Source organism: Abramis brama (assembly GCF_963993115.1).
Source record: "Abramis brama genome assembly, chromosome: 15".
NCBI classification, from domain to species: domain Eukaryota; kingdom Metazoa; phylum Chordata; class Actinopteri; order Cypriniformes; family Leuciscidae; genus Abramis; species Abramis brama.
Window position 1 is genome coordinate 14145723 of NC_139977.1, and position 72089 is coordinate 14217811.

A 72089-nucleotide genomic window follows, 5' to 3' on the forward strand; every position below is an offset into this window, starting at 1 on the left:
TGCAGGAGTCTCTTGTTTATTTGGCCTCAACACTGTAGCACAGGTGGGCATGCTAGACTAGTCTGATGGTATTCTGGACAGGGCATCGGGCACTACATTATATTTTTACCTTCCTATACTCCACCGCAAAGGTGAACTCTTGCAGTTGTAGAGCCCATCTCATGAGTCTGGTACTGGGTTTATTTGTCTTAAATACCCATTTAAGAGAGGAATGATCAGTTACAACGGTAAAGTAATGTCCTTCTAAGTAGTATCGCCACTTCTCCAGGGCCCAGACTACGGCAAGGCACTCCTGTTCAGTTGTAGAATAATTTTGCTCAGCCTTTTTCAAAGTCCGGCTTGCATAGGCAAGAATTTCTTCTGTTCCTGGACTTCTTTGTTGACAAAGGATTGTTCCTAGCCTAAATGCCACCAGCGTCTGTATAGACCACAAAAGTTAAGTTAAAATCAGGATGTCCCAAGATAGGAGATTCCATCAGATAACGTTTAAGGGTATCAAATGCATTCTCACATTCTTCAGACCACTTGAATCGTACTCCTTTTCGTTTCAGGGCTGTCAGAGGTTCAGCAATTGGTGAAAAATTAGGCACAAATTAGTGGTACCAACCCGCCATGCCAAGGAAGTGTTGGAGAGCCTTCAAATTAGTAGGGATTGGGAAGTCACGAATGGCTTGAGTCTTCTCGGAATCAACTTGTATACCGTCTGAAGACACAATATGTCCAAGAAATTTTAATTTGTTCTGGAAGAATTTACTTTTCTTCAGGTTTACTGTAAGTCCTGCCTCTCTCAGCTTATCCAACACCAATTGTAGATCTTGGAAATGTTGGTCTTTGTTAGGGGAGAACACAATTATATCATCTAAATACATCAAACAAACCGTTCGTCTGAGTTCTCCCAAAGCCATCTCCATTAATCGTTGAAATGTGGCTGGTGCATTTCTAAGGCCGAACGGCATGGTCTTAAAATGATATAGGCCAAAGGAACATACAAAGGCAGTCTTGTCTTGACTAATCGGATCCATCTTAACCTGCCAGTAACCACTGTTCAAATCAAGTGAGGTGAATATAGTAGCACCAGCTAAAGAGGCCAGAATTTCTTTAACATAGTGGGCAAATGGATAAGCATCGCTCTGGGTAATCGCATTGAGTTTCCGATAGTACACAAAAGCGTACTCCTGTCTTTTTTGGAACAAGGACCATGGGTGAAGCCCAAGCTGATGAGGAGGGTTCAATAACTCCAGCAGATAACACTTCCTCTATAAGTTATTTCATGATTTTCATTTTGGAGGGAGAAACTCGATAAGATTTATTTTTCACAGGTTCATCCTCCGTAAGAAAAATCTGATGGTTTAATAGCTTGGTGTGACCGAGTTTATTGCTACACACATCATAGTTTTGTTGCAGTTGTCCCAACAGTATCAGCTTTTCCTTTTTTTTCAACTGAGCATGTTGGACTGCTTTTTCTATCAGATCTGCCAATTCACCTTCAAAGCTTGGCATCGCTAGAGTCGGCGGAATAGCTGTAAATAAAGCAACTGGACGTCATTCAAATTCTGGAAACCACCATTAAAAGTAAATCTTTGTTTCTCATCAGGTTTGAACCAGTAGGTGTTAGTTGTTACATCAATCTGTAATCCACTGCAGAATAGAAAGTCAAGGCCCAATACTACTGGAAAAACAAGCATCTCTTCAGACATGATTACAACAGGTACTACCCAATTGCGGTTATTTACCTGGACGTCCATCTCAGTCCATCCCAGAGGTTGTTTAGCTTCACCATCAGCCAAATATAACGGTCCTCCTTTCCAATCCTGTAACTCTTCTCCAGGCAACTGCACATTATCCCAGAGTTTTTCGGAAAGAAGTGTGAAAGAGCATCCATTTCCTTTCCAATGGCGAACCATCAGTGAAACCATCAATTGATGTGGGCTAGTGTTACCTGTAGCTAGTAAAGGAACTCTGTCTCTTTTATTTTTACCAACAGTTTGATCTTTTGTCTTAACGTATTTACTGTGTGATGGGACTGATGACCAGAAGTATTAGCAACAATGGATGCATTACTACTTCGCAAAATATCCTTATTCTTATTTAAAGGGTATTGATGACAAGATGCTGGCGAATGTGCTCCTTTACATTTCCAACAAAACATTGGGGCGGCCCTCTCTTGCTCCTTTTTACCTTGAGTCTGGGGATTCTGACTTTCTGTTTTAACAATCATTTTATTGGAGAAACATTTACACTGTTCATATTGCTGTTGATTTTGTTTATCTTTCTCCAACTGCTGTCCCAAACGAACTAATTCATCCACCGTGGACACTCTACGTCGTAACTCACTGGCAATGCTAGGAATTATATTTTTTAGTCAGATGATAATCAAACTGCTGGTTTAAGGTATGAAGGACATTTTTCTGACCTTCTGTATTCAAAAAATGTAAATCTTGATGTAGAGTGGTTATAGTATTTATAAGCTCAGATTTGAGTTGTTGTTGGTCATTTTTAATACTTCTGATTTCTTGAGCCATCAACTGTTGGATTGTTACTGGTTTGTCCACATCAGAATCCTGTATATAACCAGTTTCATGTTTGGGCAGATCAACAAAACTTGGTATCAAGGTAGGTGCAAATACAGAATCAGAACACAAGTCCATATATATTAAAGAGTATGATGTTGCATTTGGCAACGGGGAAGGAGATTCAGAAGAAATGCCAAGTCTCTGCGGGGAAGCCATGTCTTCTGCAGAAAAAGAAAAAAAAAATCCTTCCAGGTGGTGGTTTCTTGAATAACACCACTATGCAAAACTGAAATCACATTTTTAGAAAGCAGAAAACAGGATAAGATCAAGCCAACTCTCAATACTTAAGAGTCCATTGCTACCTGATTTTTGTCCACGTTCATAGATCAATAAGTCCCATCTGGGTTGACTGGGTTTTGCTGGGGTGCTAACTTATAAGTCTACTTATAAGTAATTTTTTTATGTAAATCTTAAAGTCAATCATACAGAGGATTCAGCTTGTTACTTTTTAACAGATGAACCCCTTTGAACAAAAGGCAATAATATAATAGATAACAATAAACCAATTTGTATTGCATGGATTTTTTTGTATTCATTTCACTCTCCTGCTTTAATACACACAAAAACAAATTCAAACAACCATTTGATAAGAAAATAATTCACAATCAAAAGAAAAGAAAGTAAGGAACTCTCTCTCTCTCTCTCTCTCTCTCTCTCTATATATATATATATATATATATATATATATATATTCAACAAATTCTTTGTGACATCAGTTCAATTAATTTAACACTGTTTCTAGAGGTACCTCTCCTACACTTGATTCATTCAGCCAAGTTCTCGTTGACTTTTAAACAGTAACACTACGAGTTCAACACGCATTGATTCAATCTACACAGTCCAAACATTCAATGATTCAGTTTAAACAGTTCATACACTCAGGTTCTTTCTCACTGTTCAATGATTCAGTGACTCAATTCAAAACTCTTCATGATTCGTTCAGCAGTTCAATACTCAGGATCTCTCACTGTTCGACGATTCAGTGACTCAGTTCAAACGCTCAGGATCTTTATCAATGTTCAATGATGCAATGACTCAGTTCAAACACTTAATGATTAGTTCCACAGTTCAAACACTCAGGGTCTCTCACTGTTCCACGATTCAGTGACTCAGTTCAAGCGCTCAGGATCTTTATCAGTGTTCAATGATGCAATGACTCAGCTCAAACACTTAATGATTCGTTCCACAGTTCAAACACTCAGGATCTCTCACTGTTCGCTGCCAGCGTTGATCCGTAGCGAACTGACATGAGTCAGGCTCAATCACTGTATTAGAACTCCAGTGTTATTCCATATTTCACATCTCTAACGAGATCAGCTGAAATTACCGTGTTCAGGGTAGTGTGTCGGTAGTACATCCTCTCTAGCTACCCCTTTTTCATTTTGTTTCTTTGCTTTTATACTCGCAACTCTCTATGACAACATCGCCCTCCTGTGGACATCACAACCATTTTTGGTGACAACTTCCAGTTCGTCACAGGCTTATGTTGAATTTTATTATTGTACAAACAGACACTGTATTTAGCAGTACATAAAGTATTAACGTTTTATGAAAACATATCTGAAACTTGTGTATTGACAAATATTGCATTTGTTACACTTCAGCTTTGGTAAAGTATGCAAACACTACATGAGCAGTCACTACGGGAAGCAGAAAGTGTCTGACTTCACATCTCCGTTTTCAGCTCCTCCCCGCCTGAACGCAGCAACTCTTGCTGATCGGTTACATCCAGCAGCAGCCAATGTCAGACACACATCTTGTGTGCCGAACCACCTGACATACTTGCATGACTTTTCTAGCACTGTTTCAAACAATATTGCATCTATCTTATTATTCCTCTGTTCCTTTGTTTCCAATCTATCATTTGAACGCAATGTTCCTGGCATCTGTAAAACCACATTCTTCCATCTTAAAAATATATCTAAATTACGAAATATGCTTTCAATGAAAAATGCGGAACAGTTAGTTCATGCGTTCATGACCTCAAGGCTAGATTATTCTAATGCTCTTATGGGTGGCTGCCCTGCAAGCATAATAAACAAACTACAGCTGGTCCAAAACGCAACAGCTAGAGTTCTTACTAGAACCAGGAAGTATGACCATATTAGCCCGGTTCTGTCAACAATGCATTGCCTCCCTATTAAACATTGTATAAATTTGACAAATTTTAAATCTTACAAAGCACTAAATGGTTTTGCTCCCCAGTACTTGAGCAAGCTCTTAACACATTATAGTCCTTTACATCTATTGCAATCTCAAAATTCTGGCCAGTTGATAATACCTAGAATATCAAAATCAACTGCTGGTGGTAGATCATTTTCCTATTTAGCACCTACAGTGAGGAAAATAAGTATTTGAACACCCTGCTATTTTGCAAGTTCTCCCACTTGGAAATCATGGAGGGGTCTGAAATTGTCATCGTAGGTGCATGTCCACTGTGAGAAACATAATCAAAAAAAAAAAATCCAGAAATCACAATATATGATTTTTTAACTATTTATTTGTATGATACAGCTGCAAATAAGTATCTCCTTAGTGAACGCGCCCATATGGAGAAATGCACATCATGGATTACATAATCATAGAGTAGCCTATTTCTGTTCGTTTTGAATTGTTTCGTTTAAAGACATTTCGAGCTTTCTTTAGATAAATGTATCATGTCTGTGAGGCATACACTGAGTGTCGGTTTATTTATGATGAGATGCGCTCCAGTTCAAGTGCAATGCAAGTGACCGCGGCGCGCCGGCGCCTCCATGTCATGATTACATTGTCTGCTATATTTGATTCTTATTTAATAAATACAGGCAATTGGTTGATGAAAAATTTATTAAAATTAAAATAAAATTTATACAAAACGAAATTCACTTTAAAGAAAGGCTTTCTTCAAAACAAAATTTAATGAAGTGGTCAAATCATGTCTAACCCACTAATCTCCCGATATATTGCGCATCCTATCTTACTTGTGCTGTTCACTTTTCATAATCAACATAGATGGGAAAAAATAACATTATAATATTTTAACAAATATGAAACTAAATACGCTTATTTAACGGCTATAGCACATATTTGTTATATGACAAATATGTATAACATTTGTTATATATGTATAACAAATACGAATAACTCTATATATAGAGGCTATAGCCTCTCTATTTGTACAAATTGCTTCACATTCATTTAATTCTTAAGGACGAAATGTAAACACATGCGTTGGTTGTTTATTCAGAATGGAATGGATTGCAAATGGATCCAAATGAAGAAACATGAATGACAATGATGTTCACAGAAAATGAACAAGAATGAACTTTGGATGGCCCAGGAGGAGTAGGCCTACTAGGCTACTCTAATATAATTCAACAAGAATATTTTTAGAATATAGAATATTTTTTTAAACAAAATAAATATTTGTAAAGTCTATCCCGGGCCCTGGTGTATGCGTGCGAGCGGAGAAGACGCTGCGCGTGACACGTAATGTGTTGCATTTTGTAACACAAATGCTTGATCAAGGGCCCGGCCCGAGGATAGTGGAGGGAAATATCGGCCCTTCCCGGCCCGCGGGGTTTAATAAAAATCATAAAAATATATTTATCCAAAATAAGTGTTGCAGTATAACCATCAGGACAGCACTGATGTGTGAACTGAATTTGGCAACAATACAGTGATTTACAGTGAAGTTATTGAATATTTTTCATAATAAAAATCATCAAAATGATACATTTACAATTGTCTATACAATAATAAAATATATATATATATATATATATATATATATATATATATATATATATATTTATTTATTTTTTTATTGTAAAGACAATTGTACATTTTATTTTTCATAATAAAAATCATCAAAATGATACATTTACAATTGTCTATACAATTAAAAAAAAAACTCATGAGTTATTAATCCGGGAAGTTCGAACAAGACGACAGTTAAGACGACAGAACAGGACGACAGTTAAGACGACAGAACAAGACAACAGAACAAGACGACAGTTAAGACGACAGAACAAGACGACAGTTAAGACGACAGAACAGGACGACAGATAAGATGACTGAACAGGACGACAGAACAGGACGACAGTTAATATGACTGAACAGGATGACAGTTAAGACGACAGAACAGGAGGACAGTCAAAGATGACTGAACAGGACGACACAACAGGACGACAGTTAAGACGACAGAACAGGAGGACAGTTAAGACGACAGAACAGGACGACAATTAATATGACTGAACAGGATGACAGTTAAGACGACAGAACAGGACGACAGTTAAGACGACAGAACAGGACGACAGTTAAGACGACAGAACAGGACGACAGAACAGGACGACAGTTAAGACGACAGTTAATATGACTGAACAGGACGACAGTAGGCTATAGGACTAACTTACAGTTCAAGTACGGAAGACAGAACAAGATGACAGAACAACAGATCAAATCGACATAAACAAAGGACATAGGGCCTACACATCAACATACTATTTTTTCTGAAAAAGGAGGATCAATACAGTAAGGACGACAGAACAAATCGACATAAACAGAGAACACACACATCAACATATACCAATTTTTTCGAACAACTAGACGATGACTGTTGACAAGGACAAATGTATAGTAGAAAGCACAAAGCAGTCGACTCATTTTTGGCACAAATGGAACCCCATAGTGCTTGGCCAACCAGGGTGAAAGAGCAGTCATGTAACGTAAGTTAAAGTTAAGCTGTCTTTATATAAAATAAACCGCGCGTGCACAACTTAAACCAACCAGCATCGTCATTAAATATTTTTTACGGAGCCTGGGTTCTGTTGAAAGGCTGTCACTGCTCTCTTTGTCTTCAGAGAAGGCAGCAAATTATTAGTAGTATTAAAATCAAGTTAACCATTTTGTTTGTCTCAAATTATATGTGGCTGCCTGGCAGACTGTATGGAATATTAAAATAATAATAGATTTGTAATTGGTATTTGTTTTGTAATTGGTAATACATTTGGTAATGTTTACATTTTTTATTCCCTAGCCCTCTGCCACAGCTGCTGATGTCCAGAGAGAGGAGCACACCTTGCTTAATTGTACAAGGTATATTCTTCCCTTATTTTGTTAAAAGGGTAGTTCACTTATAAATGAAAATTACCCCATGATTTACTTACCTTCAAGTCATTATTTCAGACAAATACAATCTGAATTATACAGAAAAAAAAAAAAACTGTTGAAGTTTGAAGCTCAAAAAAGTGCATCTATCCATCATAAAAGTGCTCCACGCGGCTCTGAGGGGTTAAAATAGGCCTCCTGAAGCGAAGAGTTTGTGTAAGAAAAATATCCATATTTAACACTTTAAAAGTAAAATTCTAGCTTACGGCCAAACTGCCATACGCAGTCTACTTGCATTCAAAGTTCAACTTGCGCAACTCGTGACGTCAGAAGTAGCGTTGTGCGTCATGGCATAGTGTAAATATCAGCAGTACGTTGCATTACTCGCATAAGTTGCGCTTTAGAGTAAAATCTGTATGCTATTGTTCTTTTGGCCAGAAGTCAATACAATTGACCCTTCGCTAAGCCCCGCCCTCCTTAGTTACTGTTGCTACGCCTGTCAAGCTTTTGCGCCTGGCACGTCTATTACAGTATGTATGCACTGGTTTCAGACATTCCTAAGGAGATAATTAGTCATTTTTAGCGGACAGGTGAAAATTTGAGAGAACAAGACTGCAGTATGCATTCGAGGGCTATATCCACGACATAATATGCAAACGATTAGAGAATAATTTCATCAAAATTGAAGCTAAAGTCTATAACGTTAGGTCTCAGCGCAAGCATCAGCCGCCTCATACGCTGACCATTCAAATGGGAAACACACAAATTGAGGAACAGCTTTGTGCATGCACAGCAGGGTAAGTGAAATGTGAAAATATTCTAATATTTATAAATCAAACAGCTTATCCATATGTATCGTGGACATTAGCCTGACCACTTTGCAATGATAACATTCTCCCGCTTATATTTGTAGTGCGCCAGGTTAACGTTACTGCTCACACGTCGTGGGTCACATAGTGACTACTGTTATGAACTGATTAAGTTTGCATACCAAACTTTTCCTTGGAGATCTCCGGCAAGCCCCCTGATGTTCCCTCCTTTTACTAACTACCTTTTACTTTTACTAGAACTAACACCGTGAGAGTCGCGATCGGATTGGGGTAACGTTACTAGTTTGGCCGTCGATTAACAAAATGCTGAAATATATTTTTAAGTACCGTTAAATTATGTCAGTGAGCCTCCGTCTTGCCTTTAATCACACTGCTTGATCCACGAGCTGGACAATAACTTTATTCTAGAGCTGCTATAAAGCCAAAACACTTTACTTTTAATTTCCTATTATCAATGTAAAGCTGCTTTGGAACAATCTACAAATGAAGATGACGCCCGGCATTTCTCCCCTTGGATTTTAGGTTTCGGGAAGGGAACAAAATCCACCACCCCGTCCAAAATTTTAGGATACCGGGTATCAGATTTGCACAATCCATACGCACAACGTGGCATGTTTCCCTCTCGCTCGAAAGCTTGCCAGACCTCCCACGCCTAGTTACGGTTGCTAAGCCACGATTGGCCTGTGGCGGTTTTCGGGCGTGGCTTAGCGAAGGGTCAATTATGCATCATTTCATTTCATAAAAGTATATGAACTTTATGAAATGATGCACAATTGTATTTTAAGTTTGCGCTGAAACTTTATTTACCTTTTTTCAAATAATCCATTAAACCTGCTGAGAAACGATCGCGTGAACTAAAATGAGCAGTTAGACACGCATGCTCGGGAAACTCATGAATTTTAATGTAGGCTCCAACCACTGCCTCTACAGATGCACAACTCACTTTTGAACCAAATATCACGGTGCAAAATGGAGAGCGCGCAAAACTTGTCACTTGAAAGCGAAAAACAGTGTTTGAGATTCGTTGCAGCAGATTCAAACAGCTGTAGTTATGTACTTGTGTTTGTGCTAGAAACATATACAAGACATATACAAGAAATATTCTTGAAGTGTGCATCTCTCATTGGATGAATTCACATACTAATTTGCGGATGTGCAAAATTTCTCCAAGACTTCACATTTCTTGATGCGGCTGTGTAAATGCGTTTTGCACCATATTCACTGCAGCAATTGTATCAAAAATGTGAGCATACGAGTTTCTTAATTTGTGATTTGTAGAATAGGATTTGTGAACCTGCAATGAAGAATTTGAGAAGGTGCAACTGTTGTGTTGTGTTTGTGGAACGGAGAGAAAAAAAGTCTACAAGTTTGCAACTCTTAAAACATTTCTCTCTGTTACTTCAAATTTACTGATACACGTGTGGCTTTTCTCTACAACTACATATCGCACTGTCACAGGCGTTCAGTTGATTTGAATCAAATATACCTTTTTACCTTTATACCTAATTATGACCATGTCATATCAGTCTTAAATGTTACCTGATAAGTGTGTTTTCCCCCCTGTTTTCAGAGCCTTTTGCGACATAAATCCTCAGACGGGCAGCAAGGCAGAGAAAAAACAAGGGCTGAACACACCAGTTTGCACACTTTTGAGGAAACTGCTGGATTTTGAATTGGTGGGCAGGGGACATTAGTATGTTTGACAACTCATGTTCAACCAGTTTGGTACAGTAATAGATTGATCAGTTTTAAGAGAAAATAAAAATATATATTAAAAAAATACTAAGTGTTTTGTTTTTCTTTGCAGAAGTCTGGAAGAGGACATTTAACCAAGTTACAACATTTAATTGTAATATTTACAATATTCTGTCCTGTGAAATTACAGGAAATCCCTAAAATTACAGGAAATTCCTGGCTACTAAGTTGCCGTAAATATAAAATTTTGCTGTAATATTTACAGTATTCTATCCTGTGAAATTACAGGAAAAGTACAGTACCTTGTTGTAGTTATTTTACAATAACAGTCCTGTATACTGTTTACAGTAAATTTACGGCAACTATTAGCCAGGAATTTCCTGTAAAATTACAAGAAATTTCTAACAGTTTTGTGTTTCACCTGCTTTTTCAGATTACTCTGCCTTTTAAATTTGTTGTGAATTTACAGCCTTGGACTGATTGCTTGTGTTTGACCCTGCCAGTTTTCACATTGCCTGGATCTAGCATCTTGTTTGTGTTAGTGTAGTTTTTAGTTTTCATTTGAACTATAAATATAGATACTCATGGGAAACACCTCCCGTTATTTACTAGTGCAAACGCTTCATTCCTCATATTATTTTAATAAGCTTCACATTTGGCTTTATATGTTCTGTCCTGATTTCACCACTTTAAAATGCTGGGAAAAAAACCCGGAATAAAAAAAAACATTACATCCTCAAAATGTGTTACATATAGACATAGGTACACATAGGTATCTGCCAAAATTTAATTTTAAGAAATGGATCAGGGGGTCATGAATCATTTTGCAGGATTAGGATAAGTGTAACTTCACTTATTGCAATAAAAACTCACAATCAGCAGCCTAGCTGCTCATTGCAACGTATTCTATGAATAGATTTTTTTTTTCTTTTTTCCCAAAGGGGTTATGACAATGTCACAGAAAACAATATAAGCCACACATTAAAAGGCAAAAACAAGTCGTACTGTTTGACCTAATTATTGGGAGGATCGTAGACAGGGTGAGGCAAGATGCTACTGTTACATTTATAAAGCAAATCTCAATACTGATAAAAATGGTTGTTACTTCACATTAGACAAATTTTATGTATGTATGTATATATATATATATATATATATATATATATATATATATATATATATATATATATGTATATGTGTGTGTTTGTGTGTTAAGCAATGTACTGTATTTCATTTAAAAAAAAAAAAAAAATACCACAGTATATAGACCTATGAAGTTTTACACATGAGCATGCACAGGAAAATGCTGGATATGAAACAGGGAAGTTCTATTAATTTGTAATGTGCATTTTACACAAAGAGGTAAGGTAATATGTTTAAGAGTATATGTAATTAGTAATGTCTATTTGTTATTATGTTTGCAGATTTTGTGTACAGCAACCAATGGACAACTTGACATTCACAAACAGCATTCTCCTCGTGGAGGGACTGAAAGTTACACCTCAGTCATCTCAGCCTGTTTTCATTCTCCTTCTCTTGGCTTATGTCTTTACAATGGTATCAAACATTGGACTTATATTTCTGATCTCAACAGAGAAGAATCTGCATGACCCAATGCATTTTCTGTTCTGTAACTTGCCTCTGAATGATATATTAGGGACCACTGTCATTATGCCACGCTTGCTGCAGGACATTTTAAGGGAAACCTCAGAGCGCAATATATCATATGCAGAGTGTGTTATTCAAGCTTATTTTGTGCATGTATTTACAGCAGCATGCCACTATGTGCTGATGATCATGGCCTTTGACAGATATGTGGCTATATGTAATCCATTGCGATACACGACTATAATGACCAATAAAATGGTTATTAAACTATCAGCATTTGCTTGGGGCCTGGCCATTCTTTTAGTGACAATTATGATAGGACTTACCTTGCGTCTCTCTCATTGTAGGTATAAAATTGAAAACCCTTTCTGTGACAATGCCTCGCTGTTTAAACTGTCCTGTGAAAATGTGGTCATAAATAATGTGTATGGACTTGTTTATACTGTCATTGTACTCAGTCTGTCAGCGCTGTGTATATTCATTACATATGTCAAGATTGCTACTGTATGCATAACCAGCAAAAACAAAGCACTTAACAGCAAAGCCATAAAAACCTGCAGCACTCATTTAGCTGTTTATTTAATCATGTTTGTTTCTGGAGCCACTTTTATTTTACTTCATCGTTTTCCTGAATATTCTGATAGCAGGAAACTAGCTAGTATAATGTTTCACATTGTACCATCAGGATTAAATCCCTTAGTATATGGTTTACAAACCAAAGAGATAAGACAAAAGATTGTAAAAAACTGGTGGAGAAAAAAGTGAATTCTTCAATGGATTATATATTTTCATAGCATAGGTAATATTTAGCTAAGAATAACTGTAACACTGCAAACACTGTAACTTTGTTCTGTACTCAAATCCTTTTCAGTATTTATCAGGTGTTTGTATGAGAATTGTTGACTTAAAATGTAAACTAATTTAAATTAAGTTGTAAGCACATATTACCTGGAAAAAAAAGAAAATAAACGACAAGAAATAAACTACATTTGGCTCATTACAAGCACAAAAAGCAACTTTAAAAAACCCCTTACAAGTCAGCCTCAATTTTGGCAAGTGATGCAAACATGACATACCCAAAATTAAAAGGTTGCTGCTCATAAGTAATTCTGAATAGACACATAACCAACATATATTTAGAAAGCCAACCCTTAAGAGTTTACAGTTCAAGACTCAAAATTAATCAGACTGTTATTAATATTGAGATATATAAGCTCAAACATAAAAACAAAAACAACAAATATTAATAATATATTTATTAAATGTATAAAAATATTATGTGAATGTAGGATTGCAACTTATAACCACAACTAAAGTGTAGCCACAATTGTGGTCATGCTTCATTTCAAATCTGAGGATGATATCTCAAAAATTATGCGTTTTATGATGCCTATTGTGAGACCATGTCAGGGGAGACTTTGGAGAAGTTTTAGAGAAGGCTAATAAGATTCTCATCAAATATTTTATTGCCCTGTAAACACCCATTTACAGTCTTTGACTAATGTCTAGCGAGGAGAACTGGCCCCATTCATGTTCTTTTCATTTAAATCGGCCATACTCTGCCGGTATGAGACTTAATCTTCATTATTCTTTTATCCTTATTCTTTTGTTTGAAATCAGCCATACTTTCTTCTGGCATAATGCTTGGCCATTGACACCATGTACTCCCACTATACATGAATAATCCACCTATTATTTTAAGTCTTGTTAGAAAAAAAAAAAAAAAAAACTATTCTTGGAACTTTAAATGCGAATTCTTTTAAAAAAAAATATTGTATGAAATAGAATAGCTCCTGCAGCAGGTACATTAGCACAACAAGTAGCCTCAAGCTACATGACACAATTTAATTGATTAATATTACACTTTTACTTAAAGCTCACTTTAAAACACCATTGAGTATTTGTATCATATTCTGGTCGCGGTTTAAAATGGTTTCAAGTCAAAAAATGATTTTGAAATATGTTATATTTAGCATTTTATATGAAGCTATGGGCTATGCTTACCTTTACCTTTATTCTTTATTCATATAAAAATACCCCAAATCGCACGAAAATCACACACAAACCACATATACTTCAATCGTGCATTTATTAGCTTCTTGTTTCAGGTGAAGAGATGTCACTTTCGCTTTGTTATCACGGATGTCCAGAATGAGGAAGTGTACACAAGACGCGTCATGCAGAAGAGGCAGGATTATGGTCACTTTGAACCACGTGAGATGATTGACAGCTGTACAGCAAATAGGCTTTTTCGACTTGAACCGGCGCTGCACAGACCGATCGGTTTATGACATCAAAGTACCGCGAGAGCAAATCAAAAGCATAAGGAGCCGTCTACTCTCTATTCGCTCTCGCGGTATTTTGATGTCATTCACCGATTGGTCTGTGCAGCGCTGGTTCAAGTCGAACAAGCCTAATGATAGAGCTCTGATGTCATATCTGACGCAAATCAGGAAGAGGAGACCCATATCTAGCTCTGATCGCTGTTTGAGCTCTTCAGATCGCATAATTCAGTGGAAAATGAATAGAAATGTTATTCTGTATAACGAAATATTTTTCGAACGTGTGATAATTAATCATTATTTCTCCAAATATGCGCACCATTGGACTAATAGTCCTGGCAGATGCTGTATATTGCATGTATTTGAACACAAATAAACCGGAGAAGACGTGAATGAATGTTGTGTGAGTGATAGTTTCTATTCAAAATAACGATCGTTACAGATTAATTATTTTGCACTTCTGGTATAAATTAAGAAATTAATGTTACTGCAAATCAGTTTAATCATAAACAGTGGTCAAATATCGAAGCTGGAGTAAAATCGCAGAATCGGAATAAAGGCCTCATAGGCCATGACGCTTAATCGTTAGAAGAGACCACTTCCGCTGTGTATGAGAAAACACTGAGAGCTGTAAGGATGCTGTATAAAGTCATGAGCGGAAAGCAAGGGAAATGTGAGAGAGTGAAATAATAGACCAAGAGGGGAAGGATGCAATAGGCCACATGGAGACTAGGCCACTTGAGGCCACATGGAGACAAGGCCAATTGAGGCCACATTCTCCCATGGCCCTCGGCCTGCTCGCCACAATGAGATTGCTGTTTTGTAGAACCGCCACGCGCTGGTTTCCGTGGGTCACACTCTGGCGTGGCCGCCAGATTTAGTGAGATCAAAATCAGCGACATGATTTTGTGTCATTATGGTTGCAATCGAGACGCAGGTGAGTGACGCGTTTCTGTTTGCAAAACCGAAGCATAATTCAACGTTGGTTCAACCTCGACATACAACCTTTATTCACCCATATTTAAAGAAGAGACGGTGAAACAACATCACAACATCAACGGTGAAACAACGTCACAACATCAACAATGAAACAACGTCACAATATCAATGGTGAAACAACGTCGCAAAATCAATGTTGATTCAATTTGCAAAATCGAAACATAATTCAATGATTCAACCTTGGTCCCTGATGTTGATTCACCAGTGAATCAACGCTGAAATGCCGGCAGGGAAGCGGAAATTCGTGTCTGGGACCAATGCATTTTTATGACCGTGTCATTGTCCGATGAAGCCCCTCCTTTCGAAATACGAAATGTCTTGTGATTTGTTAGCTGGCCCAGTGTGTTGTTGTGATTGGCAGCACTTAAGCGCTTGTTCGGGAAATGTCACGGCCCTTCATAACCGCAAGCTCTACTCAGATGCAAATATTAACAATGGCGTCAATTTCAAACCATTTTGAGCCCGATTCAGACTCTTACAATTTTAACAAACAAGATGATTGTGCTGAATGGATTTCAAGCAAGGACTTTGCAAGCACGGATTTCACAGTTTTATGTTTGTTTTTGTTTTTTTTAATTATAGATACAATGTTATCCACCATTTAATCATATTTGTAAGAAAAATATGGTAATACAAACAGTAATCGATCACAAAATCATGGATAATATTCCTTAGCGGCGGTGAAATGTCTTACAAAAGCAAGAGAGCTTACAAAAGCTAAAGTAAACACTACATCAACTCTGGAGAGCAGTATCATTTATTCTGTTGGACTGAGTATATTGAGGGGCTGAAACGAGTGACTTTTGTTTTGATTGTGGAAAAAGAGAATAAAGCACAAATCTCAGTTAAGCCGACCCTGTCCTCTTCCTTCTGTTGAAAACTTTTTCTTCGTCGAAGCAAGAGACCAGGAGACGTTGGGGATCACGTTCAAACAAAGTTATTCTTTATTGAGGACTTTGCGTTGACGCGGCTGCAGTTCTTCCCAAATCAGTCTGACTAACGTAACTTTACATGGTTTCTTTATAGGCATTTTTGTGGGCTGTCCCTAAAGGTGCTGAACTTATACACAGCCTTTAGGGATGACTACTGCTAAAAACAATAGAGGCAATTACCCCCAACTGAGCTGATGGTACCCCCCAAATTGTATAAATAACACATGGTCACGAGAACGAAGACTTTGTAACATTCACATATAGTTCAACTCTGAGTAGGAAAGATTAAAGACTTCCCCAAAAGGTATAAACAACAAATGGTCACGAGAACGAAGACTTTGTAACATTCACATATATAAACAACAAATGGTCACGAGAGCTAAGACTATGTAACCTTCACACACAGTTCAACACTTAGTGGGAAGATCAAAGACTAACAAAACCCCTGACTATTACAAGGTTTAGACAGCTGACTTAAAGCTGACTTGCATTAAAGAGTAAATTAAATTTGATATTCCACAGTCCCCTCTTAGAGAGTTCTTAAAATAACTCTCACAAAATACAAATTTAAACACTTAAAAGTTAATTCTTGTAACTTGAAAAAGTTACAGGCACATGACATATGTTCTGTGTTGATTTTCTGTAATTGCATGTTGACACAGAAACAAACATGCACTTAGGGTCCGTGAAGTCTTACGGGTAATATTCTTTTATGGTTGGACCAGTCATTTTCTCGTGTGAGGTGTGAGTCATTTGTTGAATGAAACACTTGATACTGTGGAAGCATAGGTAGAACGCCAATAGGAGAAATAACAGCAGAATTGCTATTTCTTTAATCCACAGCCAGGGTTTACCAATCAAGTTTCCGAACCATGAAGAATTGTCTCCAGTCATCTGGTGTAATTTTGTTGAAAGATCAAGAATGTCTTGTTGGATTTTGTTCAAATTCTCGGTTGGATCCATTAACCCAGTGCAGCATTCAGGTCCGATAATGGTGCAGGCCCCTCCTTGTGTTGCAAGAATGTAATCCAAGGCCACTCTGTTCTGTAAGATCATTATCTTGTGTGAAGCGAGAGTGTTCGTAATGTTCCCCAGGGCCAAAACTGTATCATTGGCCAATTTCTGTACAGAATCCGACAGGCTTCTGACTTGATCGAGAGCCTGCATGACACCATACGATGGGATTAATGCTCCAAGAGTTCTTGACCACCACGTTTGAACACAAGTGAGTCCTGCAATGCAGCCATCTTTGTTGGTAGAAGGAGCTGAATTATGTAACTGTGGAGAGCTTGGGGTGGAGTGTGTATTTTCTCTGATAGCTGGCAGAACATACACCAGGGTGCACCTGCCGTCGAATTGGCTGGGTAGGATGCTGTAGACAGAAGTTCCACATAACCAAAAAGTGCCAGTTGGTGGAGGAATCATACACAACTGATTTATTGCAAAAAGTTTCGGTAGGGATGGGTTCCTGGAGAGACACTCGTTTAAATCATTTTCCTGTTTCATTTCTGTAGTAGTGACGTACACATGGGACTCATCTGTTCCTCTTTCAATCACAAAACTGCAACGTTCACGAGGAATTTCACCCAGTGGAGTCGATGCTGGAGCATAATTTTCTATGCACCAGTGGAACATCATTGGCAGGAGTAGATCTGTCATGATGGGAGTAGCTGAAGTTAGGTTGCAGGATGGTAGTCCAGGAATGCAACACTGTGAAACTGGAGGAATGGTTACATTGTGACATGTCTCCTTGTTGTATAATCCACTGGTATGATGATCGAATAAGGTACATGTGTCACATTTGGAGATAGGGTGCGCTACCCATGGGATTCCTGCTCCTACTGAAGGTGCGTGTGGCATGCAAACATTCTTTCCAGCAAACAAAGCGTTTCTTGACATATTCATCAGCTCTAGGAATATGTTGTCTCTGGAGTCCGCACTTTGTGTGATGTCCATGATGGTTAGTAGTAGTACGACAATCTTGATCATGTTGGTGACTGGGATGACTGAAGGTTCCGTATGTATATCTCTGCGTTGTGTATTTTTATTTTTAGTTCGTTCGGCAGTGGGTCAAATTGTCTTTGGGATGTTGTCGCTTCATACGCAGATAAAGAGGTTGTTGCATATGGATCTCTGGACAGCCATCAAGTGATATCTGCACAGAGTAAGAAAGAGAAAAACAAAACAAAAGAGAAAACAAAAAAACAAAAACAAAAACAAAACAGAGCAGTATTTCTTCAAACACTAGGGTTGTAACAGTATTTGTCATAAAGACTGCAAACATTAGGGTTTTATCCTCTGTTCAATCTTAGTCTGCTATTGTTGTTCCGTCTTTCCCTGTTTCTTATTTTAGGCGACACCTAAAGACCAGTGAGGTAAGGATGGACTAAAAAAAAAAAATGGGGAAGGCCTATGAGGTTGTCTTCACCCTGGATTGGCCCCCGACGCCTGTTGCGTCAGTTCTTTCCAGGGCCCTCACTGAACCGTGTGTCCTATCCTATCCCTGTTGGTGGAGGAACAACTTTACAGTGTGAAACATGAGTCCAGGTTTTCCTTCCCTGACACAATACTGCAGCTGCTGTAATCAACATAACTTGATGTGGTCCTTGCCACTTAGGCTCTAATGGTTTGTTTTTGAATGACTTTATCATGACCCATTGACCTGGGACGATTGTGTGTCCACCTTCTGGTGGAGTCTGCCAACAAGACTCAACTCTCGCTTTGGCACTCTGTACTGCCTTTGTGAGGTTTTCACAGTAAGCGATCAGGGCATCTGAGGCAATGTGTACATCAGCATTTCTAAGATCAATCACACCTGGCATTTGCATTGGGCGTCCAGTAATAATCTCATGAGGACTCAGTCCTACTGTTCTGTTAGGTGATGCTCTCATACTACACAGTACTGCTGGCAGCGCTTCAACCCATGGTACTCCTTCCTGATGCATTTTGCTTAACCTGATTTTGATTGTTCTGTTTGATCGTTCAACCTGTCCTGATGCTTGTGGCCTGTAGGGACAGTGCAGATTCCACTTAACCTTCAACATTCTGGACACCTCCTTGACAACCTGTCCTGTAAAGTGCGTACCTTGATCTGAGTCAATGCAATCTGGTAATCCCCATCTGGGAATGAAATCAGTGACAAGACATTTAGCGGTATGTGCAGCTGTAGCACGCCCTGTTGGATAAGCTTCTAGCCATCTTGAGAATTTGTCTATTACTACCAAAACGTCAGTTTTTCCCTTACAACGAGGCAACGATATGTAATCAACTTGCAAATGACGGAATGGTCCTGGTGGAGCTGGGGTATGTGCTGCTGGTGTAATGGCTGCTGGTACATCATTATTTTTCTGACATGTAACACACCTTTTGGCTGTTTCTGTGGCTACCTGTCTGAATTTTGGATTCCACCATTGGTTTGAGAACCTGTGATTTATCGTTGCTGGACCACTGTGACCCAAATTGTGTATTTGTTGAGCCAAATATGGCAGCAGTGATTCGGGAGCAACATACTTCCCCCCTTTGGTCCAGCAGCCAGATGAATCAACGGTGGCTCCTTTGTCTAACCATGTCCATGCTTCATATAGAGGAACATCTTTGTACAAATCAATGATAGATTCAGGAGGCAGAATTGTCTTCTGTGCTGTACTACCTGAACACACTTGTACAGTTACATAGAAACAAGCCTGTTTAGCTGCTATATCTGCAAGAGCATTACCTTTAGCTTCTGTAGTGTTAGTTGTGAGATGTGCTTTCACTTTGATCACCGCTAATTTCTTTGGAAGTTTCATGGCAAACATAAGATCTTTCACTAATTCAGCATGCTTAATGGGGGATCCAGCAGAAGTTAGAAACTGTCTGCTTTGCCAAATGACACCAAAATCATGAATAACCCCAAAAGCATACCTGGAATCTGTGTAGATATTTGCAACTGATCCTGAAGCTAGTGTGCATGCTCTAGTTAAAGCTACCAATTCTGCAGCCTGAGCTGAAAAATGATCTGGAAGACGACCTGAAGCTACCACCTCAGTGGTGGACGTTACTGCATAACCTGCTCGTCTGTTCCCTTCAATTACTTGAGCTGAACCATCAACAAACAACTCAAATTCTGCATTCTCTATGGGAGTTTCTGCTATTTCACTTGTCGCTGCGTATGTAAGCGTAACACAATCATGAGTCATTTCGCCTTCATCCTCTAACACAACTTCAGTCATTGCAGACATCATACATGTTGAGGGGTTCGTGACTGGTGCACGCTGTAAAATAATGTTCGGGGCTGTGAGAGTAGTCAACCAATTTCCCCAACGAGAGGAAGTGACAGAAGTGACTTTTGCTTGATTCATTAGTGCGGACACTGCGTGAGGGCATTTTACATTTACAGTCTGACCTAACACCATTACTGATGAAGCCTGAAGCGCTAGATGAACTGCCTGTACTGCTCTGAGGCATGGTCCCATACCTTGAGCTACTATGTCAAGTTTACCCGAATAGTAATGAATTGGACGTAAACTTCCCCCATGATCTTGCATTAGGCATGCAGTCATAAAGCCCAAGTGTTCATGGACATAAAGCACAAAGGGTCTATCAGATTGAGCAATTCCTAATGCTGGGGCTTGACATAGTGCTCTTTTCAAATCATTGAATGCTTTGAGGTGAAGTTCTTCCATACAAACAATATCTGAATCTTTACCATGGCCTTTCAACAAGTCATAGAGAGGCTGAGCAATCGAGGCATATTCTTCAATCCACGGTCTACAGTAACCTGCTGTTCCTAAAAATGAGCGTAGTGTTTTAATGGTAGTAGGCGGAGGTATGGCTTTGACTGAAGCCGCTCGATCCTGTGTAATAGATCTATTTCCTGCACCAATTGTTTGACCCAGAAATGTGACTTGCTTTTTAGCAATTTGAGCTTTGTGAAAGCTGCATTTGTGTCCTTTTTTATGCAAATAGTCCAATAATGCTGCCAATTCAGTTTTATGTACCTCGTGATCTGTTGAGGCAATCAAAATATCATCGACATATTGGATCATAGTGGACTGTTTTACTGGACATTCTGGGTCACACAAATCACGTCTGACAGCCTGATGGTATATGGTCGGGGAGTTTTGAAATCCCTGGGCCAATCGGGTCCACTGATATTGTTCATGGTCAACTGTGAAAGCTAACCATGGCTGGCTGTCAGAGTGCAATGGTACAGAAAAGAATCCATTAGACATATCAATTACTGAAAAAATCTTACAATCTAATGGTAAGCCATTACAAATTGTAGATGGATCTGCCACTAGCGGGGTGATTTTATCAATGTTTTTATTGGCTACTCTGTAGTCTATTGTAAGTCTCCATGTCCCATTGGATTTCTTGATTGGCCATATGGGTGAGTTACAGGGACTGTTGGTTTTAACTAGCACTCCTTGCGTCAGCAACTTTTCTACAATAGGTTTGATTCCCTGTATGGCTTCCTTACTGATCGGATACTGTTTGGTAACCGGGGGTGGAGTTCCTGTCAGTTTGACTGGTTCTACACCTGTCAATAAACCACAATCATCCTTGTCATTAGCCCAAATTGGATGATTCAGTAAGAAAGCATACTCTGGAGGGATTGCATTATTGGTAGAAACGTGTGCTGAGGAAATTTTAATGCTAGCAGATTCTGAGGACATGTCTAAAGTTAGATGTACTTGTCTCAGGAGATCCATGCCTAAAATTGCACCTGTATTCAATGGAGCACATAGCAATTTTGTCGTCAGAGTTTTCGGGCCAAATTGTACCTCTATGGGCGGGGTTTCATACAAAACAGAATCTTCACCTATTACGCCAGTTAAAGAAAGTTTGGTTTTCTTGTACGGGATGTCTAAACCTTTAGCCAATTTTGTAGGAATTATCGTAATCTCTGCACCTGTATCAAGCAAAAAGTCAATCTCTTTTTCTTTTATGCTACCTTTCACAAAAATTCTTTTGTCATTATGATGGATTACAGGGGAAAGGTAGCTACTCACAGCCCCAACAATTAGTTTTTTTCCTGGTCTTGTTGTGCTCTTAGAAGAGCCTGAACGAGCTGTCCTAAAGTTTCAGTGGACACTTGCGGAACTACATCAGGGTTGTAAGCCGGCTGAGAAGGAGCAGAATTATGCATTCTATTTCTTTTATTATCTTGCAACTTCTTCCTACATTCTTTCTCCAAATGCCCTAATTTTCCACAGTAGTGGCATGTGCTTTCTTTTTTAGTCCATCTATTGTCTTGTTTTGTTGGGTTAAACGTAGCTGCTGCTATTCTCACTTGGGTTTTAACATCAGCATCCCTTTCCCATGTAGCTAACCTGTCTAGGTTACTTCTGAGAGTTCCGTTAGCCCATGTAACATGTAGGAATGGCAAGGCTGATCTGTACTCAGCTATAAGACCATCTGCCCAAATACGGATTAGAGCTCCTCTATCATCTAGTACACTTTCAGAATCCTCCACTATTCCACTGTACGTGGCAGCTGCTTGACAAAATCTTTCAGTGTATTCACTTATAGTCTCTCCTTTCTTTTGTGCACATCTAGTAACTTTCGACCAATCTATTTTGGGTCCTAAGAGATTCTTTAGGATTTTCAAAACACCTTCTCTCAAATCGCCTTTACTGGCATGTTGTAGTTCAGACGTAACAGCAGACTCAAAACTGTTGAATTCAGATTCAGTTAGAATTTGTGACATCAGCTGTGTAACTTCTGGCAACGACATGTCATAAAGACGCATTTTACTGACCAATGCCCTTCTAAATTCAGAAAATTCTGTGCGTGCTGAAGGTAAACTCTGGGATAGTCTCTCGATATCTTTCGGTCCTAGAGCTTTGGCAACAGCTTGTATTTGGACAACAGAAGAATTGGGAGGAACACTTTCAGTTACCTCAATTCCCTGAGACCTTCTCCTAGCGCCACACACCTTCACTGAATCTACTGGCTTATCAGTTACTGATTGGATGGCTACATCTTTTTCAAAGAAAGCTTTTAAGTCAGGATAAATGTTATCCGGCTGACTAAATTCTCCCTCATCAGTTTTTTCTGCATCTTTGTTGCGGTGTAATTTCTTAGTCAAAGAAGATATTCTAGCACGGAGCTCATTGTTCTGTTTCTCTAGCTCTGAGTTGCGTTTAGACTGTTCTGTAGCTATTGCTAAAACAAATTCTCTGTGGCAACAAATAATGGCTTTGACTTTGTTCTTGCGAACACTTGCTCCTAGTACCTTTTTACAATCTTCCATCGACCATGCTTTGTCTGGATGAATCTCATATTTCTTTGTCAAATCCAATCTGACGGACTTCGTCACTATAGAGTCCATTTGTTCTCCCAACAATGTTTTAAATTCGCTTTCTGACCACAATGGAGCTGCACGGCCACCTTTTTCAGTAGTGGGGATCAGTCTGGGATTTTTCCTAAACATTTTTGTGAGTTTTCTTTGTTACCACACAATCAAAAACACTAAAACTTCTCTCTAGTGTCTACACAGAGGGTACACTTGTTAACACATCAGCTATTGTTAACCTTCCTTGCCCAGAGCAAAGGATAACACAAATTACTAGCACTTTACGCTAAAATCTTCCCTGCCTACAAGAACAGAGGATCAACAGAAATAACTAGCACATAAAGCTAATTCTTCTCTGCCTGAAGCAAAGGATAAACCAAAATATTAGCACTAATGCTAACCGTCCCTGATAAAGCGGAGGATAAATCTTCACTAACTTTACAGAGGATAAACCTTCTCTAGCAATGTAGAGGATAATGCAATTTCATCTCAAAAAAAAACTTTTTAGAGGATAAACTTAGTTAACAAAACCCTGCAGCTGTCTGTTAACTACTTCTCTGAACGGCGCAGAGGATTTCAAACTTGTACTGGTCTTTAAAGGTTCTTTTGAATAGAGTAGCACTCACCAACCCTTGGTTGTAAAAGAAGATTCAGACTGGAAATCTTTGTTCAGCTGGAAGTTTCGCTCTGCATTCCAAAAGATGCAGTCTGGAAAGCAGATCTTTGTTTGAGCTTGAAGTTTTCAATCTGGAGGAAGCTGGAAAGATTCAGTCTGGCAGTCTTTGTTTAGCTAGAGGTTTCGCTCTGGATTCCAAAAGATGCAGTCTGGAAAGCAGATCTTTTGTTGAGCTTGCTGTTTCAATCTGGATTCAGGTGAAGAAGCTGGAACTCTATCCGGGTCACGGCACCAAATTGTTGAAAACTTTTTCTTCGTCGAAGCAAGAGACCAGGAGACGTTGGGGATCACGTTCAAACAAAGTTATTCTTTATTGAGGACTTCGCGTTGACGCGGCTGCAGTTCTTCCCAAATCAGTCTGACTAACGTAACTTTACATGGTTTCTTTATAGGCATTTTTGTGGGCTGTCCCTAAAGGTGCTGAACTTATACACAGCCTTTAGGGATGACTACTGCTAAAAACAATAGAGGCAATTACCCCCAACTGAGCTGATGGTACCCCCCAAATTGTATAAATAACACATGGTCACGAGAACGAAGACTTTGTAACATTCACATATAGTTCAACTCTGAGTAGGAAAGATTAAAGACTTCCCCAAAAGGTATAAACAACAAATGGTCACGAGAACGAAGACTTTGTAACATTCACATATATAAACAACAAATGGTCACGAGAGCTAAGACTATGTAACCTTCACACACAGTTCAACACTTAGTGGGAAGATCAAAGACTAACAAAACCCCTGACTATTACAAGGTTTAGACAGCTGACTTAAAGCTGACTTGCATTAAAGAGTAAATTAAATTTGATATTCCACACTTCCTTATTATTGAACTCGTTACACTGGTGCCGAAACCCGGGAAGGAAGAAGGAAAGCCGCCGCTATCATGCAATCTTCGCCAGGTTTGCTGTTTGTGGAGGTCATCCATCAAGAACAAGGCGTTACTGGGAGCGTTGCTTCCAGGTGATTGTCCAGGCACAACAGGAGGACCACGAGAGGTTACAGAGCTGGCTGTTGGCTGAGGGAAGCGACGTGGAGCAGATCATCAACCGCGTGGTACTGGAACAGTTCATAACTCTTCTGCCCAGGAAGACTGCAGAGTGGGTTCAGTGCCACTGCCCAGCATCGCTGGACTCAACCATTCAACTGGCGGAGGACCAGAGGGTGGCGTGCCCAAGGGTCGGCGGAACCCTTCCAGCTGTCTCTCTCACTCCCCTTTATTTTCTCCCCCTCCCTCTACTTCTTCCCCTCGACCTGTCCCTCTCCCTAGGTCCCATCAGTTCCCGAGGGCGGGGTGGGCCAGGTCCAGAATATTCTAGTGCTTCTTGAACCGATCACTCCACAGGCTTCCGTTCAAGATGCTCACGGCCAAACGCATTTTCGAATGTGTGCGGCCACAGGATTGGTTGGCAGCGATCGACCTAAAAGAATGCCTACTTTCATCTCTCCATTATTCCTCAACACAGACCGTTTCTGCTGTTTGCTTTCGATGGGCGGGCATATCAGTGCGCGGTTCTCCCATTCAGGCTAGCCCTGTCTCCTCGCGTCTTCACAAAAGTCATTGAGGCAGTCCTTGTGCCGCTACGGCAAAACGGGGTTCGCATCCTGAACTATCTCGACGACTGGCTGATCCTAGCTCACTCTCGAGACCAGGTTTGTGAACACAGGAACCTAGTGCTCCAGCATCTATCCCGTCTGGGTCTTCGGGTCAACTGGGATAAGAGCAAACTCTCCCCTGTGCAGAGGATCTCTTTTCTCGGTATGGAAATCGACTCGGTCGCCATGTGTGTGCAGCTTACGAGTGAGCACGCGTGCGCAGTCACTGCTGACTTGCCTGAGACAGTTCGAGGGCAAGAGTGCGGTTTCCCTGAAGTTATTTCAGAGGCTCCTGGGGCATATGGCATCCACAGCCGCAGCCACGCCGCTCGGATTGCTTCATATGAGACCGCTTCAGCTCTGGCTTCGCGATCGAGTCCCGAGGTGGGAATGGCAACACAGCAGACCTTCACCCCGTGGATGAACCTCAGCTTTCTACAGGCCGGAGTGCCCTTAGAACGAGTTTCCAGGCATGTTGTTGTCTCAACAGATGCCTCCACCACGGGCTGGGGTGCCATGTGCAATGGACATGCTACCACGGGCTCCTGGACAGGACCCCAGCACCTTTGGCATGTCAATTGCCTCGAGTTGCTGGTGGTACGTCTGGCTCTACACCGCTTCCGTGCGTTGTTCAAGAACCAGCACGTACAAGTCCGCTCAGACAATACCGCGACAGTAGCATTCATTAACTGACAAGATGGTCTACGCTCCCGCCGTATGTCACAACTCGCAGACCCTGTTCAAGATCAGGGAGGACGAGGAGCAGGTCATTCTGGTTGCGCCTCATTGGCCCACCCGGACCTGGTTCTCTGAACTAGTACTCCTCGCAACAGCACCTCCCTGGCCAAATCCTCTGAGGAAGGACCTCCTTTCTCAGAGACGGGCACCCTATGGCACCCTCGTCCCGTTCTGTGCAACCTCCACGTTTGGCTCATGGACGGGACGAGGCAGGTTTGAGTACCCTACCACCACCGGTGGTAGCTAACATTACTTCTGCTAGAGCATCGTCCATGGGACCATGATGTCCATGATGCCTACGTGTTGAAGTGGAACCTCACCTGGTGCTCTTCTCGCAGAGAAGACCAAAGAAAATCGATACCGATCAGTATCGTGCTTTACTTCCTGCAAGAAGGATTGGACTGAAGGCTGTCTCCCTCCACCCTCAAAGTGTATGTTGCCGCTATCGCCGCACATCATGATGCAGTTGAGGATAAGTCTGTGGGGAAGCACGTCCTGGTCATCAGGTTCCTGAGGAGACTGAATCCGCCTCGCCTTCCTCTCGTACCTCTCAGTAGTTCTAAATGCCCTGCAGAGTGCTCTGCAATCAGTGGAGCTTAAGTTTTAAGTTTGTTTCAATGAAGACAGCGCTCCTGGTTGCATTGGCCTCCATCAAGAGGGTAGGGGACCTGCAGGCATTTTTGGTTGACGAAGCGTGCCTGGAGTTCGGGCCGACCTATTCTCATGTGATCCTGAGACCCCAGCCTGGATATGTGTCCAAGGTTCCCACCACTCTCTTTCGAGACCAGGTGGTGAAACTGCAAGCACTGCCCTTGGAGGAGGCAGACCCAGCCTTGGCACTGCTCTGTCCAGTATGCGCCCTCCGTGCTTACGTAGACAGAACGCAGTGTTTCAGGACCTCAGACCTGTCTGTTATGGTGGGAAGCTGAAGGGAAAGGCTCTCTCCAAGCAAAGGTTGTCTCACTGGATAGTGGACGCCATTGCTTTGGCATACCAGCAGCAAGGTCGACCATGCCCCCTTGGTGTGAAGGCACACTCCACCCGGAGAATGGGGCTCTAGCGCATGGCGCCTCGCTAACAGCTGCAGGCTGGGCGACACCCAACACATTCACGAGATTCTACAATCTCTGAGTGGAGCCAGTGTCCTCTTGTGTACTCGCTTCAACTAGACGGTACTAGGATCTGCTCAGGTGTCTTCGCTTGCTCACCATTCTACTCCTCAGACTGGATACGTGCAATATTCTCCTCAGGTGAGCTTCCCCGAGAAGCCCTGAGTTCCTCCAGCGCCGTTGACGTCAACGCCAGAGTTATGCCACCGGCAGCTTTCGCGTTGGCTAGGTGCCTCCATGTGCATCCTGCATCGCGTCCTCCTCACTAGTGTCTCGATCAATGATCCTGATGAAGAACATCATGCACTTCGCCATTGTGCTGCTAGAAAAGAAAGACAAGCAAGACACTATGAAGCATTTATATGTGTCTGTGCTATATCATCTATATTTGTACATTTTAGTCCCAAAACAAAATGTCATAATATTTTGTTTGAAAACTGTGATGAAACAAAGAACATGAAAGATTCTTATGAAACAGGGTCACTGCGGACTAAATACAGTTTGCGCATACGTGTGTGTGTGTGTGTGTGTGTGTGTGTCAGATATATTAGATGCAGTTCAGGGTTGGATCAAGTTTCTCTCTGTGAAAAAGAATGAGTGTAATACTCAAAATAGTTTGTGTGTGTGTGTGTGTGTGTGTTTGGGTAGTGTGTGTATGCATGTATCCACACATGCATATGTTTGCAAGCACACATGTACATATGTGTACATGAACATAATGAACATGCTCCTGAAAACTAAATTTTTCTCTTATTTTCAGTCTCTCCCATTCACTTTAAATGGCCAGCCATTTTTGACCGAAATTAGATGCTTACTCTCAGATAAATGAGGCCTATGATTAATCGGATGCAAATAGAAATATAAAACCAGTACTAATTGAAAGAGAACAAGTTGACAAAAAGATTGAATCCAATATTGGGTGATGATATTGCATAACAAGTGATTTATAAGCTATTTTTTATAGGCCTGTCATTTTTGACCAGGAACAAAAACAGTGTTATAGGGTTTTGAGTTAAGAAATGTATCATGGGGTCATGAATCATTTTGCAGGATTAGCAGGTTGTAACTTCACTTATTGCCATAAACACTCACAATCAGCAGCCTCGCTGCTCATGGCAACCTATTCTATGAATAGTTTTTTTGTCCCCCAAAGGGGTTATGACAATATCACAGAAAACAATATAAGCCACACATTAAAAGGCAAAAACAAGTTGTACTGTTTGACCTAATCATTATTGGGAGGATCGTAGGCAGAGTGAGGCAAGATACTAGTTACATTTATAAAGTAAAACTCAATACTGATGAAGATGATTGTTACTTCACATTAGATACATTTATTTTAGATTTTGACTAATTAGACTTTGACTTTGTTTATCTACAGTTTTATAAATATATATATAAAAAAATATGTTTGTTTGTCAAGCAATGTACTGTATTTAAAAAAATAAAAAAAATAAAAAAATACCACAGTTTGGCCTATAGGCAGTTTTGGTATACACAGGGAAATGCTGGATATGAAACAGGGAAATTCTATTAATTTGTAATGTGCATTTTACACAAAGAGGTAAGGTAATATGTTTAAGAGTATATGTAATTAGTAATGTCTATTTGTTATTATATTTGCAGATTTTGTGTACAGCAACCAATGGACAACTTGACATTCACAAACAGCATTCTCCTCGTGGAGGGACTGAAAGTTACACCTCAGTCATCTCAGCCTGTTTTCATTCTCCTTCTCTTGGCTTATGTCTTTACAATGGTATCAAACATTGGGCTTATATTTCTGATCTCAACAGAGAAGAATCTGCATGACCCAATGCATTTTCTGTTCTGTAACTTGCCACTGAATGATATACTAGGGACCACTGTGATTATGCCACGCTTGCTGCAGGACATTTTAAGGGAAACCTCAGAGCGCAATATATCATATGCAGAGTGTGTTATTCAAGCTTATTTTGTGCATGTATTTACAGCAGCATGCCACTATGTGCTGATGATCATGGCCTTTGACAGATATGTGGCTATATGTAATCCATTGCGATACACGACTATAATGACCAATAAAATGGTTATTAAACTATCAGCATTTGCTTGGGGCCTGGCCATTCTTTTAGTGACAATTATGATAGGACTTACCTTGCGTCTGTCTCATTGTAGGTATAAAATTGAAAACCCTTTCTGTGACAATGCCTCACTATTTAAACTGTCCTGTGACGATGTAAGTATTAATAATGTGTTTGGAGTTGTTTATACCATAATTATAGCCTGCCTGTCAGCAGTATCTATATTTATAACATATGTCAAAATTGCTACTCTATGTATAAGAAGCAAAAACAAAGCACTCAACAGCAAAGCCATTAAAACCTGCAGCACTCATTTAACTGTTTATTTAATCATGCTTGTTTCTGGAGCCACTTTTATTTTACTTCATCGTTTTCCTGAATACTCTGATAGCAGGAAACTAGCTAGTATAATGTTTCACATTGTACCACCAGGATTAAATCCCTTAGTATATGGTTTACAAACCAAAGAGATAAGACAAAAGATTGTAAAAAACTGGTGGAGAAAAAAGTAAATTCCTCAATGGATTATATATCTTCATAACATATTAATATTATTTTAAAGGATTTATTGTATGTGAAATTAATATTTTAATAATATTTAGCTAAGAATAACTGTAACACTGCAAACACTGTAACTTTGTTCTGTACTTAAATCCTTTTCAGTATTTATCAGGTGTTTGTATGAGAATTGTTGACTTAAAATGTAAACCAATTTAAATTAAGTTGTAAGCACATATTACATGGAAAAAAGAAAATAAATAACAAGAAATAAACAACATTTCGGCTCATTATACAAGCACAAAAAGCAACTTTAAAAAATAGACTTTTTAAAGGGGTCCTTGATTATGATTTCACTTTTTTAACTTTAGTTAGTTTGTAATGTTGTTGTTTGAGCATAAACAACATCTGCAAAGTTACGACCCTCAAAGTTCGATGCAAATGGAGATATTTTCTTTTACAGAAATCAATTTTTAAGGACTACATCAAACGGCTCATAGGGACTACAACAAGCTTCTTCCTGGGTTGATGACATCACAAACCCTAAAGTTCAGTAGCCTCGCCCACTGATTCGAGCATGACAAGTAGTAGTAGGTAAATAACAGATGTGAGTGTGAGTAAAACAGTTTTTACTGTGTCACTATTGCTTTGTTACAGATCATTTGTTATGTATGGATTAAGTGTACATGTCTAACCAAAATCACCAGTGTCCAGTGATTTCTGATATGTAATGATTCATGTAGGCCTACAGTCAGATGTTTTTGTCTCAAAATTGTTTATTGTCAGTAAATCAAACCAGTGACTAAACTGCCAACTTCACATTGTTTCTCTTAGTAGCAGTGGCAGCTGGTGCAAACAAACTGGTTTGTTGGTGCAAACAAACTGAATTATTAATGCAGGAATGAATGTAGGCTACTTGTTAAATAACCATTTAACAGTGATAATAATGTATCATTAGCTTACTGCTTAAAAATGGAAAATTCAGCATTTAAAGAAATCTGAGTTTTGGCCTGAATGGCGATGTATGGTATAATCTCAGTATTTACTTTTTTTATTTGAATAAACTAAAAAAAAATCTATATTTTTACTGATCAATATTGTCCTACAAACCTTGCAGTCTATCTACCTTGCAGTCTATCCAAAAAAGGGGTCAAATCACATTACATTCTAACATTACAACATTACAATCTAAAAACAAAATAATGCTTTTTAAAGAAGTGTTAAATTTATTAAACTTAAAATAAATGTCGTAAAAATATACATATTTAAAAATTTATAAATGAAAATAACTGGCTTCCGGTAATGGTCGACGTGCGTTCACGGGAGATGGATGCCGGTGTATGACGTAGGATGTAAATCCGTGCGGTTTTGTCGTAAAAATTTGTAAAAAATATAAAACATTTAAAACTTTATAAATGAATCAACGGATTACCCTCAGAAGGCCTTCGTTTATCCCCCTGGAGCCAGATGGATTACTTTTGTGAAGGATGCATGCACATTTTTGGGACTTGAAGGAGGTGGACCCCATAACTTGACATTATAACCACTGAAAGATCGAAGACATTTTCTAAAATAACTGAAAATGTGTTCGTCTGAAAAATGATTGACATATGCATCTCGAACGGCTTGAGGGTGAGTAAATCATGGGTTTAATATCATTTTTGGCCGAACTATCCCTTTAAAGAGTATATTTGATGTGATGAATTGCTCTGTCATTTATCAGATTTACAGATTTACCAATTGTTATAATTTCAATTTGTGCTGGTTAATAATGGTTAATTATGAACAATGAACAATGGGTAAAATTGGGGGGTGTGGTGGGGTCGGGGCTCCATTAGGGCTCCTCCCCTAACCGCATGTGATCTCACTCCAAGCTTTTGATAAAACTTGAGAACCCTGATGACGTATTACACAGGTGCCGTTTTACACTCACAATCACACCAGTAGTGACGTCATATGCTGCCGCCTGCCAATGTCAAGTTCATTGTCATATTTAGACTCATGCTTCAGACAATGGTCATGCATGATGCATTCCCCATACACTGAAAGCAATCATATGTAGGATTTACTAAATCATCATAACACATTTTAAGTAAATTTGACTGCTACTGCTCTGTACAACTTATCTGTTATCATCAAGTAAAATCTACTTACTCTCTTAACATTCATAAAGAAATTAAGTAAAAATTGCTTAATTATATCACATAGAATTAAGTCAATTCTACTTAACCAAGCTAGGTAAATGTAACAAAATGACATAAAATTTTACTCAAGTAATATAAACCAGGCTTTTAAAATGTATGTTTTACTTAGAAACATCTAAGAAAATAATATAATAGATAACGTGTAGATACTATATCTACATAATAGAAATAATGCAGCACTCACCCGAACACAGACAATTCAATACTTTGTACACAATAATGGTAACATTTGATAGTGACTGTGTCCTAATGAGTAGAAAATTAATTCCAGATGTCGCAAAATCGCACGTTACTAAACCTAACAACATAAACAATGATAAAACAATGAAAAAACAGCTGGAAAACAGCAAAAGAATCAACCTTATTAATTATTCATGCCCCAGTGAATGATGGGAAGACTAGTATCAGAAATGTTGAGTAGGTTTTACGCTTTAATTTCTACAAGCTTGAATTGAGTACTAATATAGAATTAACTTTTTTTTCCATTATTGCCTGAAATTAAAGCTTTAGCGTAACGTTCTGCCAGGAAGACTCAGTGTTATGTCACTCATTACTTCTGGTTATCCAATCACTATTTAATACCTAGAGTATAAAAGATTGGTACTTACACACGTTTTAGTTTGCAGATGACGACACAAACATTCACCTCCATCCTCCTCACCACCACCAGGATGGTCCCTGTCCTTACCTCCCCGCCTCCATCTTCAGGCAGGAAATGCAAAGTCCGCTACCCTCTGAATACGAGCTATGGATGGGGCCGTGCCAAAGAACTTTATAAATAATTGCTTGCTGGGCTGTAAGTAAATTAATGCTTTGTTACATCATTCTATCTCCCGAGTCTTTCTGGTAGAAATATTTTTTGTTGTTGTTGCTATAAAATGTGAATGGACTTAATGAAATTACAAGACTCCTGTGAAACATTTCTGTTTTTTTATTCTTCCCGTAAGGGTGGTTAACAGAAGATACAATTTGTTTGTCAGTTTATTTAAACTGTCTGGCGCCCAACCTGAACAATTAAAATTTTGGGCAAAACACTGTTACAGTGACATATTGACCCCTTTGCTTGGGAGAGAAGGTTTCTCCGAAGGTGATTTTGGCCACAGAGCTGCTGACATTAGCTGTACCAATTCTGGGAACCAGGGCTCACATGCACCAGAAGAACCTCACATGCTTCTTCCCGAATCCGACTGATGGCCATGGAGAGAAAGCATAAAGGCCAGCGTGTCCATTCCCTCGGAAAAAAAAAAACACTCGGCAGTGGGAGTTCTCTTCCATCGCGAAGAGATCCACATCTGCTCGACAGAAGGTGTGCCATAACATTTCGACCATCCGGGGGAGGGCGGCTGCGAGACAGCATGTCTGCCCCATTTAAGGATCCTGGCACATGAACCGCTGTCACTGAGCTGAGGTTCTTCTGAGCCTATTGGAGAAGACAGCTCGCCAATCTGTGTAGAGGGTGAGACTGAGACCTTCTTGGTGGTTTATAAAGGCAACCACCGTCCAGTTGTCCGATCGGACCAGGACATGGCCCCTGAGTACAGAGCGGAACTCTTCGAAGGCCAGCCCTACCGCCATCATTTCTAGGCAGTTGATGTGCCAATTTGCCGCATAGGGCACCCAAGCCTGTCTTGGAGGCGTCTGTGATGACTACTTTTCTCCTGGAAACTGTGCCGAGTCTTACACCGTTCTGGTAGAAGCGGGGAGATCTCCAAGGAACCAGAGCTCTGACACAGCTGTGGGTCACATTGATTGTATATCATCCTGTGCTCCACGCATTGGGTGGGGTGAGGACTTTCAACCAGTGCTGGAGTGGTCGCATGTGGAGCAGGCCCAGCGTAATGACTGAGGAGGCTGCTGCCATGAGGCCTAGTCTTCATCTGAGCATCCTTCTTGGGGACAAGGATGTAGAGGCTGTAAAAGCCAGACTCGCTGTGTTCCGTGGGAACTCTCCCCACGGTGTCTTTTTCTAGCAGGGACTGAACTTCGGCTCTGAGGACATGAGAGCTGTCATCTGAGACAGAAGTATGAATCACGCCCCTGAAGCGGGGCGGTCTGCAAACGAATTGGACCAAGTAACCTCTTTCTATGAACTGAAGAGAGGACTGGTAAACGGGTATGTTTTGCATGGTTAAACTTCCGGTTCATCTTTCGTCTATGGGCTGGGTTGATGTTGGAACTGGCCAACTGGCGGTGCCGTCTTGGGGTGACTGGAGGCTGCGGTGGAACTGGCTCTCTAAGGCAGGATGCGACGCATAGCTTGCGATGACTTCTGAGCCTCTATGTATCATTCCGGGAATCCGTCCACCATGGAGCCGAACAAGTCAGATGGGGAAACAGGGGAATACAGGAGAGCCATCTTTTCAACATCATTAATCTTGGTGAGATTGAGCCATAAGTGGCGTTCCAGCACCAATAAACTGGCCATGGCATTACCGATGGCTTGGGCTGTGGCTTTAGTAGTGCGCAGGGCCAAGTCTGTTGCGCTGCGCAGCTCCTTAAAAATAGTCTGGTCAGGTCCAGACTCATCCATTTTGTGGAGAAGTGTGGCCTGATACACTTGTAAAACTGCCATCGTGTGAAGAGCGGAGCCGCCCTGTCCGACTCGGCCACCTGTGTTCAGAGTGTTTGTGCATCGTGTTTTATGTGTTTTATGTATTTTTAAAGAACTTTTTAAATTATTGGATGCATAATTTTAAACTGGACTGAATTCGGACGACGTTATTATGGCGATATTTAATATTGGCAAGTTGTTTTGCCTTCTCTGGCTATGGGGAATAGTGGTTTGGAGAGTTACTCAAACACTGGGCCCGCAGGATGGAAGTGAACCCAGGCTAGGACTGTCCTTCATCACCTATAGCTGGCTGGAGCTCTTGGGGTTGCGGGTCTCAGCTTTAGGTGGATTTGTCCCTGACTTCGACCTGTCGGAAATCACCTTAAAGACCAGGAAGAGAGGCCGCAGAGGAGGAGTTCGAGTTAGGAACAGTCGGCGGAGATATAAACCAGTGTTACCCGCAGTGATTATGGGGAACGTCTGTTCTTTGGTAAATAAAGTGGATGAATTGTCTGCTCTTGTGCGCTCTCCTTTGTACGATCGCCTTTTTCGACAGAGCAGCCTACTGTGCTTTACGGAGACTTGCTTGTCCAATAAGATACCAGAGTCTCATGTTAAAATGGAAGGATTTTCACTCCTCAGACTGGACAGAGACCCGGAGAGGACTGGTAAAAAACTAGGAGGAGGTGTTTGCCTCTATGTGAACGATCAGTGGTGCCATCCTAATCATGTTACGGTGAAAGAGAAAATTTGTGACCAGAACTTTGAACTGCTTGCGGTAAGTTGCTGACCTTATTACTTGCCCAGAGAACTTTCTCATGTTATTGTACAAGTGGTCTACATTCCTCCATTGGGAAATGGAAGGCTGGCCACGGAAACAATTTCGAGAGTTACATATGATATGCAACGCACTTCTCCGGATGCATTGGTTATAGTAAATGGGGATTTTAACCACAGTACACTCTCTGCTACCTTACCCTCCTTTAAGCAAATGGTTGCATGTCCTACTAGGGATGGTAAAATCACTGACCTATTGTAGTGCCTTCCAGTAAGTCACTTCGGACGCCTCAGGGGTTTCAATAGATTGTTCGTTTTATTCCAGTATAACATTTGATTCTCAAAACTTGTAATAACGAAAACATAAATATGGATGACGAACGACGTAATCCCTCCAATACTTGCAATACGATAAACTGTCACTAAACTGATAAATAAACCGACAAGTAAATAAATTGAAAACCATATGCCTGCTGGCCTCCATGCATTTCCAACATCCAATTCCAAACTTTCCAACACCTCAAGGATTCCTCCTTTGTCTACCTCTATGCCACTAATTGGCGCAGGTGTGCAATTTGAACTCTTTCTGTTCCAAGGCCTTCCAAGGCCGCAAGGTCATAATTCACCAGCAGGGGTCATTAAATTAACTTAAACATAAATGTCACAAATGGCTCCTAGGGCCCTATTTTAACGATCTGAAACGCAAGTGTCAAAGCGCAAAGCGCAAGTAACTTTGTGGGCGGGTCTTGGCGCTGTTGCTATTTTCCCAGCGGGATAAATGACTCATGCGCCAGGCGCAAATCTAAAATGGGTTGGTCTGAAGTAGCTTCATTATTCATAGGTGTGGTTTGGGCGTAACGTGAAATAAACCAATCAGAGCGTCATCTCACATTCCCTTTAAGAGCAGACGCGCTTTGTTCTAAAGCGGATTCCTATTATAACGGCGGATTTGCCAGACGCGCGCCAGGAGCGGTTCACAGCCAAGGAGAGCAACGCTCTCGTCAGGGACGTTGGGGATGGAGAAACCCACCCAAATTAACTTCGGTTAAAAAGGCGTATGATAATTTGGGTAAATGTGTAAGCTAGATGTATGCTTTTATAATAAATTGTCTATCTATCTATCTATCTATCTATCTATCGTAATAATGTATGATTTGCAAAAATGAAAACTGCTGCTTCTGTGTAGATGAGAGAATCAAAGTGTATGCGCGTTGTGCACACGCTACATTGATTATGGCCAAGCATGCACCCTTACAATAGCATATGAATAACATGCGCAACGCGCCACTGACTTTAAACTATTTTTTCCTGGTTAGTGGCGCAATTGTTTTCTAAACCTGCAAAATAGCATGAAGGAACGTTTGCGCCGGAACACGCCTCCTTTTTTGCGCTGAACCGCCCAGGGAGCGCAAGTTCATTCCCTAGTTTAGCGACGTGCTTCTGTGGAGGGAAAAGCGCGCTTTGCGCGGGTGCAAAATAGGAATGATACATGCGTCGGTGTACAAAGTCAATTGCGCTGGGTGCAAGATAGGGCCCCTACACCTATTCTATACGAACGTTAAGGAGAGTTATGGTGCAAAGAGGCTCCCACCACTGGGGCAATCTGATCATAATTTAATATCCTTGACATCCAAATACTTACCTGCAATCCGAAATCAGCCCATTGGCTATAAGACTGTGTGTGTGTGGTAAGCTGTGAAAGGTTAAGAGGATGTTTTGATTGTACAGACTGGTCAGTGTTTTTTGACGATGATGATTTGGACAGTATTTCTGACAAAGTCACCTGTCATATAAATTACTGTATCGAGTCTGTCATTCCACGTAAACAAATTAAAATGTTTCCTAATAATAAACCATGCGTTACTAGGGAGGTTAAAGCAGCTATTAATAGGAAAAAAAACAGCTTTTTTTAGTGGTGATAGGGATCAGATTAAAACTGTGCAAAAGGAACTGAAGAGAGTTATTAAACAGAGTAAAGTTAACTATAAGGAAAGAGTTGAAGAACAAATGTCTAATTGTAACACATGGGGCCTTTGGAATGGTTTGAAATCTCTTGCTGGTTATGGAACCAAAAATAACAGTGCTTGCTGGTCAGGACTGAATGTAAATGAGGTAAATACGTTTTTTGCAAGGTTTGATGACTCTGATTTCTCTGCCTCTCATGATATGATTTTAGAATCTCTTGTACAGAGTGATAATGTGGACTGTAGTCCAGCAATTGTTATTAATGAAAATGATTTTCGTCGGCAGTTAAAGTGTCTTAAGACCAACAAAGCAGCAGGCCCTGATGGTATTCACCCACGTACTTTGAAAGTCTGTGCTGATCAGTTGTGCTCAGTTTTTCACTAAATTTTTTCTTTGTCCTTGTCTTCATTGAAAATACCTGATATGTGGAAAACATTGTGTATTGTTCCAATTCCAAAACATGGTAATGTGGGTTGTAGTTTAAATAATTTGAGACCCATTGATTTGACATCACAAATAATGAAATGTTTTGAGAGGATTATCCTTGGTTATCTGGGTAGTCAGTTGTCAGATTTTCAAGATCTGTTACAGTTTGCATATCGAAAAGGTGTGGGAGTAGATGATGCCATACTCTTTATGTTGCATAATATTTACAATCATTTGGAAACAACTTCCAGCTCTGTTAAGATTATGTTTTTTGATTTTTCTAGTGCTTTTAATTCAATTCAACCACATGTTTTAGCTGATAAATTGCTGTGTTGTAGCCTACATAGTAAAACTATTATGTGGGTATTGAATTACCTTATATGTCGACCCCAGTTTGTTAGGCTGGGTGACAAAATGTCTGACATTATTTTAACTAAAACAGGAGCCCCTCAAGGCACAGTTTTATCACCTTTTCTTTTTTCATTGTATACAGCTGAGTACAGGCACACTCAGACTTCATGTTGTATACAAAAGTATTCAGACAATACTGCCCTTGTGGGTTTAATTAATCAAGGCAATGACGTGGACTATAGAAGAGAGGTTGAGTTATTTGTTAGATGGTGTGATGAAAATTTCCTAAATTTGAATGTGGAGAAGACTAAGGAGTTGATCATTGATTTTAGATGAAAAAAAAGAAGTTATAGTACCAGTGATAATTAACGGTCAGAAAGTAGAGATTGTTCAGTCTTATTGGTGTCCATTTCGACAGTAAACAACTGGAAGAAGAATAGTGAGGCTGTTTTTAAGAAGGCGCAATCAAGACTATTCTTTTTGAGGAAGTTGAGTTCTATTGGTGTAAGTAGGAAGCTTATTTATGTTTTTTTATCAGGGAATCATTGTGTTTTGTTTTATGCAGTGCTCTGTTGGGGATGTAGTATCACTGTAGATGATAAAAATAGGATTAATAAATTGATTAGAAAGGCTGGTTCGGTCATTGGCCTTAATCCTGATTCACTTGAGGTTACTGTGGAGAAGAGAACAAGGGCAAAATTAAAAATAATTATGTGTTACAAAGGTCATCCACTACATTGTATTTTTAGTGGACTTAAAAGTTCATTTAGTGGAAGATTAGTAATGCCTTGGTGTTCTACAGAGCGATTTAGAAGGTATTTTACTCCGAATGCAGTTAGGTTTTTAAATGTAGTTGTGTAATTTTTTGTATGTATTGATTGTTGTTGTTTTTTAATGTTTATTTGTCTATCTGCGGTGTCTGTAATGTGCAATGGTGGTGAACGAGTTTCCCCTTACAGGGATTAATAAAGTTTTTCTAATCTAATCTAATCAATTGTCTGTGAAATTCACAGACGTGAACCAATCAGACTTCAGAATTTGGACAAAACGGGAGTTTTCCCTGTTGGGTTGATGAAAGAGAAAACTCATATAAACCCCACATTAAAAGTACAGAGAACTTCAAGTCATACTGTTTGACTAAATCATTACAGGGAGGATATTAATGAGACTAAGGCAAGATGCAGCACTTACATTTATTAAGTAACATTAATGTATACAGACTGCTATCTACTGAAATGTATTTACATAGGCAACCTTTTGTTTGTGCATTTATAAATCAGGTACATTGTCAGCATATATAATGTTAACTAGTTTATTAATTTGTGTAGTGTTAACAATGTTAACAATTGTCATGTCATGTACTGCAGTAACAGCAAGGAAAGTATGTTGTAAAAAATGTACAGAGCCACAGAACACCAGAGCATTAGTTTATAATGTGCAGTATATCCAATTAAGTAATTCAAGGTAATTTATATTATTAATCAAACTGATATCTGTTTGTTACTCTGTTTACAGGTATTGTGTACAGCAGCAAATGGACAACCTGACATTAAGAAACAGCATTCTCCTCGTGGAGGGACTCAAAGTTACACATCAGTCCTCTTACCCTGTTTTCATTGTGCTTTTCTTGGCTTATATTTTTGCAGTGGTATCAAACATTACACTTATATTTCTGATTTCAACAGAGAAGAATCTGCATGATCCTATGCATTTTCTGTTCTGTAACTTGCCAGTTAATGATTTATTAGGGACCACTGTCATTATGCCACGCTTGCTGCAGGACATTTTAAGAGAAACCTCAGAGCGCAATATATCATATGCAGAGTGTGTTATTCAAGCTTATTTTGTGCATGTATTTACAGCAGCATGCCACTATGTGCTGATGATCATGGCTTTTGACAGATATGTGGCTATATGTAATCCATTGCGATACACGACTATAATGACCAATAAAATGGTGGTTAAACTATCAGCATCAGCCTGGGGGCTGTCAGTACTTGTGGTGACAATTATGTTAGCTCTCACTGTGCGTCTGTCTCACTGCAGATCAACAATTGAAAACCCTTTCTGTGACAATGCCTCACTATTCAAACTGTCCTGTGAAGATGTAAGTATTAATAATGTGTTTGGAGTTGCTTATACCGCAATTATAGCCTGCCTGTCAGCAGTATCTATATTTATAACATATGTCAAAATTGCTAATCTATGCATAAGGAGCAAAAACAAAGCACTCAACAGCAAAGCCATAAAAACTTGCAGCACTCATTTAGCGGTTTATTTAATCATGTTCGTTTCTGGAGGCATTTTTATTTTTCTTCATCGTTTTCCTGAATACCCTGAAAGCAGAAAACTAGCTAGTGTAATGTTTCACATTGTACCACCAGGATTAAATCCCTTAGTATATGGTTTACAAACCAAAGAGATAAGACAAAAGATTGTTAAAGTTTGGTGTAGATAAATAGAGAATTCTTGAATTTATTATGCATTTTATTCCAAGAAAATGTAGTGTCATTTTTTTTTTTTATGTGCGCTAATCTTACAGTTTTAAGTGGAAACATACAGGTGCTGGTCATAAGATTAGAATATCATCAAAAAGTTGATTTATTTCAAGAATTCAACTTAACAGGTGAAACTAATATATTATATAGACTCATTACATGCAAAGTGAGATATTTCAAGCCTTTATTTGTTATAATTTTGATGATTATGGCTTACAGCTTATGAAACCCACAAAATCAAATTCCCAGAAAATTAGAATATTACATGAAATCACACAGTAATTACACAGTAATACCATGGTCATTGAACCAGGTTTTGGTTCTTTTGGCAGTGTGGGCAGGTGCAAATCCTGCTGGAAAATGAAGTCAGCATCTCCATAAAGCTTGTCTGCTGAAGGAAGCATGAACTGCTCTGGAAATGTCCTGGTAGACGGCTGCGTTGAGTGGACAGCACAGTGGACCAACACCAGCCGATGACATGGCTCCCCAAACCAACATAGACTGTGGAAACTTCACACTGGACTTCAAGCATCTTGGATTGTGTGCCTCTCCATTCTTCCTCCAGACTCTGGGACCTTGGTTTCCAAATGAGATGCAAAATTTGCTCTCAACAGAAAAGAGGACTTTGGTCCACTGTGCTTTATTAAATCCAGAGTCAACGCAGCCGTCTACCAGGACATTTTCAGAGCACTTCATGCTTCCTTCATTTTCCAGCAGGATTTGCACCTGCCCACACTGCCAAAAAAATCCAAAAACTGGTTCAATGACCATGGTATCACTGTGTAATTACTGTGTGATTTCATATAATATTCTAATTTTCTGGGATTTTGATTTCGTGGGTTTCATAAGCTGTAAGCCATAATCATCAAAATTATAACAAATAAAGGCTTGAAATATCTCACTTTGCATGTAATGAGTTTATATAATATATTAGTTTCACCTGTTAAGTTGAATTCTTGAAATAAATCAACTTTTTGATGATATTCTAATTTTATGACCAGCACCTGTATGTAGCCTAAATCTTTCTTTTTCTTTTTCTTTTTTTAATAATATCTATGCTTCGATGCCCTTTATGTTAGAGTTACATTTTCTCATTAATTATCAAGTTTCTAATGGGGAAAAAAATTACACATGAACACCACATTAAGTTAAGGTTTTTTTTTTTTTTTTTTAAGATAAATATGAGAATAAAGACACTGGGACGTTATTTAAACAATATTGAGTTGAAAGGGATTTAACAGAGCAAATTTATCAAATATCTGTTTAAACTTGAATTTAAAATATTTTATCCAAGATTACTTAAGAAAATCAATAAAATTACTGAATAAAATAATATTTCACTCAAGATTTTTTAATAAAATTTCACTACATTATGTAAAACACTACTGTGTATCCGAAAATGACCTACATTGCAGTGAACAAATACTTTTTTTTTTATTTGTTAATCTATATGCAATGTTAAAAATAATATTGCTGCCATGTAGTGACACCAAGTAATATGTTTTGCAAAATATGCTCAATACTTACACGTTTTGTAATATGCATTATGCACAATCATTCAATTATGCAATCATTTACTTATACTGTTAATGAAAATTACACTTTTGTTTGTTACTTTGTTGATTTTTTATTTTATTTTTTTCAGCTGTGGAAGCAATACTTACTGTCTTATTTAATTTCTATAGTTTATAATATCGTTAACATTGTTTATTTCTTTGAGTTTGTGCCCTCTATAGGCGTGAGGGGAAAGAACATTTAAAAATATATACCACCCCTGACAGTAGGGGGTGCTGGTGCATGAGCATACAGTCTTTTGCATGTGCACATGAAGAAAATATAGCACAGTGTAAAAAACGTGCTAGCTGCATTTAAGTTGTTTATTTTATGTTGCAATTCATCTTTATTTTGATTTAATAAATGCTACTTTGCACACATCAGGATGCCATTGCATTAACATCTTCCACAGTGAACAAAAAACAAGGGACAAAATTGGAAACACTGAAACTTGTTTGCCTTTTAAGGGAACTCGCGTTGTGTCGAGATTGACGCTGTGGGAACGCACTGCGTGATTGCGTCGTGAAGCACTTGTGAAATCAGTCCAATGGCGTATAGGCGGGTGACGTCATGGCAGGAAGCTATAAAGCGCACCCAGACAGTGTTGCCAACTTAGCACCTTTGTCGCAATTTTTAGCAACTTTTCAGACCCCTTTAGTGAAATTTTTCAAAAAAGCGACTAGCGTCAAATCTAGCAACTTTCTGGACAAACCTCAGTAATCTCCAAATGTTGCCAATACTGTCCTACGAGCGCGAGGTCTTGCTTTCTCCCTGCCGTCACTCTCTCTAGCTATGTCTACCCTGTTCAGTGAACGGCTGAGAAGAGCAGCGTGTTGTTCATCTGTTGAGCGCACGGCTGCTGACAGACGTAAATGAGCAGTGTTTTTCCACGGACTTATCACTTATCTGCTTTTCTTTTGTTTTATATTTAGAGAATTTAGTTTGACCATTTTAACTTCCTTTCTTTTCTTGTGCTTATTACTTGTGTAAGAATTGATTTTCCTGCTAAGACAAAAGCTGAGATAAAACTCACCCTACAATAAAGCAATAAAACGCACCCTGGACAGATGATTGCAAAGAAAAAGCACAGGACATTGTCTTGTCCAAACCTATCTCCTTGTTTATATATGCATCCCCCTATTCCTCCTCAAGTCACTAAAAGTTCATTAAGATAGTCTATATATCACATATGATGTATCTTGTGAATCTATTGTTTTTCCTTTTCATGTTTGGTATCATTTTAAATGTCTCAGTGCGATTGGTAAAATGGCCTTAATTTCATTGCAGTCATTGGTATTATGAGAAAGATTGAAAACTTAGGAGAATTCGGTTCTCCTCTTTGGGTGGTGTCTCTTTAAGATATCCCCTCTCCCCCAAAACCAAGTGTTACCCCCTGGGGTACATGAATTGACCCAAAACAATTCTAAAAAATATTTGTATAACCCTTTTGTTCTGGTCTGGGTATATAATAGTAAGTGGCAGAGCAGTCTTTGGGAACCTGTAACCATGAAAACCCCTATGCAGTGCTGTTTCAGTGTCTTCCACACTCACACACCACTGCGTGTCTCTGTCGGGAATGTATTTCTTACACTTGGAGTAATATCTAAGCAAGTGATGTCATGCAGTTATTATTTCTGAATTGGCTTTTAATCATTGTGTAATTGGCATGATACAATTTTTACCTGACAAATAAAATGTTGTATTTGATTTAGTCTGGACTCTCCTGAAATCAGTATGACCAGTAGATTATGAGGAGGCTGGTGCTACCGCAGATCTGTGTCCAGGATAGGTCAAACTAAAGGCGCATATATGAACGGAGCAGTAGGCACGTCATTTGAAGACCTTTTGATTTCTGTCTATCACTGACTTGGCAAGTTGTACGGAAGTGGCTAAATAAACTACACTTTTTTTGTATGAGTGAGCAGTAGGCAACCAACTAAAGAGGTATTAGCAAAATTGTCTTGCTTCAGGTCGGATAGGGTATTGTTTATGAGGGGCATGTATCAGTCCCTCAACAACGGGGTCAATGTTGTCTTTGCCACAATCCAATTTGTGTTTAGCCCAAACATCTGAATATAAACTGCACAGAAGACCCCACACACCGTCTTTTCCCCAATCTCTGATGATTGGTTTTGTCATCTACCAACAGAACTTAAATTACATGTGCGATCTTCGTGTGGTATTATCCCAGCTGTTGTAGCGATTTGACAACTGTCAGTGAATATGATCATGTTCAACAACGGAAGAATATCCATGAGGCTTCCTTGTGAATTCGGCCCCAACCAGAAATATGTCCATAAGACTTCATCTTCATGTATTTGCAGTGGAACTTGTCTACTTTCGCGAAATGTTGTGATACCTCCTCCAACTCCTTCAACTTCCATAGTTTCATCTGTTGTAGGTAGATTCAGATCTGTATTCAGATCTGTTATCGAAATGGCTGCTCCTGTGTCGACCAAAAGGTACATGGGTGGCCCCCTATTAATGCATTGATGAAAAGGCGATGGTCTCTTTTCTTACTAATACAGGTGGCAGCTGATTCCTATTGCGGACACATAATTCCCTCTATGAGCTGACGGACTAGTGCTTCAGCCCACGTCTTCCCTTGAGAGGTTTCATCATGGTTTTTCGCACTGACTTGTTTAAATGATGGACCTTGACCTGCTCCACCTCCTTTAGCCCAACAATCTTTTTTTTTGAGTGGCCACGCTTTCCACAATTGCTGCAAATCTTCAACCTCCTCTCTGTGTCCATGTTGTATTGAGCAGTCGCCACTCCTCTTCGATTTGGCTTGTTTCCTTCTTCCTTGTTTGATCTTGTAGCCATCTCTAGACAGCCAGCCCATTGCATAGTTTGGTCAAATGTTTCACCTGGATTGTCTCCAAATGATAAGGCTTGTTGGTATTTTGTGCTAAAGCCATCCACATGTGTGTCAGTGAACTGTACATCATCTCTGTCAGGTTGTTTCCTAGCACAGAGGGCCCATCTATCATAAGCATTCCACTTACGCAGAGCATTTTCATCTGAAGATTCATTCCTTTTGCTTAATCAGTGTCACTGATGTGAATGGAATTTTACCGCTGCCCAAGATTTCTTGGATTTCTTTTCAGAACTCATCTAATGCTTGCCAAAGACCCAGGGGTCGTCCCTGGCCATCAACCCACAAGTCTACCCATTGGACTGTTGTTATCTACGCTGACAAGTGTTACCATCAGTCTCTTGGGATTTTAGCTTTCACAATGGTGTGTATGTCTCTTAAAGGGTTAGTTCACCCAAAAATGAAAATTATGTCATTAATGACTCACCCTCATGTCGTTCCAAGCCCGTAAGACCTCCGTTCATCTTCGGAACACAGTTTAAGATATTTTAGATTTAGTCCGAGAGCTTTCTGTCCCTCCATTGAAAATGGATGTACGGTATACTGTCCATGTCCAGAAAGCTAATACAGACATCATCAAAGTAGTCCAAGTGACTACAGTGGCTCAATCTTAAGTTTATAAAGCGACGAGAATACTTTTTGTGCGCAAAAAAACAACAAAAATAACGACTTTATTCCACTATTCATTTCCTTCTCTCTGGGCCTCTCTGGACGTCACATGCATCACACACATGACCAGCGTCGGCCAATAGTGAGCCTACGTGTGACGTACAACACAGATGCGCTACGCAGTTATACTACGTGAAAAAACCCGAGGCCCAGAGAGAAGGAAATGAATAGTGGAATAAAGTCGTTATTTTTGTTGTTTTTTGCACACAAAAAGTATTCTCGCTGCTTTATAAACTTAAGATTGAGACACTGTAGTCACTTGAACTACTTTGATGATGTCTGTATTAGCTTTCTGGACATGGACAGTATACTGTACATACATTTTCAATGGAGGGACAGAAAGCTCTCGGACTAAATCTAAAATATCTTAAACTGTGTTCCGAAGATGAATGGAGGTCTTACGGGCTTGGAACGACATGAGGGTGAGTCATTAATGACATAATTTTCATTTTTGGGTGAACTAACCCTTTAATGTAATTTGATGTGCTTCAACCAGAGAGTCTAATTCTCATCAAAACTCTGTATTTGGATCTTGTCTCTTCAGAGGAGGCAAGGCTGCGAGAATGGCTTGACGTTCTCTTGGTGTGAATGGTCTCTCTTCTGTCATCATTTCAGATTGTAATTCTTCCCTTTTAACAGCAAGTGATGAAAATTCAGGACCGATCTTGTCAACTGTGATCATGTCATCATCTCTTGTCTCATCACCCAAGTCAGATCCATAATTACGAGCTGGTGTACATCGTAGCATGTCTCTGTTTGGCTGGGCTGATTTAGATCTTGTTAATATTGGAGCTGCCTGTGCAGATGCAATAGACATTTTTGTCAACTGGACCTCCATTTGATCTCGAAGCTTGAGGCTGTGTCAGAGGTTTAGATGAACTTGTATATTGTTCAGGCAAAGTTGGATAGATTGGTTTGTAAGGAGAAGGCGTTACACAGATTTCACTGGTGCTTGTGAATATTTCCTTTCAGCTTCAGTTATTATATTTGTCCAAACTGGATCAAATGAATCATCACTGGTTGTATTTTCTTTGAACATTTAATAGACATGATTTTGTTCAACTCGTCATATGCTTCAATTTGAGGCTTCATTGCTTCAAAAAGTGGAACTGGGCAACCATCAAAACCGCAACAAATTCCACCTTGTTTCACAATCCAATGAGCTGCTAGTATTGGGAATGCTTTTGACTGGATAGAGTCTCTTTGGGACTCGAACCAGCTTAAAGGAACACGCCGACTTTTTGGGACTTTAGCTTATTCACTGTATCCCCCAGAGTTAGATAAGTCCATACATACCGTTTTCATCTCCGTGCGTGATGTAACTCTGTCTGACGCACCCACCGCTAGCCTAGCTTAGCACTAAGACTGGAGGTAAACGGCTCCAGCTAACAAACTGCTCCCAATAAGTGTCAAAATAACGCCAACATTTTCCTATTTACATGTTGTGATTTGTATAGTCACAGCGTGTACAAATAACAAGGTCACATGAGACACAGCCATCTTCTAACCGTTGTAGCAAATTAGCTCTATGAAATATTAATAATCAGTAATAACTGGTTATAATTGATTATGAATATTTGGATCAGTTAATATAATTAACTTAATGTCGTAAATTAATATTACAATCAATTAACCTGTTTGTCCCGTGAACACTCAGGATTAATTGTTTATTAACTCTAAGAAATGTACATTTCCGGGGCATGGGAAATGTCTTTCTTAATTTACAGTACTACTAAGAGCAAGTAGACAAAATCTATGAATTAGTGACTCCAGTTATGAGCTTGAGACACGGACAACTTTACGTGTGACATGAACAAGATTTTATTAACTAGTCTAAACACTTAAACTACTCTAACATACACACACATACATGCATACAGTTTACCAAGGGAAAGAGAGCTGAAGCAGAATACAGGAAAGCAAGAAGTTATAGCATTGTTTGAAATTCAGCAGATCAACAGCCTTGAGCAAACCACCAGTTTAGTTCTAACACGCCCTTCTTTAAAAGGGGTAAGGATACTTAATGTGTCAAGTAATGAGACTAAGTTTGATACTTGCATGTCTCGCCCATTTGAATTAAACTGTCCTGATGTGATTTGTTGAGGCTCCAGTTGATCTTTGCTGATGTGGTCTTGATGAGAGAGAACCAGTGGGAGTCAGAGGATCGCTGGTGAATGGAAAGACAAAGCCGCAGCCTGGCACAAGCTTGGGGGTCCTTAGGAACTTCTAGTTCAGCATCATCTTCACGTCAGCATTTCAGAAAGGGACCAAGAGAGCTGATCTTGTGATCAGTGATTTTTAAAGCGTGAAGATGTCACACCCTCTGGAGGTGTCTGAACCAATGAGAAGATTTCCCTTTGGAGGGAAATTTTACAACCCATTGTGTTCTACCAGGGCATTTCAATATGTAATTTCATTGGGGGTTTAAGAAAAGAATCTTCAAGATTCTTATAATACTAATGCGTCACAAAATTAGCAAAATGTAATATAAATGAACAAATCGGGGACGAAGATTGGAGTTTATAGAGACCAAACATGCCACACATATGATTTTGGTTAACCATAGTATGCAAAGTCTGAAACATTAACCCATTAGAGTTTACAAGAAACATAGGCCAAACAACATAAAAGGAAAATCATGAGATGGGAAAATTAGATACATGTTTATATTTCTCAAGTGGTTATATATAGAATATATAGGATAAACATGGTTTATTTCAAATCCTCAGCAAGAATTAAGTGAGCGTCACAGCCCTCTACAAATTCCTTTTTGGGGTCGTAAAACTCTTATCAGTCTCAATGTGTCCTGTAACAGGACACCGCGTTCTGCCAGTGTGTTAGCTTCACTTGTGATGTTAGTTTTGGGGGAAGTTTCACAGGCCTTTGTTGGGAGAGTGAATTTGCTGGATTATTGATTAAATATAATGCATAATTTGTGTGTGCTTGATTGGTCCAGGCGCTACACGTATACATACTGGGAACGTTCCTAGTTACTTAACTGTAACCTTGTTCCCTGAGAAAGCGGAACGAGATGCTGTGCTGCACAGCGCATTGGGAAGGTCTTTAATCGTGACCAGCTGTGAATATTGTGTGTAACACGTCGATAGAATTGACCCGGAGGTAATATAGCCTCGGTCGATGACGTCATCGGCACGCACCCGCAACACGAGGCTATAAATAGATGAGCCACAGGTGCATCATCAGGATATTTTGTCTGAAGAGCAGTCCTGGGACATCTTCAGCACGGCAAAGTAGCGCAGCATCTCCTTCCGCTTTCTCAGGGAACAAGGTTACAGTTAACCCTTTAGGCGCCAGAGTTTTTTTCCTAAAACGTTCGATTTTGACATCTTAATTTCAAAAGGCTATATCTTAAAAGTGAAGATAGAGACTTTCTGTAAATTAGAGAAATATTAAGGATGACCCAAAGTTTATGTAGGGATTACATTTTCCCATCTAATTTGCATATTATGACGTCATATGGTGGCGGTCATCTTGGATTATAGAATTTTCATGAAAAGTCATAAGTTTAAATGATAAAATGCAGCACTTCTTTTCCCCAAAAATGTCCCTCACCTTCTGTATGCTATATTGCACAATACTGAATGCTCAGGTAAATAGTAAGTAGTAAACAAACTGTGTAAATCATTACTAATAAATGGTAGAAACAAACCGAATGCATGTAGCGGTTGGCCTTTTGCTGTAGAGATTTTCCATTTACTACATACAGTAGGCACTCTGATTCCATGTATGGGGCACATATATATTATTCATATGACACACAAACACAAGTAGACAAGACCTGTTTAGTTCAAAAGCTCACTCGCCCCGTGTCACACCGCCTCTGCTCCTGCTTCGAGCAGCGCGGACAGATCTGCCTCGCGCGCGCGCCGAGTGTGCACAGCTCAGACTACTGTCATTGTCATAGCGACTCCCCACCCTGCCTCCACGTTGCCCCCTAACTATCCTATGAATACTTCGACCTCGTCTAACATACCCAGTGGCATTAGACAAAGTCTCCACCACAATACTGTCGCCGCGATTGCGGAGAGACACACGGTCAGAAGACAAAACTACATGGCTAGTGCGGTAAAAATCTCCTGCCTCGTTCCCCACAACACTAACACGCCTGCTAACTTCGCGATGAACACTCCGACCCCGGGAAACATTGTTCCCACCACTGACATTGGGCAAAGAACCATCTACATTGGGCAAAGGATTAACCGTTTGTGCTTAGTGTAGGGCTATACTTTCAGAATCACCGTCATATTCTGAAGGCAGATATTCCCCTTCAGAATCAGGGGCCGTGAATAGAAGACCCAACACTTCATTGCGGGTAAGCTTTATTGATGCCATTAGATAATAATAATAATAATAATAATAATAATAATAACCTAAAGCAAATACTCGCTGACGTTGACAATATTGCTCTGATAAAATGGCTCACTCACACACTAGCTCCGCTTTTGTTCGCACTGATTCAATGCGCTCTAGCTCGAAGATTTTGTATAGAAGCATGACTTTTTTTTGAGTCAGGATGAAGTATGACATGTCTGCCATTTAGTGGAGGGGAGGTCGAATGAAATTTGACACCCTATTTGACAAAATCGGCCGTTTTATTCAGTGCCGAATCTTGTCGAGTAAACTCGACCGTGGCGCCTAGAGGGTTAAGTAACCGGGAACGTTCCCTTTCGAAAGCTACAATCGATGCTGCGCTGCTCAGCGCATTGGGAACGAGAATACCCATGCCGCCGTGCTTGAAAATGTCTGGACCCCCACGGTTGTGCAGGTGTGCTAACAAGAACGCAAGAAGGCCTCAGACATTAGCTTGTGATGTTTACTCAAGGACATGAGAGCCCGGAGTGGCATGAACATCCAAACTATAAAATCTTATGAATGTGTGCGGAGAGGACCAACCTGCCGCATCACAAACCTGTTGTAAGGGGGCACCCCTTGCCAAAGCACTAGAGGAGGTGACCCCCCTGGTGGAGTGAGCCCTAAGACCTATAGGTGAAGCTTGACCGCGCGCCTCATAAGCAAGAGCAATAGCATCCCTGACCCAATGAGACATGGTCTGCTTGGTGGCAGCTGCTCCTCTGTTACTACCCCCCATAACAGACAAACAGCGCCATCTCTTGCGATTGTGCTAGTATTAACCAATCGTCAATGTAACTCAAAATGCGAATGCCCTGGAGTCGTAATGGAGCCAGTGCTGCAACCATGCATTTTGTGTATGTGCGGGGTGACAAGGCTAGGCCGAATGGAAGAACTCGAAATTGGTACGCTTCGCCCCCGAAAGCGAACCTCAGGAATTTCCTGTGTTGTGGCAATATTTCTATGTGAAAATATGCGTCCTTCAGATCGATCGTGGCGAACCAATCGTGATGTTGAATTTGCGACACAACCGTCTTGACGGTTAACATCTTGAACTTGATCACTTTGACTGTACGGTTTAAGCCTCGAAGATCTAAGATTGGACGCACCCCCCCATCCTTTTTGGGAACCAGGAAGTATCTGCTGTAATAGCCCGACTCTCTCTCTGGAAGAGGAACATGTTCTATGGCCTCTTTGCTCAGAAGAGTTTGCAGCTCTTGTGACAGTACGTGCATCAGCTCCGGTTTCACGGAAGTGGAGACCACGCCGTTGAAACGCGGAGGACGACGAATAAATTGGATTCTGTATCCTATCTGTACTGTGCTTAATACCCACGCAGAAATGCCTGGCAGAAGTTTCCACGCTGCCAGACTCTCTGAGAGTGGTATCAATTTTAACACTTCCTCTTGAGGGGATGTTAGATGTTCCGTGTCCTGAATGACGGCAGGAAACAACGGAACATCTAACATTTCACTGGAAACCGCTGCCCCCCGAAGCATGAGAGGTGGCGGGGATGGAGAGGTTTTGTGAGGGTAATGAGCGAAAAGATCTTGAACGCGCCCCGTCCCTCGGGGGGCTACCCCCACCAGACTGGGCGCCAGACCATCAGGACTTCTTCTTTCTATTAATGATAGTCCTGAGGTCTAGCCTGGGAGGTTGCTGAGTGCGGCGAGCCTGTCCCCAGTCCCTTTGAGGGGGAGCGTGGCTCGCCACACTCTGCTTCTTAACCTCCCTAGTTTTTGAAGGACCGGGGAGGGGTTGGGTGGCCGATGGGCCCTCCCCTTGAGTGCGGCGAGGAAGGAACTGAACATACCCTTCTTCATGTTTCTTTACGTCTCTAAACCTGTTGACAACTGTGTTGACGGAATCGCCAAACAGGCCCGATGGTGAAACTGGCGAGTCCAATAAAAAAACACGATCCTTATCTTTGATGCCCGTAAGGTTGAGCCACAGGTGCCTCTCCGTGCTGACCAAAGCAGACATAGAATGGCCGATGGCACGGGCCGTTTGCTTGGTCGCACGAAGAGACAGATCTGTGGCTCTGCGTAGTTCAGAAAACGCTTCCTCATCGATCGTACTGCCTGCACTCAAGTCCTTCAACAGGTCAGCCTGGTACGCCTGTAACACTGCCATAGTGTGCAGCGCTGACCTGCAGCTTGATAAGCTTTTCCCACGAGCGCTGATGTTGTTCTACACGGCTTCGTGGGGAGGGTAGGTCTCTTTAACGAAGATGCTGCGCCAGGTGAGAGATAGCCCGCGAGCGTCTCTTCAACCTGCGGCATCTCCGTATACCCACGCGACTTCGCACCCACGATAGTTGAAAAAGTCGACGTCGAGGGCACAAAGACACGGGAAGTATATGGTTTACTCCATGACTTTGATAGTTCGTCATGGAGGTCCTCGAAAAAGGGGAGAGACTGATGTTTTGCTCCCTCCCCCTTGCCACCGGACAGAAACCTATCCCCTAGCTTAGATTGTTTGGGGGTCTCTTGTTCACGTGGCCAGTCAAGCTGTAACCTGGCCACCGCCTCGCTACGGTGGTCACTACGAGGTCACTACCTCGATCAATTCCTCGACAGATTTACTTTCGCGGGAGGAACGCTCAGAGGTAGGCTGCTCAAATGTTTCATCTGAACCAAGAGATATTTCATCGTCCACCGCGTGAACCGAAGAAGTGCCGGGGCTTGTGTTTGTGTGTTTTGGGTCACCTAAGTTTTTTTCTTCATTCTGTCACCTGATGGAGTTTTGGTTCCTTGCCACTGTTGCCTTGGCTTTTGGCTTGCTTAGTTGGGGACATTTAATATTCAACAATATGGACGATGACACAATTTTCTTCTAGAAACAAATTTTGTTGTATTATTTTCATGTTATCACTGTGAAGCTGCTTTGATACAATCTGTAATGTAAAAAGCGCTATATAAATAAAGGTGACTTGACTTGACTTGACAAACAACACCAAATAGGACAGACAGTTTGACACAGAGTGCTTGCTGAAGAGCAAAAAGCTAACTCTGTTGTGTGCCCTTTGTAGCTTCCATGTATGCCGTCACGTTACGTCATGACGCAGCACCAATCAGGATTGGATTAGTTTCTTCAGATAATAATACTCCCTAGTAATACTTCAGATGCGTTAAGATAGGTTTATACTCGCCGAGTCCGCACGAGCGCAAAGGTGCACGCGGCAAAAATGACGTCATTATGGTGTGGGCGGCCTTGTGTGTAGTACTCCTGAAAAGGAGTATAAGGATTAAAGAAAAATGAAATAAAAGAGAGCGCTGCAGTGATGGCTTCTTTGTTGGTGTATTTACTCAGAATGAATCATAAGAGAATATGCATATAACAAAAGCTCAAAACATTACGTTCTCAACATGTATATCACTTTTTTTTCACAGTAATGACTCGTTGTAGACATAAGTGACTTTAAACATTCCATCACACTAGAAGGAACAAGAAAATATGATCAACAAGCTATTTAACACTCTCTTTGTACAGTTTTCATGCTCTAGCCCCAAAATGACATGTGGCATTTACAGCTGGTAGTAACACTCTAATCTCATGCTTTTTACAAACAAAATAAGACTGAAACAACATCATGTACTCACATACACTCAAATAACATCGACATAATGACCATTTATAATGAATAGCGGGCTATTGCGCTATTCGCGAAACACTCATGCTAACCATGTGCTCAGGCATACTAAACTCATGACACACTATTAATATAGTCAAAAACAACTACTTTAAACACACACAACTCATCAGTATTGCATTAACAATGTTTATACTCAAAACCGAAGTGTGTTTTAGTTACCTGAAAAGGAGTATAAGGATTAAGGCTTCTCACCGCACCAGTACCCAGTTTGTGTGTCTTAAATTAGTTGCTTACATGTACAAAATGAGTCTTTAGCAGACATAAGCCATTTTAATAAAAACAAAGGTCCATATTTTATAAAATGTCCATGAAACTTAATGAAATGTTTTGTGAAATTAAAAAATATTTAAGACATCGTTAATTTAGCTGTATAGCCTACATCAGGGGTCTTCAACCACTCTTCTTTGAGGGCCAGATTTTAAAAATGTAAATATGATGCAGGCCAAACTTTTACCATTCTCTTATAACTTATTATATTATTGTGTTATAACTTCTATGTTGTTTTTGTTACTTATAGATCATATATTAAAAAAACATGCACACACATCTTGTATCCAGTATTTTGCCTTTTAATATTTACGTAAAACTCTTTTCTTTTTTAAGTCATATTTTAATAAGCAGTTCATCCTTATTTCTGAAAAATTCAAAGCAAGTGTAAATAATCAACACATGTCAATGATCAACATATTTGTACAGCACTGTAACTGTAATGCAGAGCTCTTAAACTTATTTTGTTTATAACTGTTTAACTTTGATACATTGTTACATTTCAACAAAATATATGCAAGTATTCACAACCTATGCCAGTCTTTTGCTAATGACTAAAATTGCATTTGCTTGAAATTGTAAGAGCAACAAAATTGGGCTCATAAGAAGTTAGTGCGATCCGCAAGCACTGATGGAGGTGTTCAATTGAAAGGGAGGAACGAGTGTTGTTTTTTATTACATTCATATGTGAAAAGCTTGACTCACATGTATAAGTTGTACCAAACATAGTCAATATGAAAATGGCCAAACTTCTGGTGTTTGGAAACTGGTCGTGATTCAGTTCATCCCAGAACTGTACACATCCTCCAGACAGAAATGTACGCTTTGCATCAGATGACATCTGGATGTCTATGAGCTCTAATCCCATACACAAAAGAAATATATTTGAAATATATTTTCAAAATATATTTTTGGAATATATGCAAATATTCGAAATTGGCCCAATTAATATATTTTAGTTAAATATATGTAAATATATTTTCATATATGTTTTAACTTGTGCAAATTACTTCATTTGAAATATATTTTGAAATTTAAAAAGTTAACATTTTCACATAATTTTTTAGATAGACCACTTCAGCCATGGATGTGGGCATGGAAGAGCAGTGCTCTACCACTTCCCCCACCCACATTTTTCCCTCTGGTCGGGGATCGAACCGGCAACCCTTCACTTACAAGCCCGAAGCCCTAGGCCACGGCTGCCCCTTTACTGAGTTTATTGGCCTAAAATTACAATTTTATGTAGGAAATAACACACAGAATGCAGAGATTTTTTTTTAACCTATTTTTACAGAATTGAATACAGTTATTTAATAGTGTGTGTATGCAGTGTTAGACACTGAGTTCTATCTATTTTTAAGTGCACTTCACTGTTGGAGTGTCACTGTTATACTTGCATCATAAATATTGTGCATATTTTCAGTATTTAAATGACTTCAGGAAAGATGTCAATAAAACAACAATAAATCGAATAATTGCACTTAGTGTTAGGTACGTGCCACCTAATATGGCCTAATAGTCCTAGGAAAGTAACTATCTGTTATTTTACATTGCAGTCATTTAAATGTAAGTACAGTATTTATTATAGCTGTGTGTCATAATGCAGTAGTGAAATATGGTAGCCTACTGTTGTGTATAGGGAAAAAGGTAGAGGAATTACTATGATCAAAATACATTTTCGACCCTTCTTTAGCAAGCTAAACATTTTATGACCATATATTTTGTCATATATTTTACATTATATGTTATAAATGTAAATATATTTCACACTTAACATCATATATTTTTGTTATATTTCAGAATATATTTCAAAATGATAAATATAAGTGAACAACAATGCAAATATATTGCAATGTATTTGGAATATATGCCACATATATTTTTGACACTTTAAAATATATTTCAAATTATTATTTTTTTTCTGTATGGGATTGCAGCAATCCTTCATTAAGTGAAATGAGCACTTCTTTGGCTTTAGAAGCAAACGCTCCTCCCGCATCAACACTAAATGGGTCCTTGATGCACTGCATCACCTCGGGGGGTATAATGAAGTCGTCAAACCTCGCAGCAAAATTAAAATGCAGTTTTTCCAAAAAATCTGTCATACCTCTGGTAGTTTTTGCTGAGGAGTTTTTGATTAAGTCCTGCAGTGTTGGGAAATGCAGCATTTTCGCACTATTCAAATCGGTTACAAACAAGTCCATCTTGCGTTTAAATGCATCAAGTTTTTCCACAATGTCGCTCATAGTTTTATCCTTTCCCTGCAACTCCAGATTAAGGCTGTTCAAATGACTGAAAATATCATTCAGAAAACACACGTCTGTCATGAAAGTCTCGTCAAGCATCTGAGAAAGAAATTTGCCGGCTTTCTTGTGATTACTTTCTTGAAGGACAGCAACAATCTCTTGCCTAAGTTCACAGAACCGTCTTAATGCATTGCCTTTACTTAGCCACCGTACATCATTATGCAGGAGCAAATCAGTGTGATCAGCAGACATGTCTGATAAGAGCTTGCGAAAAAAGCGGTGTTGTAGGCTTGAAGTTGATCATATTAAATTAATTATAGACATAACACTATCCATTGTGTTTTTAAATTCACCACTTATTTTAGCACAAAGAACGCTCTGGTGAATCAAGCAGTGCAGCGATCTCAATTGTGGTGCAACTTCGGCCAGGCGCGCATACAACCCCTGCACCCTACCCACCATGGAAGGAGCGCCATCAGTTACAAGCATATTTACTCATTTAAAATCTAGTCCGTGCTCAGTAAAAAAAGAAACAACATTATTAAAGAGTATCTCACCACTTGCATGTCCCTCGATGGAATTAATCCCAGCAGTTCCTCACGAAAGCACACCCCATCAAAAAATCTCACATAGAGACACAGCTGTCCCACATCACTTCCATCAGTAGATTCATCCACAGCTAATGACATTACCTCTGCCTTTTTTAATTGTTCTAAAAGAGTTTCAAAAACTTCATTTGACAGTATTTCAACTCTTCGTTTGGTTGAAGTGTCAGACATTGGAATTTTCTGAATAGAGGCAATGATGTTGTTTCTGGTTTTATCCTCAGTCACAATCTCCTGTATAACTGCTAGCATGCAATCTTTCACAGTCTCTGAATCAGTAAACGTTTTTTTCTTTTTCCTGAGGATCCATGCTACACAGAGCTCGGTACACGATCGAAACATGATGGTTCGTCTTTGCTCATAGTCAGCAGTAAGACTTTGCACTTTACGTTGACGAGCATCAGAGCCAGAAGAATATTGAGTGTCAAAGTTTGCATGTTTGGTTTTGAAGTGTCTTCTCAAGTTTTACTCCTTTGTTACAGCAATACACTCACTGCATATCAAACATACTGGTTTCGGTAAAACAGGTAGAAACAGGTATTTTTCTGTCCATTCTCCACAAAACTGTCTGTTTTCACTGCCAATTTTTATCTTCTTCAAGGTAGAGAGTGACATTTTTCAGTCTTGATTTTTTTCTCATTCATCTGGCAAAAAATACGCTGACAGTGAGTGTAAATTGGTTCTTAAATGTTTTCTGGAAGGGAACAAATCAGATTGGCTAAACATGAATGCGTGGCGTGCTCGATCTTAAAGTAACTGCGCTGATTTTAAATGTTTAGGAGGGCCGGATAAGATGACTGGCAGGCCGCATTTGACCCATGGGCCGCCAGTTGACTAGCCCTGCTCTATGGGCTTCTCCCTTGACTTTTTTCGGACTTTATGCCTTCACGTCCCCCCGATTGCCTGCGAGCTTCTCCTCCTGTCTATACGATAATTTCTCTACTGTGCGACAGAGAGTCGCATGGTTATGATGCAATCGTTAGCCTATTTTTAAAAAAACTGGTAATGGAACTGGAACCAATGGTAACTGGTAAAGGTAATGGAGCCTTTTATACATTGTCGTGTTTCTTTAGAAATAACCAATGGATAAATAGAGTCTTTAAATGCCTCAGATGTAAAGTTATTCGCTGTCAAAGTGACGCCAGAATGAATGGGAGTCAATGGAATGCTAACAGCAGGTGATGGCTTGCTAACCAATGGCGGCCCCCGGGGAAGGTATGCTTTCCGGGTGCTGGATTACCCCCTTGGATGTACTAAAATAAACATTGTCACGTGTGGACCGCTCTTCTTCTCACCATTGATTCCTGATGGTTAAGAGGACAATTACTTGAGTCGCCCCCTGTCGTTTCACAGAATAGTACAACGGCGAGCACGTCGAGTATAAACGCCTCGTCCGTTTGGGGAGGTGCACGCGCAGTCTGCGGAGACTCACGCTGCGGAGCCAGGTGAAAGTATAAACAAGGCTTTAAGCTAAGGGCGTTCCCCAAAGTATCGTATGGACACAGTTCAAACTGCCTTGAGGCTTTCAGAATCGATAGTGCAGGCGCCTATAGCTTAAAATAAATGGCAATAAAACTGTTGCTTTAACCAAACAGATAATCATACGTTTTTCAACCGACAAATTAATGGTAATTAACTAACCCCCAGTAGTTTCAAACCTATCGGGGAAAAAAAATCCCTTATTCAGCCTTATCCAGCTTAACGCAGAGTCACGGGTAAAAACAGAACTGACTGAAACTTCTGGCGAGCGGACATTCTCTCAGCCCTAAAGAGAATTAAACTTATGCCAGAAATATGACGGGACAGATTTGACTTTCGCATTAGCCTCGATAGAAAAGTCTTCTTGAGGAAAGAAAAAAGGATGGATTTTGTTTAAAAATAATCAGTAGTTTTGGTGAGTAGGCTATAATGCTTATTTTTCCGTGCTGAATATGATTTTTTTCTTAATTTTTCTAGTCAATTTATGATCGAAACAACTGAACACAAACGCACCAGCCTATCTCACTCGCTCGTTTCTCGCTACCCGGCCTTTTCCGAACTCACCGCATTAACCTTATGGGCCCTATCTTGCACCCAGCGCAATTGACTTTGTACACCGATACATGTATCATTCCTATTTTGCACCCACGCACAGCGGACTTTTCCCTCCACAGATGCACGTCGGTAAATTAGGAAATTAACTTGCGCTCCCAGGGGTGGTTCAGCACAAAGAGGAGGCGTGTTCCGGCGCAAACGTTCCCTGGTGCTATTTTGCAGGTTTAGAAAACAATTCCCCCACTGACCAGGAACAACCTAGTTTAAAGTCAGTGGCGCGTTGCGCATGTTATTCATATGCTATTTTAAGGGTGCATGCTTGGCCATAATCAATGTAGCATGTGCACAACGCACATGCACTTTGCTTATCTCATCTACACACAGACGCAGCAGTTCTCATTTTTAGAAAACCATACATTATTACAAGGAAAAATATTAACACACGAGGGAAATCATTGTTGTGTCCATGAAGATGTGAAAAAATAGGCATAAATCTAGCTTACACATTTACCCAAGTTCCCTTTCGAAGGGAACTCAACAATACGTCATCACGACGCTATGGGGAACGCCTCAGGCGTGACAGGTGTCTGAAATCAAATATCAACTCACAGCAATCATGTTGACCGGCGACAGCCCGTGAATCATCAGCTTGATTGATTGATTAACGCGCGACCTGGATGTATAAAAGGGAGCCTTGCACACATGACAACATCTTTTCGTCTTCAGGGACTGTTTGTCTGTTTGGAGAATATCGCTGAAAGTATGAAATTGCGCAGAGAAGAAGGAGAATTTTCGCAAGTGTGCAGACCCATGCCCAAGATATTTGACATCGGGTGAAACACACACGATCTGTGCGTTTTTTTGCTTGGGAGAAGAGCACGCACGGGAGGCTCTCGAGAGAGCCTCTTGTGCAAACTGTGAGCGTTTTTTCATTTGAAGACGCTCCGCTCTCGTCGGACCCTTTTCTCGAGGGAGGAGGGTTCAGCATCTGAGCCCCGTGGTGCACGCGATCTGTGAAATAATACTGTTTGGGTGCGAGGCATTCATAGTCAGCTCCTGAGGGTGCTGGCAGTGTTCATTGAGAAATATCTCGGCGCGCGTGCATCTGTGCGCTGTCGGATGTTTCAACCTCGCACCTGTTGACTTTCTTCTCGAGGGATGAAAGCCAAATATATTTTAAATGGCTCGAATCTCGCGTTTGCCGAGGCAGTGTGTAGATTACGAGAACGTATAGATAAATATCAAAACAGTATTGTCTGGTGATTATGGCTGCATTAAATTCTATGGAATTAAAATGATGGAATATTATCTGACTTTAAGAAGTTAGATATTTTAATTCAGCCTACCATCCAGACTGTGTTTCACTTATCCAGTGTTTTAAAAAATGAAAAGAAAAAAGACTGCATTTAATTCTGAGGAATTAAAATGAAAAAAAAAAAAAAATGAAAAAACATATGTGGTGTTCAGGTAATAGGCTTCACCAGGCCTTCCTGAATATGAGCTCCCATATACTGTGGCTTATCAGGTCAGAGGCCTCACTAGGCCTTCCTGAGTATGAGCTCCCACATACTGTGGTTGAACATGAGCTCCCACATACTGTGGTTATCAGGTCAGAGGCCTCACTAGGCCTTCCTGAGTATGAGCTCCCACATACTGTGGTCGTGTATGAGCTCCCACTTACTGTGGTTATCAGGTTATAGGCCTCACCAGGCCTTCCTGAATATGAGCTCCCACATACTGTGGTTATCAGGTCAGAGGCCTCACTAGACCTTCCTGAAGGTGAGCTCCCACATATTGTGGCTTATTACCAGGTGATAGGCCTCACTAAGCCTTCCTGAATATGAGCTCCCACATACAGTGGTGGAATATGAGCTCCCACATACTGTGGTTATCAGGTCATAGGCCTCACTAGGCCTTCCTGAGTATGAGCTCCCACATACGGTGGTTGAGTATGAGCTCCCACATACTGTGGTTGAATATGAGCTCCCACATACTGTGGTCGCCAGGTTATAGGCCTCACCAGGCCTTCCTGGTTATGAGCCTCCACATGTCAGGTTACAGGCCTCACCGGCCTTCCTGAATGTGAGATCCCACATACTGTGGTCATCAGGTTACAGGCCTCATCCGGCCTTCCTGGTTATGAGCTCCCACATACTGTGGTCGCCAGGTTACAGGCCCCATCCGGCCTTCCTGGTTATGAGCTCCCACATACTGGGGTATCAGGTTACAGGCCTTACTAGGCCTTCCTGAATATGAGCTCCCACACACAGTGGTCGCCAGGTTACAGGCCTCGCCAGGCCTTCCTGGTTATGAGCTCCCACATACTGTGGTCGCCAGGTTACAGGCCTCACCGGCCTTCCTGGTGATGGGCTTCTACATGTCAGGTTACAGGCCTCACCTGGCCTTCCTGAATGTGAGCTCCCACATACTGTGGCCGCCAGGTTACAGGCCTCACCTGGCCTTCTTGAGTATGAGCTCCCACACACCGTGGTCCTAGGTCTTCCTAGTTATGAGCTTCCTCATGTCAGGTTACAGGCCTCATCCGGCCTTCCTGAATGTGAGTTCCCACATAATGTGGTCACCAGGTTTCAGGCCTCATAGGCCTCCCTGAGTATGAGCTCCCACATGCTGTGGTCGCCAGGTTTCAGGCCTCTCCGCCTTCCTGAGTATTAAGCTCCCACATTCAGTGGTCACCAGGCTTCAGGCCTCCTAGGCCTTCCTGGTTATGAGTTTTCACATGTCAGGTTACAGGCCTCACCAGGCCTTCCTGAATGTGAACTCCCACTCACTGTGGTCGCTAGGGTATAGGCCTCACTGGTTGTGAGCTTCCACATGTCAGGATGCAGGCCTCATCAGGCCTTCCTGAATGTGAGCTCCCACGCATTGTGACTATCAGGTTACAGGCCTCGTCTGGCCTTCCTGATCATGGGTTCCCACATGCTGTGGTTGCCAGGTTACAGGCCTCACCGGCCTTCCTGGATACGAGCTCCCACATTCTGTGGTCGTCAGGTCACAGGCCTCAGCGGCCTTCCTGAGGATGAGCTCCCACTTACTGTGGGCGTCAGGTTATAGGCCTCACTAGGCCTTCCTGAATATAGAGTGATGAAGTACATGCACCTTTACTTCATCTATTTTTCTTTTTGGTACGTACGCTCCGTACCTCCTTAAACCCATACTTATGGTAAGTCACACGACTGAATGTCTTGTGTACTTTCTAAAATCCATATTTTATGATAAGGGTCATGCGCTGTACGCTTCAGTCCCTTCCTATGTGGAAGGGGTCTTTCACCTCGGGTCCCACTTTAGATGCGTCCTGTCGTCGAAGTATGCTACGACAGACGCCTTTCTCTAGCTAACTTCCACATTCTGATGGGCTCCCACACACTGTGGTCACCAGGTTACAGGCCTCACTGGCCTTCTCGAGTATGAGCTCCCACATGCTGTGGTCGCCAGGTTAGAGGCCTCACCAGGCCTTCCTGGATTCGGAATGGCTAAGTACACGCACTTTCGTTTTCGTGTACTTTATAAAATCCATATTATGGCCTTTCTGAAAGCAGCCCCCACATGGTGTGGTTGTCAGGTTACAGGCTTTATCAGGCCTTCCTGAAAGTAAGCTCCCACAGGTTGTGGTCACCAGGTTTCAGGCCTCACCGGCCTTCCTGAGTATGAGCTCCCACCTACTTTGGTCGCCAGGTTACAGGCCTCATAGGCCTTCCTGAGTATGAGCTCCCACATGCTGTGGTCGTCAGGTTACAGGCCTCATAGGCCTTCCTGATATGAGCCCCCACCTACTGTGGTAGCCAGGTTTCAGGCCTCACCAGGCCTTCCTGGATTCGGAATGGCTAAGCACACGCACTTTCGTGTCGTGTACTTTCTAAAATTCATATTTATGGTAAGGGTTATGCGCTGTCCGCTTCATTCCCTTTTTTACGTGGCTCAGACTCTGGTTCGTCCCACTCTAGATGCGTCTTCTGTCGCAATGTTTTACGACAGGCGCTTCCCTTTCAAGCTACCTCCCACATTCTGTGGTTACAGGCCTCATTAGGCCTTTCTGAAGGTAGCCCTACATTGTGTGGCTGTCAGGTTACAGGCCTCTCCGGCCTTCCTGAATACGAGCTCCCACTTACTGTGATCGCCAGGTTTCAGGCCTCACAGGCCTTCCTGAGTATGAGCTCCCACATACTGTGGTCGCCAGGTTACAGGCCTCACCGGCCTTCCTGATATGAGCCCTCATGTACTGGAGCTCCCCACATGAGGGGGTCATCAGGTCTTAGGTCTCAGTAGACCTTCCTGGTTTTGAACCCTCTCTTACTTCCCCAGTGTTCGGAGCGAGCACTGGGTAGACCCGTGGATTGAGTGGACGACTTCCGTCGTTTCCTGAGGTTGAGTCACACTCTCCGGGAGATCCCGTCTCTGTGATCCGGAACTGAATGGTTTCTGCCAGCTTCGCAGGCTTTCGGTTTCTGAATGCCTTATCCAAGGCAACTTCCAGAGGCTCTGTCTCTGACAGACAGGCAATGGCCAGACTGTGTGTCTTAGTATAGATCACCAGGCCAGCCTGGTGGTATTTCAGGAGGCATGCTCCCCTGAATAGTGACTGGCTGGGGGTCCCTCGTGTTCCCTAGCCACATTCCCTAGAAGGGACCCCCTCTATTGGAATTTGTGGTCCTAAGCCTTTGAGCTGGCCCAGATATACCCCCCATTAACTATGTTCTGGCGGTTTCTTGGTTCATTAGCTTGGGCTATGACCGGTAGGGAGTGCTGTCACTGACAGCCTGATGTGACCTAAGGGTGAGTGGTTCCAGTGTTTTCTGAATTACTGGTTCTGACAGTTGTCACTGCCTTTTGGCATGCACTCCCCTCAGCATGGCGGAGTGGGTATTTCGTTCCCCATAGCGTCGTGATGACGTATTGTTGAGTTCCCTTCGAAAGGGAATGTCTCAGGTTACGAATGTAACCTATGTTCCCTGAGAACAGGGAACGAGACAATAAGTCTCCCTGCCATGCCTCGGGGCCTGCCTGCAACAGTCCCTTCAGTTGTCATGTGTGCAAGGTAGAGGTCTGCACGGGCTTTAAACTGAAGCCCGAACCCGGCCCGTACCCGCGATCATTTAACCCGACCCGACCCGACAATTACATTTAAATGTTAAGCCCGAACCCGACCCGAACCCGAGGTCCACTCTATATCTCACAATAAATAAATACCATTTTTGCAATATGTTGTTTTTAATGGTTGCTTGAAACGGTAAACAAATACATGTAACGTTAGCCGCAGCAGCCCTCAGCACAGCAGTAAGAGAAAAACTTACCAATTACGTAACTTTGCTGTGGTCGAAGTCGAACAGGTGTAACAGTCACAAATTTCTCTGGAACTCAAACTTTAAACTATAAAAAAAGTCCCCGCAGTGTTGCAAAATTATTTACACAAATATATCCTTCTCAGTATGAGTTATGAAGGAAGAGAACGGCATCGACAGTTGATGGTTTCAGCGCCGTCCTCCTCTGATTGAAAGTTAGTCCCGCTGCACTGAAGTTTCTCTCGCTGCTGCTGCTACTTGCAGGGATGCTGAGGATACTACGGGCCAGTTTTGACAGTAAGGGGAAAACACCGCTGTTGTTTTTCCACCAACCCAAGAGATCCCGCTCTTCTTCCATGTCGTGGTTGCAGCTGGAGTATTGCGTAACACGTTTACCCACTCCTCAAACTCTGCCACTATCTTGCTTCTTTTAGTGGCCGGTTCAGCCACCTGTTCAGCTCGTTGCCTGTGGTAAAGTTGGCAATCCGACGCCTGGCTTCTTGCTGGATATCATCTCTGTCAGGGAGAGACAGCATGCGGAGCTGACAGAACTTTGTCCAAATGAATATGGCAGTCCTTTGTAGTGTCTGGATTTTGCGGTTCAGCCATTCTAGATGCCGCTCACGAATGATGGCCTGATGAGGACTGTCTGACGTCACAGGTCTGCAGTGGCGCTTAAGCCTCTCGTGCCACAAAACAACCAGGTTAAGTGTGGGGTACTGGTCACCCTCTAGTTCCCTCTGAGCCTGGTAAAATGGGCGAAGAAATTCCAGCAGGAACTCCAAGACATCTGGAGATATTTCGTCGATTTTTCGGCTTTCCCCTCGGCTTTCAAGTTTTTCTCGAAGCTCAGCATACACCTGCTTAATTGAATCCAAGGTAAGGAACACCGTGCTAAACCTGGTGTCTGACATTTGCCAGACAGTTGTTGATAACTGACTTATTATACCCGTTTGCTTGACATATCGCACAAGTGCCTTTGCTGCCAGCAAAGTCTGTGTGACCTCTGGTCTCGTAATTCGGCAGAATCAAGCGCGTGTTTGAGAACTGTGTTATAAACATGGTCCTGACAATCCAGACGATGATACGGCGCGAGTGCAGCAATCATGTTTGATCCCTGGTCAGTGACCCAGACGACTTTGTTCATAACACAAGCATTAAATCCTAGTACAGATACGAGCAGTCTCTGTAATTCTCTCCGTATGTTGTCACCGGTTTTCGCTTCTTCAGGAGGGAACATCGCTGTTGTAAGGACTCTGCTTCGAAGCAAAAAATCAGGTGTAATGTAGTGGCAAGTGATAGTTAAGAAACTGATCTTGCGATAATCGTCAGTCCACATGTCGGTGGTCATCCCAACACTAATATCAGACATGATGATCTCCGATATTTCTTTGACCAGCGCCTGTCTTTTGGAGGCCGCGGTTTCCTTGCATCTCCGAGAGATGGTTGTGGGATCAGGTAACACACTGTCCACTGAGACACGGCCATATGTAGCCCCCACATTTATTAGGTCTTGCGCTAGGTTAATAAAACCTTTTCCAGCATTTTTCTGTTACATTAGATTTTACAGAAGCTGGTACTGACTTGGCTGTTGGAGATAGATAGTCCGAAAGAGATGACTGTCTGTTGTTACTACTAGCGGCTAGGCCTGCTGTTGGACGAGTGCATCCACGATCAGTGTGTCGCTGTAGAGAAGATGTACCTGTCTTTTTGCTGTCATACGCCAAGACAGCTTTGCAAACTCTACACTGCACGTAGCCACTGGGCTCTTTACTGGTTGAAACAACAAGATCATAATGCTTCCAGATTGCAGCTTTTCCTGCATCATTTGGAACTGTCATAAGTTTTCCCTCAGTTATTCTTTGCTTTCTCAGACTCATGGTTTGTTTGTTTGCTTGCTGTCGTCTGCTGTCTGTGTTGTGACTGAATGAAATAGTGCGCGAAAGCGGTAGCGCATGCGCAAAACAGTTTTGTAATATAAATTATATAATGATCAAATAAAACAAATAATATATATATATATTTATTTATTTATTTATTTATTTTTATATCAAATTCAAACTCGGTAGGCAGCTGACAGAATTCCTTTTCTTTGGCGTGCAGGTGAATCCCAAAATATTAGCGAGAAGAAACCGCTCTGGATGAAATGTGAATTTTAAAATAAATTAAATGAACAATAACTTAAATAAAAGTGCTTTAAAAAAACATTTCGTTTGTGTATATATATATATATATATATATATATATATATATATATATATATATATATATATATAAATATATATATATATACAAACGAAATGTTTTTTTAAGCACTTTTATTTAAGTTATTGCTGTTGTTATATAAAAGTGCTTAAAAAAAAACATTTCGTTTGTATATATATATATATATATATATATATATATATATATATATATACAAACGAAATGTTTTTTTTAAAAAGCATTTTATTTAAGTTATTGCTGTTGTTCATTTAATTTGTTTTAAAATTCACATTTCATTCAGAGCGGTTTCTTCTCGCTAATATTTTAAAATAATATTTTAAATAAAAGTGCTTAAAAAAACATTTTGTTTGTATATATAGCTATACAAACTAAATGTTTTTTTTTTTTAAAGCACTTTTATTTAAGTTATTGCTGTTGTTCATTTAATTTGTTTTAAAATTCACATTTCATCCAGAGCAATGTTTTCGCTTTCTTCTCGATGTGCAATGTGCAATGTGTTCATAGGCTACACAGAGAGAGAGAGCCTGTGTGTCTGTGGTCTGCGTAGCCTACTATATGCGCACATTGCACATCTGCGCACGCAACTTTCTCTCTCGCGCGCGTGCCGGTCACCACAACACAGCAAGCAGGCAAAGCACACGGCACGCAAACTATATATAGCCTATTTAGTTTTTCTTAGTTACAAACCCGAACCCGACCCGAACCCGAGGCTGTTCAATAAAAACTGGTCGGGTAGCAGACCTCTAGTGCAAGGCTCCCTTTTATACATCCAGGTCGCGCGTTAATCAATCAATCAAGCTGATGATTCACGGGCTGTGGCCGGTCAACATGATTGCTGTGAGTTGATATTTGATTTCAGACACCTGTCACGCCTGAGGCGTTCCCCATAGCGTCGTGATGACTTATTGTCTTGTTTCCTGTTCTCAGGGAACATAGGTTACATTCGTAACCTGAGACGTTTTTATACGCCTGTTTAACCGAAGCTAATTTGGGTGGGTTTCTCCCATCCCCATACAATGTCACTTCTCTGTCTTTTATGGCCCTGACGAGAACGTCGGTCTCCTCGGCTGTGAACCGCTCCTGGCGTGCGCCTGGCAAATCCGCCGTTATAATAGCAACCCGCCATGGAACAAGCGCGCCTGCTCTTAAAGGGAATGTGAGATGTCACTCTGATTGGTTCCCTTTCAAGGGAACTCGCGTTGCGTCGAGTTTGACGCTATGGGAACGCTTTGCGTGATGACGTCTTGAAGCACATGTAAAATCAGTCCAATGGTGTGGCGGAACGTCAGAGGCGGGTGACGTCACGTACCAGGAAGCTATAAAAGCCGGCCCGAAACAGAAAACGAAAGCTTTCTGAGTCTTCAGTTGCGCTCTGTGTGAAATCTGTCTGTATATTTGGTGTTGTCTGTCTATATCATATATATTCAGTATGGCGAGCGAGCAGCAGTTTAGAGTGTGTGTCCATCCCTGCCCGCGTTATTTAACGGGAGGTGACACACACACTCTTTGTGTTGTTTGTTTGGGAGAGGAGCATGCCCAGTCAGCACTCGAGGGTGGTGACTGTGTGCATTGCTGTGCGCTTCCATTGCGTACGCTCCGATCCCGCTTGGCTCGGTTCAATCCCGACCACGCTCCCCAGGGCTCGGGTCCCGCCGCTGCCGAGGCACGGCGTCGATCTCAGACCTGGGGTTCACAGATGGATTTATCAGTGGATGTTGAGACGGGCTCTGCCTTATCTCAGCATCCGTCTGATAGATCCAGTGCCTCTTATCAGGGTGTGGAAGCACGCGCTGCGGTTTCTTCCCCCCCGATAGAGGTACCAGTACTGCAACTATCCAGCTCTGAGGAGTTGGATGTTGTGAGTATTGTAGCTGAGTCTGAGGATTCGCCACCTCAGTCTCATGCGTTTGAGGAACTGCTCGATGTCATTACTAGAGCTGTTGACAGACTGTCTATTGAGTGGCCAGAAGATAGGCAGGACGTTCGTTCGAAAAGTAAGCTCGACGAACGCTTCCTGCCATCTCGTGCGCAGCCCCAGCGCAGGAGCCTGCCGTTTTTCCCCGATCTCCACACCGAGGTGTCGAGATCGTGGGCGAAACCAGTGTCATATCGAGTGTATACTGCACAAACATCACACTATTCATCCATTCACAATTATAAAGAGCATGGTTATGGGGAGATGCCGAAGGTGGAAGAGACGCTCGCGAGCTATCTCTCTCCAGCAACGGCATCTTCTCTGAAGGCTCCTGCACTTCCATCCAAGCCAGTAAAAGTTACTTCTTCCCTGGTTCATAAAGCTTATGCCGCCGCCGGTCAAGCTGCAGCGTGTTTACATACAATGTCCATAATGCAGGCTTACCAGGCTGAGTTATTGGGTGATTTTGAGGAGGGCGGGGGTATTAGTGCTGATACGGTGTCTGAACTGCGTAGAGCCACGGATTTGTCTCTCAGGGCCACCAAGGAGACGGCTAAATCCATCGGCCGCTCTATGGCAGCCCTGGTGGCCACTGAGAGGCATCTGTGGCTCAACTTAAGTGACATAAAGGACAAAGAAAAACATGTTCTTTTAGATGCACCAGTATCCACGCAAGGGTTATTTGGAGACGCAGTTAATAGTGCTGTAGCGAAGTCACAAGAAGCTTCAAAACAGGCAGCTGCACTTCAGAAACTTCTCCCCCGCCGTTCTTTCTATGAGGCTGCTGAGCGGGAGCAGCCTCACTCCTCTAAAAAGAGCGCTGAGCACCGCGCCACTCAGAAACAGAGCATTTCCTCCCGTGCTCCCCCACAAAAATCTCGGGGACACGGAGGGCGCTCTCAAACCCAGCAGTCTTCGAGGGGTAAAACGGATCTGCGGACCGTTATTACCGCCAAGAAGGCTGCTGGGAAAAAGTCCTGATGTCTGAGGGCTCAGGACAAATGAGGGTAGTCCCCCCGAAGCAGAGCGGTTAACACCTCTTTTCACGGTGCCCGTCTCTCTTCGGTGCCCTCAGGGGACCGTTCTGCCAACCCTGCCGCCTCCGGCGTTACAGGGCGCAGCGGTCTCCGGCGAGCACATATCTCAAGGTCCACCCGGAAACGTAGTGGCCTCGGGATGCCCGCCCCCTCTGAGGAGGGTGCTAGAGCAGTCTGTTTGGTCGTTCCCTGCCGGTGCGCCGTTACAGGGCGACGAACCGACTGCTCAACAGCAGGAGAAAAATACGGCGCCGTCTCTCTTCGGTGCCCTCAGGGGACCGTTCTGCCAACCCTGCCGCCTCCGGTGTTACAGGGCGCAGCGGTCTCCGGCGAGCACATATCTCAAGGTCCACCCGGAAACGTAGTGGCCTCGGGATGCCCGCCCCCTCTGAGGAGGGTGCTAGAGCAGTCTGTTTGGTCGTTCCCTGCCAGCAGTCTGTTTGGTCGTTCCCTACTCAACAGCAACAAAATCCAGAAACCAGTCTCGAGAGACTGGTACCTCTAGTAGAATCTTTGACAGCGTGGAAGCTACTGTCAAATGTTTCTCGTTGGGTCCTGCAGACCGTGGAAAAAGGGTATTAGATACAATTCTAGTAACGCCCACCGCGGTTTATGGGGATCCTGCCCACAATGGTGGGCCCCGAGCAGGTTCTGGTTATGGAACAGGAAGTAAACACTCTGTTAGAGAAAGGGGCCATAGAATATGTACCTCCCTCCAACAGGGAAACCGGGTTTTACAGCCGGTACTTCATAGTTCCAAAGTAGGACGGGGGATTGCGTCCCATTTTAGGTCTTCGAGTTGTCATGCAGCTCAAGTTCAAAATGTTAACATTGAGACAATCGTGCCACAGATTAGTCCGAGGACTGGTTTGTCACGATAGACCTCAAGGACGCATATTTCCATCCGTCCGTGTCATTGGAAGTTCCTGAGGTTTGCTTTCGGGGGCAAAGCATACCAATATCGAGTTCTTCCATTCGGCCTGGCTTTATCACCCCGCACTTTCACCAAATGCGTGGATGCAGCTCTGGCGCCTCTGCGCCTCCGGGGTATTCGCATCACGAACTACATCGACGATTGGTTGATTTTAGCTCAGTCGCATTAGATGGCGGTTCAACATCGAGATGTTGTTCTCGCCCATATGAAAGAGTTGGGGTTACGGCTGAACGCCAAGAAGAGTGTGCTTCTCTATTTTAGAGGACCACTTTTTTAGGCGTGGTTTGGGATTCAGTGTCGATGCAGGCGCGCCTGTCATCGCCACGCTTCGATCCTGGCAGCTGTGAGAAGTGTAAAGCTAGGCCAGCTACTCACTGTCAAACAGTTCCAGAGACTGTTGGGTCTCATGGCAGCAGCTTCCAACGGGATACCTTTTGGACTGCTGCACATGAGGCCCCTGCAGTGGTGGCTCAGGACCAGAGGGTTTTTCCCCGAGGGGCAACCCATTTCGCACAATCAAGGTCACGCGGTGATGCCTACGTGCCTTGGTTATGTGGAAGAAACCTTGGTTCCTGTCCCAGGGCCCAGTGCTGGGAGCTCCTTGTCGTCGCAAACTGCTAACGATGGATGCTTCCCTCACGGGTTGGGGAGCGATCCTGAGGGTCGCTCATCTCAAGGTCTGTGGGAAGACCATCATCGTTCCTGGCATTCTATAGCCTAGAGATGTTAGCTGTCTTCCGGGCTCTGAGGAGCTTTATCACAGGTCTCAGGGGACACCATGTGTAGTACATACGGACAACACGTCGGTAGTCGCCTATATCAAGGGGGTCTGCGCTGGCACGCCATATCCTCTTGTGGTCCCAGGGGAAGTTGCTGTCACTCAAGGCAGCCTACATCCCCGGGGTCCAGAATATAGGAGCAGACACTCTGTCGAGACAGGGGCCGAGGCCCGGGGAATGGTGGCTCCACCCCCGAGGTGGTGGAGCTGATATGGAAATTTTAAGTGGATCTGTTTGCGTCTCGAGAGACGTCTCACTGTCCACTTTGGTTCTCCTTCACGCATCCAGCTCCTCTGGGACTGGATGCTATGGTACAGACGTGGCCGAGGCTACGTCTGTACGCCTTTCCCCCAGTTGCTCTGCTCCCGGGAGTTCTGGAAAGAGTTCGTAGGGACCGGGTTTGCCTGCTTCTTATAGCCCCGCGCTGGCCGGGCAGAGTATGGTTTCCCGATCTTGTGTCCCTCCTCGACGGGCCTCCTCTGGAGCTACCCGTCAGGAGGGACCTTCTGTCCCAAGCAGGGGGCTCGATTTTTCACCCCCGACCAGAACTGTGGAACCTGTGGGCTTGGCCTCTGAGGGGGCCCAGCTCATAGAGTCAGGTCTCTCAACTGAGGTTGTTGAGACCATTCTACAGTCCAGAGCTCCCTCCACGAGGAAACTTTATGCCCTGAACTGGAGAGTATTCACCTCTTTGTGTAGTGACCGTCGGTTGGATCCAGTCAACTGCCCAATTGGTACAGTTCTGGAGTTCCTGCAAGAGCGGTTCACTGCAGGTCTGACCCCGTCCACTTTAAAGGTTTATGTGGCGGCCGTAGGTGCTTACCACAGTCCTTTGGGTGGAATGTCTGTGGGGAAAGACCCCTTTGGTATCTCGTTTCCCTC

At 41.6% G+C, this 72089-nt stretch overlaps 3 protein-coding genes across 3 annotated transcripts; all 3 read left to right on the plus strand.

Annotated features, from left to right (window-relative positions):
* Positions 1-11629: 11629 nt before the first annotated feature.
* Positions 11630-12559, plus strand: LOC311097250 (olfactory receptor 8G17-like; the record flags this gene model as incomplete). Its single annotated transcript, XM_084136804.1, has 1 exon — positions 11630-12559. One exon carries the CDS (start codon positions 11630-11632, stop codon positions 12557-12559), a length of 930 nt encoding a protein of 309 aa, XP_083992930.1.
* Positions 12560-29052: 16493 nt separating this feature from the next.
* On the plus strand, positions 29053-29982 carry LOC311097251 (olfactory receptor 8G17-like; the record flags this gene model as incomplete). The annotated part of the gene is made up of 1 exon (XM_084136805.1): positions 29053-29982. One exon carries the CDS (start codon positions 29053-29055, stop codon positions 29980-29982), a length of 930 nt encoding a protein of 309 aa, XP_083992931.1.
* A 9794-nt stretch (positions 29983-39776) lies between these two features.
* LOC311097857 (olfactory receptor 52E4-like) lies at positions 39777-40700 on the plus strand (the record flags this gene model as incomplete). The annotated part of the gene is made up of 1 exon (XM_084137809.1): positions 39777-40700. The coding sequence occupies one exon, from the start codon at positions 39777-39779 to the stop codon at positions 40698-40700; it is 924 nt and encodes a 307-aa protein (XP_083993935.1).
* Between the last annotated feature and the right edge of the window lie 31389 nt (positions 40701-72089).